General features: G+C 42.1%; 2 protein-coding genes across 6 annotated transcripts; both read left to right on the top strand.

The window, feature by feature from the left end:
* Positions 1–19,980: 19,980 nt before the first annotated feature.
* On the top strand, positions 19,981–40,530 carry ube2d4 (ubiquitin conjugating enzyme E2 D4). Its single transcript, XM_072682459.1, has 7 exons — positions 19,981–20,259; positions 28,155–28,218; positions 28,403–28,434; positions 29,928–30,005; positions 30,111–30,216; positions 31,389–31,482; positions 32,973–40,530. The coding sequence occupies exons 1-7, from the start codon at positions 20,236–20,238 to the stop codon at positions 33,016–33,018; spliced, it is 444 nt and encodes a 147-aa protein (XP_072538560.1). The 5' UTR covers positions 19,981–20,235; the 3' UTR covers positions 33,019–40,530.
* A 2,724-nt stretch (positions 40,531–43,254) lies between these two features.
* On the top strand, positions 43,255–70,760 carry dbnlb (drebrin-like b). Of its 5 annotated transcripts, XM_072682454.1 has the most exons (15): positions 43,256–43,457; positions 50,992–51,047; positions 51,300–51,412; positions 52,174–52,248; positions 53,150–53,296; positions 54,829–54,906; positions 56,024–56,175; positions 56,312–56,354; positions 60,416–60,484; positions 61,070–61,184; positions 64,123–64,215; positions 65,906–65,977; positions 66,172–66,272; positions 67,791–67,866; positions 69,360–70,760. In XM_072682454.1, exons 1-15 carry the CDS (start codon positions 43,375–43,377, stop codon positions 69,494–69,496), a joined length of 1,410 nt encoding a protein of 469 aa, XP_072538555.1. In that variant the 5' UTR covers positions 43,256–43,374; the 3' UTR covers positions 69,497–70,760. The 5 variants fall into 5 exon arrangements, with proteins under 5 accessions (XP_072538556.1, XP_072538557.1, XP_072538559.1 ...); XM_072682455.1 differs by lacking the exon at positions 60,416–60,484 and having other exon boundaries at positions 43,255–43,457; XM_072682456.1 differs by lacking the exon at positions 65,906–65,977 and having other exon boundaries at positions 43,255–43,457.
* Positions 70,761–72,089: the final 1,329 nt, after the last annotated feature.

Here is a 72,089-nt window from a genome sequence, read left to right as displayed (position 1 = left end):
CTCTCTCCCTCTCTCTCTTTCCTTTCTCGCCTCTTTCTCATTCTATATCTCTCCTCTCTTCACCCTCTCTCTCTCTCCTTCTCTCTCTCTCTCTCTCATCCCTGCTCTCTCCCTTTCATTTTCTCTCCTTCTTCTCATCCCATGTTATCTTCCATCTCTCTCTTTCTTTGTCTCACCTTCTCTCTCCTCTCTCTCTCTCTCCTCTCTTTATATATCTCTCTCCCACTCTCTGCTCTCTCTCTCTTTCTATCTCTTCCCCTCTATCTATCTCGCTCTTTCTTTCCCCCTATCTGTCTTCACCTCTCTCTCTCTCTCTCTCTCTCTCTCTCTCTCTCTCTCTCTTGTTCGTCGTCCAGGAGGTTCTAAATTTTAGCACCGCTGCCGCTGGCGCCTCATAAGCAAACACACACAAACACAAACACACACAAGCTCACACCCACACTCACACACACATACACACACACACACACACACACATGCACACAGATTCCATTTACTTTTCAATTACCTCAAACTCTCACATTCTTCACTTTACAAACAGACAGTTTTTGCTTAGGCTGCAGAAGCTCTGGCTGCTAATGGAGCGCTCTGCTGCGGCTGGGTTTTACAGGCTGTTATAAATCTATGGAACTTCAGCAAAGTGAAGAATTACATGAAAACGCATGAAACCACTGCTTTCAGGAGGCTGAATAAGAAACCTCCTGCCCTCTCTGAACAGCTCTGCCTTATTGGTTTGCCTGTTGACAGTATTGGGCTACTTGTCCTCCAGTATATACTGGCAATGTGAAATACAGTTATATGTGAGCTAATCCTCACCAGTTACAGCGGCCCTGTTTCCCACACAGACGCACAGTAAAAAAAAACTAAAACAGTGCACTAAACAGTGTACAACAAGACCCCTGAAGGCGTCCTGTGGTATCTGGCACCCATACCTTAGCAGCAGATCCTTCTTTAAGCTCTGTAAGTTGCGAGGCTGGGCCTCCACAAGCATCAGTGAGCCTTAGGTGCCCGTCACCCTGTCGCTGATTCACCTGTGTTATTTTTCTTGGACCACTTTTGGCTGGTACTGACCACTGCATACCTGGAACAAGACCCACAGGATCAACCTGTCTGGCCCAGTCGTCTAGAACATCACAGCTTGGTTCTTGTCAGAGTGTCTCAGGTTCTTAGATTTGGCCATTTTTCGAGAACTGACTGTTCACTCATATATCCCCCCATTATCCCACCACTACACAATCAATGTTATTTACTTCACCTAGTTTTAATGTTATGGCTGATTATAATTACATGGCTTTACATTATAATATAAAATAATAAGTCACCATGGAGGTGATCAGCACACTGCCCTTCATTCCCTTTTCCACAGCATCATCTTTTCATGTGTTTCAAATGAAAGCCAATCAAAATTGACCTGTTAATGAGCTAATGCATATTACAGCCTCCGCTCAACAGCTGACCGGGGGCTGAAACGAATAAGCTACGCCAAAGGAAACTCCAAAATTAGGGAGTGTTGCTTGAATTGACATCAGTTCAATCCAGACCTGGGTGTCACAATTCAGTACTTTCATGGTATCCATCACAGAGGGCTCTGAGTGGGCCTGTACATGCGTCTATCCTGGGACCCAGTTGGGTATGCCAAAGAGTCCTATCTAGGCCCTGTATGCAGTGTTCAACCCAGATGGTGTCCTGGTGAGCATCCACATAAATCAGTATCCTAGTTTCATGTCAGTATCTTGATGCTGATTTTATTTTTCTTCCATTTTCTACTCAATTTGGAAGGCCAATAACCCATTTCCCGTACCTGTGAACACCCTATATTACTAGCAATGACCCCAATACCAGGAGGGTGAAGACTAGCACATGTCAAGGCCAGTTGTGCCCTCTCTGACTCCGGTCTGCTGATGGCAAGCAGCATGACCCGGAATTTGAACCTGTGATCCCCGGATCATAGCGGCAACGTTGTGCTGAAATATTTGATTCATGATTTGATTCATGATTTGATTCATGATTTGATTCATGATTTGATTCATGATTTAGTTCAAATATTTCACTGAAGTATTCGCTGGCAGTGCGCTGTGGAACGGAGCGGAGCAGAATCTGGTTCTGCATTGTACTGACAATAAAAATCCCCAAATCACTCCACTGACAACTTAATCTCCTAATCCCAGCAGGAAAAAACTCAGCATTTAAAAAGGAGAGCTGAGTCCACTTGAGTAGCAAAAGCCAATACCGAGTCCAAGGACAGATCATTTCTTAGATTTGAGAAGGCAAGTGAGAAAACCACCAGAGAATGAAGAAATTTCAGATTCAGGGCACTTACTGTAACCACCGCATACAAAAACCATCTGTCAGTCGTTGGGTTTCCAGCCTCCGACTATAGCGAGCAAGCCGCCTTTGACTAAAGGTCACTATTGAATTAGAATGAAATATAAGTGGCCTAGTCACATTATAGCGCTTAACAAGGTCAGGCACAGTCCTTTTGCTCCAAATGTGGCCCTTTTTCCCACTTAAAGTGCCTGCCTAACATTTAATTATGCACAATGTACTCGGGAAACTATGATGCATAACCAGCTACGCAATTATCATTACCAGCCACAAAGTCGTACATTAAGCTCAGAGGTCAGATTCCTGGCGAAGGGATTTGTGCTGTAGCGCTAGCCTTCACAGCGCAACAGCCATGGAGGAACTTGCAGAGCCTCGGCCTCATAAAGCGTGTAAATCAGGCAAATGAAGGAAACGAGGAGTTATTACTGCAGGACCCCCGCTACTAAATCAGGCCGAAAACTTAACGAAGACCCAATTAAGACAATTAAGTGCTGCAGAGAGTCGGGTAGGCTGGCTGTTAAAGCTAAACAACGCTGTTTATGCTAGCGCCTCGCCCCAGGCCCTTTGTGCTTTATGGGACTGACTCATCTGCACACGGGGGTCTGATTCACTGCAGGACTGAGGCCCAGAACTGAGGACCGCAACTCCCAGCATTCTGCAGGGCAGCACAGATTCCCAGAAGAGCTCAGACAGCTGGAAGTGAGTAAAGAAGCAACCACCACCTGGGGATGTACAATCAAATTTGCTCTAATGCTAGCTGCAAGCGGCTTCAGGGTGACTGTGTGCTGATGTCTAATCGGTCTTGCCCATTAGATTAGCACCCATGCCAGGATTTTTACTTTGAGACAGGTACAAAGTGTAGTAGCACAGGGCCATGGTGTTAAAACTGGATGGTCCAGCGGATTGCTGGAGATTGCTGCCTGTTGCGTGCTATCAGCAGCCAGAGCCTGGGAGAGCACAATTGGCCTTGACTGCCCTGTGGGTAGATGCAATGCTGGCCGGCATGGGAGTCTGCTAGCCGATGGATCAGGGCTGGGTCCCTGGAAAATTTACTTTACATCCATTGCTGACACAGATGTGACAAATGGACACACACAGCATAATCAGTCCCTGTAGGAAAGTATTGCCAATAGAATAGGACTCTCTGAAGCAGATAAACATGAACTTATTGGCACCATGCTGAATAAAGCCAGGTGTGGGCTAGAGGCAGGGGTGTCTTTTTTTTTTTTGGGGGGGGGGGGGGGGGGGTTAGAACAATTCTACGGACCTGTGGCTGACAGGGGCCTTAAAAACATATTAATTGAGAATTTTGAGTGTATTATCTTTTCATGGGACCCCAAATCTCTGGCAGCGCCCCTGGCTAGAGGGGTACAAAGCCTCCAGAATCGAGCTGTAAAGCAGTTGAACAGTTGGGGAGTTGGGGATGAGGTGGTGTGGTGCTTCCCTGGACAGTAGAGACAGTTACTCCAACAAAAGCAGGATACAATCTTCTTTAACACCCCTGTTTTCAGAAGAACCAACAAGTGAACAGGTGTCCCAATACTTATGTCCAAATAGTGTAGAGAACTGTACCTTTTAAAAAACATCTTGAAACCACTTTGAAAAGATCTTGTATCATCTCAAAAGAGTGTAAAGGGCATGCCCCCCACCCCCTGTTTTGTGCCAGTGTCTTCCACGTTATTGACCTTGGTCTGCTGGAGAACAGTTACAGAGAGAATACAAGGTGGAGGGTGGATTAGCTAGCTGACGCTTTTCAGGCTGGCAGCTTCTTATTGATCTGTCCGGTTCAGTAAATCCCCTGAATAAAGCCGGGAACGTCTAAAGAATTGCTCTGTTTCCACTTCAGCTAAAGAGTCAGCAGTCAGGTCCGGGAATACTCACACACTCTCAAAGTGCTGAGTTTCAGGAGCTGGCTTCGTGTTACATAACCGGAGGCTTAGCGATGGATTTGGGCTAGTTCTCTAGTCGTAGCTTTAGACATGGCTTTGGAAATGAAGGGAAACACGCGGTCTGTGTACGTTCTCCTTTACAAATCCTTCTCAGACCGAGCTTCAGCCGCATCTCTGAGTCAGCCGAAGGTAGCTAGATTGTTATCGGCCGGCTAAATGCGCAAATTGTGAAAGCAGTTAGGTTAACGTTGGCATTCATTAAAGCAGCGCGGGCCTGATTAGCTATTAATGAAATTCAGCTGACCAATTATAACTCTGATTAGGATCACTTATGTATTCTGCTTTTCTAGACTAATGTGCAGACAAAAAAACATGTATCAGATCACTTCTGTCCCCTCATTTCGTGTGTGTGTGTGTGTGTGTGTGTGTGTGCAGGAATGCCATCCGTCTGAGACGAGCCAGCTACATCAGTCCACCCTTTGACAAAAGGTTCATGAACTCTTTCCGCATACATAGACACACAGTGGCACATACACAAACACACACACACACTTTTGTAAACAGAATTAAATCAGCGCTAAAGGAAATGGGTCATGAAGGCATGACTGCTGTTCAGATAATAGCCTCTCTTCATTAGCTCAGCCCACAGACAGGCTGAGATTGTGCTAAGACTTGCTGACCACATCATAAACATGAGAACCGCTGCTTCTTTCCCTCTAGCCCATAATTAAATCATGGAACAGACACGGACACACCACTTCTCTGCTCTGGGGCAGTCTGAGGGGCACTATGTCCCGTCCTGGCCCAGCGATGAACAAACAGGCCTAATTCAGAAAAGCTCAAATGAAACGTTTTTCCAGAGCAGAGACTTACTGACTTACTACTAGCGGTATGATGGATCACAAAACTCACGGTTCCGAACAGATCATGGTCTTTGAGCCATGGTTCGGATTATTTTTCCAATCACCAAAAAAGAAAAAAAGGGATACATATGTGGGACATTAGTTTTAGCTCTCAGTTTAAAAGTATTTTGTGTTACCGCTTTGTTTGTATTAGTGACTTATTTTTTCATAAGTCCTGTTTGTTCATTTGTATTAATACTTTGTATTAATTTATTATTAACAGTCTGTTGGTATTATTGACTCTTATTTTGGTAGGGTCTGTTTGTATTAGTGACTTTAATTTTACAGTCTGTTCATTTGTATTAGTAGCTTTTCTATTGACATGGCCCTACTTGTTCATTTCTATTAGTGAATTATATTTTGACACAGTCTGTTTAAATTGTTGACTCTTATTTTGGTAAGGTCTGTTTGTATTAGTGACTTTTATTTTGACATGTCCTGTTTGTTCATTTGTATTAGTATTAGACAGATTGCATGCTCAGTCTGTGTTTTCACTGATCGAAGGAAATTATTACTGAAAAAGTAATAGCAGCAGGAAAACTGTATCCCACTGTTATGGTTAAACTTTGGCGATTAATCCACGGTTCACATGCATCCTGAACATGTGAATAATGAGTTTGTTAAACCATGGTTACACCACTAGTTACTACTGGCCATACTACTACTACTGCTAATAACTTTCCATACACTTCGACTGCAGCTGAGACGGCTTTATAGCGTGCCTTTAAATTAAAACCAATAAGCCCCTGCAACTCATCCAAAATGCAGCAGCACGGGTCGTCTTCAACGTTTCTAAGTTCAGCTGTGTTTTACTCCTCTGCTGCGTTCTCTTCACTGGCTTCAAACCAGCCCCTCCGTACTTGATGGCAATGGTCAAAAGCAGATCTGCGCTTCCTTCCGCCATCCTTCAAGATTAATGGAAGACAAGCGTCCAGGCTCCTTTCTGTCCTGCACCGAAGTAGTGGACCGAACTTCCCCTGGGTGTCCGAACGGCAGAGTCCAACGCTTGCTGTCTTCAAACGCAAACTGAAGACCCTCCTCTTCTGAGAGTACTTGGGCGAAGAGTCGAGCATTATGGTCTGCCGCCAGCCTCAGCAGTTGACATCTGCACAAATATGGAAGACCTTCATGGAAGTCTTCTTGGGAAGGCTACAGTTGCCGGTCCAGAGGGAGTTTAATCAGTGAAATCCAGAGCGGGAGCTCTAGGAACTATTGGTCCCGCAGAGCAGAGCAGAGCAGAGCAGACCGGAACGGGAGGAGAGGAATACGCGAGAAATGGGAAGTGTGCCGTAAGAGCATGAGATTCTGTGATCCTCACGACCAATGAAGGCCAGCCTTTGCATCCTCCAAGGCCAAGCAACGTGTAGCCTTCTCCTTCAAGTACTGCCAGAAAAAACGGGAATGGGAAGGGATGCAGGACCCTGAAGAAAAAAGATTTTGCTACTCGTAGCGGTTAATTTCGTCTAGCTAAACGTTCTGTTGACGAATTTCTGAAATCCAAGAGGTCAAACTCTTAGAGGTCAAATACCTCATCCCTCATAATGTAGCTTAGCTGCAATAGTTAACTAGCCATCACTAGGATTCATTAGCAGTCCAATGTTGCCACGGCCTGTGATGAGCCTAGCCAATGACTAAGAGACTGCAATGATATTGAGCACTAGATTTGTTAGCACTAGCATTAGCTACCCGGCTTCCTGCATTTTCCAGCTAGCGAAACAAAACAACGTTGACAGACAGGCTTCAATAAACCACTCCAAACTGCTTTCAGAGGTCAAATCAAATCAAGATACATCATCAGAAGGGTTTTGTACTGGTCATTAAACTGGAAAGCAGTAAAAGTCAGCATTTATAAGAGTAGCTACAACTGCTGTTAGCCTAGCTATGGTTAAATCGTTAATTTCCGTCAGAAATTTTATGCTAAACGCTAAATGATGACTAAACACTCCATTACCTGTTAGCCACATTAGCCTTGTAGCTATAGAACGTTTACAGAACAAAGGAAAAGACAAATTTGATGAATTTGTGGCGGGTTTAGCGTTAATTGGACACAGTTTCGACATGGCTAGAAGGGTAAAAACCTCACAGCAGTGAAAGTAACTGGCTTAAACGGGTTTGTGCTGTGTTGCAACTTCAGCGCTAATCGTTTACTCCATGGTTGCGGCTGGTTTGCTGAGTGTAGAGCTGAGGCGCACACTGACTAGAGTTCAGCACAATGTCTGTGCTGTAAAGGCCTTTAATTGGATCATTGGGCTGCAATGCCAGCAGAGGCCATTTGAGATGATTGTGAACATGTGTGTGCTGTTTAAAGAGGTGTAAACGCAGGCTGCTGGAAACACAAGCTGACAGCTATATGGAGCGGACCGAACAGCGTTTCTTCCCACCTCTTTTGTTTCCCCAGACCAAAACAGAATGAGAACTTCTGAGAACACTCCAGCTGAAGAAATGCTAAATCCACATTAGCAGCGCAAGCTCGATCGCCAAGAAAGATCAGTACGAACATGAGGAGTCATTTCTTTCTTCTAAGTTAGCCTAAACAAAATACTGCCAATAGAATAGGACTCTTTGGAGCAGATAAACAGGGGTATAAAGCCCCCCTCCCCAGCATTGAATGATGGAATGATGGTTGGTGCTCCATCCAATACTTTTGGGATGAATTAGAGAGTTGTGGCTGAATGCAATCAAATCCTTACTGCAATGCATCTCCAAAATCTTGTAAAAACCCTTCCCTGGACTGTAGAGACGATTACTCCAACAAAAGCAGGATAGACTCTTCCTTCTTAAATGCCCTTGGTTCAGGAAGAGTGAATGAGGAAGGAGCAGGTGTCCCAAAACTTTTGTCCATATAGTGTATAGTGATGAGAGAAAGTTTGGGCACCCCTGGAACTACCGCTGTTAATATAAATAGTTAAACTAATAAAAAGTGACCTGATTTCACGTTACCGTATATGCACTGTGTGGACAAAAGTATTGGGACACTTGCAAGGTCACTTTTTTATTCCTTATAGTTTTCAAACAACAAAAATCAAAAGTTTGGGCACCCATGCTTGATTAGTAAGGACTGGGGAACGTCCACCAACACTTTTAGTGGCCAGGCAAGAGTGTTTAAATTCTTTTGGGGGATTTCTGCTTATTCTTCCTGCAGAAGGCTTGGGCCGTCTTGCTGCAGTGCACCTTTTAAGGGTCTATAAGTAGATTTTCAATGATGGTTAGGTCGGGGGACTGTTAGGGCCATGGCAAAACCTTCAGCTTATCTTCTTGAGGTAGTCTTGAGGATTTTGAGGTGTTTTTAGGATTATGAATTATCTGGCTGTAGAAACTCCTCCTCCTTTAGCTTGTTTTACAGATGGTTTGATGATTGATGTTTGCTTCCAGATTTTGATGGTAGTCAATTCTTCCCTCTACCAGTAAAAATGTTCTCAGTGCCACTGGCTGCAACACAAGCCACCCCCATGCTTAACAGTTGGAGAGGTGTTCTTTGAATTTCCTTGAAATTCTGCACCCTTTGCTTGTTGCAGCCAAGTAGTTCTTTTTTTAACTTCGTCAGTCCACAGGACTTGTTTCTAACGTGCATCAGCCTTGTTTAGATGTTCCTCTAAAAACCTCTGACGCTGAACTTTGTGGTGAGGACGCAGGAAAGGTTTTCTTCTGCTGACTCTTCCATTAGTGCAGATGTCGCTGCACAGTAGAACAGTGCACCACCACTCCTTCAGAGTCTGTAAAATCTTCATGAAGGTCTTTTGCAGTCACAGAGGGGTTTTGGGTCCTAGCAATGCTTCAAGCAGTTCTCTTGGAAAGATTTCTTGGTTTTTCAGACCTCAACTTGACCTCCAGCGTTCCTATTACCTGCTATTTCTTAATTATGCTAAGAACTGATTAAACAGCTCCCTGAAAACACTTTGCTATCTTCTGATGGTCTTCTCCTGCTTTGTGGGCATCAGTTATGTTAAGGTTCAGAGTGTTGGGCAGCTGCTTAGAGGAGGCCCATGGCTGCTGAATGTTGGGACAATTAGCAGCCATTTCCTAACAATGACTTTAAACAAGACAAAACCCATGACCAGCTAATTAAGTATTATACAAGGGGTATTACTGCATCAGGCTATATTTTAATGAGCTTTGTGGCATGTTCACGGATGCTCTCTAACATACTGAAGATCAACTAGCGGCTAACGGCTAACAACTAACAACTAACGTTAGCAACAGTTACTCTTTAGCATTTTCAGACTGTAGGACAGTGGTGTTTGGGTGAAACCTCAGGTTGCAGTTTGCTACAAAAGACAGGGCCCTTCATAGCCAGATGTCACTCCAGGGCAACACACACACACACATACACACACACACTCACACACACGCTAATACTAACACCCATACATCACAGCAGGGCCTGGGGGCACCCACCATGGTCTGGCTGGTGAAAGTGGACACCCGAAAATGCTGCAACGCACTCGCGTCCCGGGGTAATCCAACACTGAGGGGGAAAGAGAGTGTGAGAGAGTCTCTCTAATTTTACAGCCCTCAACCCCCAATACACAAACACCCATACACACACACACATACACACACACAGAGATCAAGCCTTTTCTCAAGCCTAAGGCGCTCCTGAAGTCGATGAACAGAGCTGCGAAATTCCCCTCATTTAAACCAGGCTAAATCTGTTGCGCAACACAATCTGAGTTTGGGCTTGACAACTTAACCCCCCCGTAACTCAAGAAATATTACTTACATACTGCTACAGTGACAAGAAGAAGGCCGTGCTGTATCGCATCCATGTGGTGCATTGAAGCCCCTGGGAACCAAATCTGGCCCCTCTGGGCCCCCTGTCTCATAGATGTCTTCTTTATTTCACCAGTATTGCTCTCCTCCCGATGTGGAATGGGCAGCCCTAAAAGTGGGTCAGGTTTACATCAGCACCATAGCCAGGCAGATCCCCTGCCCACCACCTAACCGTACCTGAACCGAAGGGCCGACGGGCTTCAGGTGGGGGGACGATGGGGCATGTTTGGATGATGGGGTAGAGTTTGTATCCATATACGGGCTGGAAACTCGGTTCCAGATATCAGAACCTCAGTAAACCCTAAACATCCTCAAGGCTGTGTGCGTTGCCATGGTAACGTTAACACATTTTGCATTCAATCAATCAATCAATCGCTGCATTCATCTCCTGGTCCTGGATAACCTCCAGCTCTGCACACTGTAGTGGTTTCCACAGGAGGTCCTCCCCTGACCAGGGTTGGAAACCTGTCCTCTAGAACTTCTAGAGTTTCCTCAAAATGGACCAAATTGGGATAACTAGACGACGGGGCAGAGCATCTTCTGAACATCAGGCAGGTTTCACGGGGCTTTTCTGGTATGCAGTGGTCAGTACCAACCAACTACCAAGTGCTCCAAGTTAAGACAACTGCTGAACCTCGTCTAGTGGAGATGAACCTTATCCATGCAGGCCCCTCCTTACAACATACAGGACTTGTGGGATCTGCTGCTACCATTTTTGGTGCCGGACACCACAGGACATGGGTCAGAGCTGTTTTGGTGGCGTGAGGGGGACCTTTGTCTACTGTAGATAGAAGCAGCCGTGGACATTCAGAACCTAACAGAGGTCCCAAGGCGTTTTCCCCTCAGCCACAGAACTCACTGCTAATCACATTTCTTTGCTTACATAATTTCCCACATCATCTGCCTGACTATGTGTAGAGCTTCGGTCAGGGTGTTGAATAATATTCTTACGCATTCACTGGCCACTTTATCAGAAACCCCTCGCTGGTACACACTCTTCAAAAGTATAGATGCTACCATGGAGGATACCATTTGGGAACCACTGTTGGTTTAAAAAAGAACCCTTAATGTTATAGAGATGTATGTGTGAAGAACGTGGGCTAGAGGGGTAAAAACACCCCACCCCCCCCCACACACACACACACACACATGTAACTGTGTTCTCTGGAATTAAGGTTGGTTCTGCACACAGTACTTTTGGGATGAGTTGGGGATGATAAGGTGGAGTGGTGATCAACCAACATCCTGACCTCACAAATGCTCTTGTCGCTGGATGCAATCAAATCTTTACAGCAATGCAAGTTCCAAAAAGTTCCAAAATTTAGTAGAAAGCCTTCTTCCTTGGACGGAAGAGCCAGTAAACTCTTTTTAATACCCTTGATTTCAGAAGAAACAATGAATGATCAGGTGTCCCAATACTTTTGTCCATGTAGTGTAGGAGAATGTAGTGTTAGGAGTCTCATTCAAGGACTCTTATTGGTGTAGTGTGGTATGTTCGCATAGCCAGGGGATTGAACCCCACTCTGCTAAAGGGAGGGTGTGTTGCTACCCACTACGCCAAAAACCAATCATACAAGTATGTGGTGTCATACAATCAAACCACAAACTTGCTAATTGGTGATTATAAGCTTTCACGGCTTATAAACGACACCAGACGTACTGACTGATCAGACCCTTTTTGGCTGAGAGGAGGATTGTGTAGAGTGGCTTTTATATTTTGGCATACTTTAAGGGACCAGGCTGCGGTGCGTGCCTGCTATAGTCCCACTTAAGTGGGCACTGTCCCCCAGGCGAGCCCCAGGCTGGTCTAGGCCCTGCGTTCGCCTTCCTCTGCAGGACAGTGGAGTCATTGAAATAGCAGGGATGATCCCCCACCACCTCCCCCCCCACCAACAATAGCATATTATCCGCAGGAATCTCTAGGTCTTCCAAAGGGAAAATGCTCCTTTTCTCAGTGTCACGCTGATGAGAAAGCTCCACCAACCTGACACTGAAGTGAGCCATTTAAGAGCAGCGAACAGTAGCGGCCATTCATGAGCGCCCGCAAGCAGAATGGCCTCTCTCTCTCTCTCTTTCTCTGTCCCTCTGTCTCTCTCTCTTTCTCTCTCTTCCTCCCCTTGTTTAAGACGCAGAAAAAGGGGGGAAGCTCGTGAGGAGCGCGGCGGACAAGGCCCCGCAGAAACCCGAGCAGCCAGCTGACTCGCACATGAATAGAGTGAGGCACAATGGGAAAAACGCTGGCCAGCACAATCCGCCCGCTTTATTGGCCCAGACCACTCCACACCGATAAATAGATAATGAAATGAAGAGAGAGGAGCATCCACTGGCCTTGCAGACTAATGGCTGGCATGCGCACACACAAACACACACACACACACACACACACACACACACACACTCATACTTACTTTTATGCAGTGTCAGGACATGAATAGTAATCTACACAAATATATATGTGTGTGTGTGTCTTTATACATACATGCATATACAAGCCTAATATGTACTAGTACATGTCCCATGTTTATTACATATCACAGTTTTTTCACATAATGTCATTTATTACAAATTAATCCGCCCACAATATTTTCATTAAAAATGTTGATTGTTTGTTTATGTTTTTTATTTTTTTTTAAGTTATTATTTTGGAGAGGTTTATACAGTATCTATCTATTTTATACAGCATGTACTTACATGTTATACTTAAACATTTAATACATTTTCTGTAGGTAAATCATTTAACTTTATATATATATATATATATATATATATATATATATATATATATATATATATATAAACTTTTTATTTACTGGTCATATTTTTGCAGTTCAAAAAAAGAGTGATACCTTTAAGCACGGTGATTCTAACATATTGGAAAGTATAAAACATATATACATATATATACATATATATATATATACACAAGTGTTTGTTTTTTATATATATAAACAAACACTTGTGTATATATATTTTTTTTTCTTTAATTATATATATATACGAGTGTTTGTTTTTTTATATATATATATATATATATATATATATATATATATATATATATATAAACGAACACGCATATATATATAATTAAAGAAAAAATATATATATATATATAATATGTTTTATACTTTCCGATGAAACCTCTCTATAGCAGGCAGGCACATTATCTATCTATCTATCTATATATATATATATACACACACACACACACACACACACATTTTTTCCATGACCACAATGAAGTGGTTTTTACTTCTTCGGTTTCGTTTCTATTGGTTGGACCTGTTTTAATCTATGTCACACGCACACACATACACACACACACACACACACACACACACACACACACATTGAGGTCAGCACCACTTGATTTTAAAAACCTGATTCACAAATGTGCTGATGTGATCCCTGAGACGAGTCTAAAATCAGATTAAAATGAAATGTGGTAATGGCTGAGGACTTAATGTCAGCTGATTCTCAGTTGGAACATTCAATTGCGTGAAGAAAAGAAGGCCTTTAGTTCGGTTCCATTGAATATTGCATTCTTAAAAATGAAAGAGCCATAAAGGGTCCTTTAACCTATTGGGTTTGAGTGATGAACAGGCCGGCCTTTAACAAACCATCTCAGGCTGAGATTTCTTCGCTTGACTTTTTAAAGGTTAGCTCAATCCTAGTCGAGCCGCTAGTAGGACATGCGTTGACTAGTCCACGAAGACAAATCCACCAGTCCATGGCGGAATGGGCAGCAGTCGACTGGACGAGGGCAGGGCCTGAAATACGAGCGCTAAACACAGACTCAGAGTACTGTAGTATGTAAACACTGCACACGATGATACCCATTCCACTGCCAGCTAAATCCAGGGGGAACTTTTCCAACCTGTTTGCAGGTTCGCTGAATGATTCTCGCTTTCAGAGAGTGTGTTTGTGTGTGGAGAGATGACAGCTGCCTGCTACTAGCATTTAGCTTGATAACCAATCATTTGTTTCCAGACGCTGCAAAAAAAGCAAGGATAGCCAAGGCCAGTGTAGATTCTCTCTGTGACCATGTGGTCATTTCAGTGCAGAATTAACCCCAGACTGTCTGTGTGCTTCCGTGGACAGAGCGGCTAAAGCTGAAAGTCCCTGAAATATAGCAGTGCAGACATCCCATCTCTCGAACTGCTAACGAACACTGCTTTCCACCAACGCCCAGAACGCTCAACTCCAGTGAAGTTATACGGACTAGCATAAGACAAATAGCCGTGAATAGCCGTGCAACCTCACCAAAAGCCTCTTACTTTAAATGGGAAAGGGTATTTGACTGAGACACAAAGTAACCAATCAGAAAAGGTTATTTTGAGTCATTTTGAGGAAGTACGTTTTTAGGACAAAACAACAATGGAAAACAAAGCAATGTAAATGTCACAATCCGGCTTAACATAGACATAGGCAAAGTGTCCGAAACTGACACTAACTCAATGTCTACAAATAGAGGCCTTGGCAAGTTTTTAACCCCTTGAACCCCAGGCTTTTAAAGTTTTCATTTAAGGCCTGTTTATTCAGTAACGTCTATAAATGATTCAGTTACTGCGATTCGTTTTTAAATGTATAGTATAAATGAGACGGTAAATGAGACGGTTCAATATCTAGTATACATGATTCTGTATCTATTACAAATTACAAATGACATTATCTACAATAAATACTTTATTATCTAGTATAAAATATTTAGTATGTAGTGATGAAGTGATTCAGTATCTACTATAAATGATGTGGTTTCTACAATAAATGTTTTGGACTTTACAGTAAATGGTTCAGTATCTAGTATAAACAATTCAGTATCTATGATAAATAATTTGGTGTTTTACAATAAATGATTCAGTATCTAGTATAAAGGATTTTGTATCTAGTGTAAATGATTCAGTGTCAACTAGAAATGTGTCTACAATGACTTATGTGGTATGTACTATAAATGATTCAGTGTCCGCAATAAATGATTCAGTATCTAATTTAAATGTTGTAGTATCTACAATAAATTATACAGTGTCTACAATAAATGATTCAGTAAATAGTAGAAATGATTCAGTATTTAGTGTAAATGATTCAGTATCTAGTAGAAATGATTTAGTATTTAGTATAAAGGATTCTGTATCTACTAGAAATGATTCAGTATTTAGTATAAATGATTCAGTATCTAGTAGAAATCATTCTGTATTTAGTGCAAAGCATTCCGTATCTAGTAGAAATGATTCAGTATTTAGTATAAAGGATTCCGTATATCTAGTAGAAATGATTCAGTATTTAGTATAAATGATTCAGTATCTAGTAGAAATGATTCAGTATTTAGTATAAATGATTCAGTATCTAGTAGAAATGATTCAGTATTTAGTATAAAGGATTCCGTATATCTAGTAGAAATGATTCAGTATTTAGTATAAATGATTCAGTATCTAATAGAAATGATTCAGTATTTAGTATAAAGGATTCCGTATATCTAGTAGAAATGATTCAGTATTTAGTATAAATGATTCAGTATCTAGTAGAAATGATTCAGTATTTAGTATAAAGGATTCCATATATCTAGTATAAATGATTCAGTATTTAGTGCAAAGCATTCCGTATCTAGTAGAAATGATTCAGTATTTAGTAGAAATGATTCAGTATCTAGTATAAATGATTCAGTATCTAATAGAAATGATTCAGTATTTAGTATAAAGGATTCCGTATATCTAGTAGAAATGATTCAGTATTTAGTATAAATGATTCAGTATCTAGTAGAAATGATTCAGTATTTAGTATAAAGGATTCCGTATATCTAGTAGAAATGATTCAGTATTTAGTATAAATGATTCAGTATCTAGTAGAAATGATTCAGTATTTAGTATAAAGGATTCCATATATCTAGTATAAATGATTCAGTATTTAGTGCAAAGCATTCCGTATCTAGTAGAAATGATTCAGTATTTAGTAGAAATGATTCAGTATTTAGTATAAATGATTCAGTATCTAATAGAAATGATTCAGTATTTAGTATAAAGGATTCCGTATATCTAGTAGAAATGATTCAGTATTTAGTATAAATGATTCAGTATCTAGTAGAAATGATTCAGTATTTAGTATAAAGGATTCCATATATCTAGTAGAAATGATTCAGTATTTAGTGCAAAGCATTCCGTATCTAGTAGAAATGATTCAGTATTTAGTAGAAATGATTCAGTATCTAGTAGAAATGATTCAGTATTTAGTATAAAGGATTCCGTATATCTAGTAGAAATGATTCAGTATTTAGTATAAATGATTCAGTATCTAGTAGAAATGATTCAGTATTTAGTATAAATGATTCAGTATCTAGTAGAAATGATTCAGTATTTAGTATAAAGGATTCCGTATATCTAGTAGAAATGATTTAGTATTTAGTATAAATGATTCAGTATCTAGTAGAAATGATTCAGTATTTAGTATAAAGGATTCCGTATATCTAGTATAAATGATTCAGTATTTAGTATAAAGGATTCCGTATATCTAGTATTAATGATTCAGTATTTAGTATAAATGATTCAGTATCTAGTAGAAATGATTCAGTATTTAGTAGAAATGATTCAGTATTTAGTATCAATGATTTTAGTATCCACAATAAACAATAAATGATTTAGTAACTAGTATAAATGATTCAACGTCTACAATAAATGAGTCAGTATCTAGTAGAAATGATTCAGTAATTACTGTGAATCTGAGAATCTGTAAGTTGCTTGGTTTGATGGTGAGTATGGTCCCACATACGGGCCTTTAGAGCTCCGCTCTGTGCAGTTCATATATATGGATGCTAAGCCTTTGTGACGCCACAACCACAGTGCGGGAGACATGCACAAACACAGGGTCTCCTTGTTCTAACGGCAGTCTGGAAAGAACTTCTTTAGCTTTTCATATCAAACTAAATCAACAGCACTGAGAAATCCGGGTTCATTAAAAAGCTGAGGAGGAGAAATGTGAACTCTTCAGCTTTAGTTGTCAAGCGTTTAAGAAATTCTGCGTATCGTAAAGGTTGTATATCAGTTCAAGACTTTCCTACAACTGCACATGAGAGCCAAGAAGCGTTGAGGAGCCTTTATTATTAAATGGAGCGCAGAAGTCATGTCATGCTTAGACTTTGAGATGCATGGAGGTGTATTATTGTAGCACCTCAGGGCCCTCGGCTCGTACGTCTTACTCTCCTTAAGCCAGTAAACAATGATCCTCTGCTCTGTTTACCTGAGAGGGACACAGTGCAGTGATAGCAGAAGCACCTGGAGTTCATTCAGATCCATCATGAGTCTGCTTTAGGGCAGAGAGACAGAGAGAGAGAGAGAGAGAGTGAGGGAGAGAGAGAGAGAGAGAGAGAGAGAGAGTCTCACTGGGTACTTAAGGTATTTTTAGGTAAATTCAGGACAAAGAGGAGAGCACTGCAGCGCTGGATTACATTACAAGGAAGGATGGGCCTGGGCCACTCGATATTCATGTATGTGATAAGAGACTGAATTGAATGGTGGTGGTGGTGGTGGTTGGGGGAGGAGGGGGCAGTTTGGGGGTGTGTGGGGTGGGGTGGGGGGGGCGTATCTAAACACTTACACAACAGACAGAAGTGCAGTGAAGGCGCTGCGGAGGACAATACGCTGCATTGTAACTGCTGTGTAATGACTTGTTGAATTGCAGCAGGAGCTGGCAGTGTGTTGCGGGACCGGAGTGAACTGAGCGCGGCTGCAGGCCCTCAGTCAGCGCCGTTATCTGTCCTGCTCCAGCAGCTTTTATCAGCCAGCACACACTGCCAGCTGTAACAGCTCAGAGAGATGCCTTCTTCTGTTTTCCTTCACTTTGCTGAGCTTGAGCTCGCTGCGATCACTGTAGCTTCAATCATCAGAAAGCTGTCCTTCTTAAAAAGCCCCTTTAATGAACTTTTATTATGAGATTCTTTAGATAGTATATACACAAACGCACAATTTCAAATATCTAATTTTATGATGAATGGACCAGTAGAAATGCTCCAAAATGACTTGGAAAAAAATCTGTTTCCATTGACTTCCATTTAAACTTAGGAAGGTTTTTTCCTTCTCTCATAAAATTGACATTTTGGGGGTTTTGGGGGGTTGATGGACAGTGATGGGACAAATGTTTATGTATGTATGTGTTGTTGTTATTAACAATGTACTTTAAAATATGACATAAAAAATCATTATCATACGATAAGATCAAGATATGTGTGTGTGAGTAAGTTGGTGTGTGTGTGGTAGCCTGTGACAGACTGCTGCCTTGTCCAGGGGTGTATTTCCTGAGTAGGCTCTGGACACACTGTTCGACCCACTGTTCTTCCTGATCAGGAAGATGCATTATTATTATTATTATTATTATTATTATTATTATTATTATTATTATTTGTTTATATGTTGTTTACTACATTATTGATGCCTCTATTATTATATACTAAGACTGTGCATAATAAGGTGTGGCCTGTATTCCTAAATTGCAAGTAAACAAATAAAATGAACACATATAAAAATACACAAATAAATACTCATTAATCATGTTTAATATATAATAACTATCATAACAATTAATAATGGAATCATTCAATCATTATTATAATAAATGCAACAAACCATATTACACAACACTACTACTACTACTACTACTACTACTAATAATAATAATAATAATAATAATAATGCTGTGTTTTATGTAAAGGTTCAGAGATCATTTTCCAGGTGTTTAAAAATGAAAGGGTGCTAAAGGCAGAGATTTACTGGATTCCCTCTAAACAGCCAATCAGACAGCGACATCTAGTGGATCAGAAGGTAATTCACACCTGAACTCTCTCAAACTTTCTTGAGGCAAAATGTGTCAAACAACAACAACAATACTGTGACTACTACTACTACTACTACTACTACTAATAATAATAATAATAATAATAATAAAATAATAAAATAATAATAACAATAATAACAAATAATTACAACAATAATTAACTAAGCTGCATTATATGTTGTACTTTACTATTATACTGCAACCCTACAGTGTACAAAGTCTATACAGAAACAACACATGTAAACAAACAAATAAACAGATATAAATAAATTACAAAATTACTGCCACACATTCCAGGAAGCTGCTCAGACACCAAGCCACAAAATATAGAAACAGCAGTATTTTAACAGTTTAATGGCTCAGAAAATGTGTCCTGCTAAAATCATGTGCTTGGAGTTGCTGTGCTTACAAAAATATTAAGTCTTTTTTTACTTAAAAGTTTGTATTATTTTTTTCCTGTGTTAAACCTGAGTGTCAATTCAACGCAGCCAGCAGCCAGCAGGGGGCGCCTGCACCCTCCCTACTAATAAATACATACTGCTTACTACTACTACTACTACTACCACTAATAATAATAATAATAATAATAATAATACACACATAAATACACACACACACACACACATATATATATATATTAGTAATACACACTACATAATGATAAATACTGCATACCTAATAATGCATAATACATACACAACATGGACAAAAGTATCGGGACACCTGCTCATTCATTGTTTTTACAAAATAAGTGTATCCTGCTTTTGTTGGAGTAGCTGTCTCTACAGTCCAGGGAAGGCTCCCCTCTAGCCCACCCTGGCATTAGGCAGCATGGTGCTAATCGGTACCTGCTCATCTGCTCCAGAGAGTCCTATTCTATTGGCAATATCTCTACAGAGACTACAGAGACTAGTCAAGCTGTTTGTTTGCCTTTGCACATCTGTGTCAGCAAGGGGTGCTACTAAAGTGGCTGACTGGATTCCTTAGAAAGGGTGTCCAGAAATATTCGGACACATAGTGAATGTGAATGAGGCTCAATTGTAAAACAGCTAACATTTAATTTTAATGTTTTTTTTTTTACCGCTTAATTGATTGATTAATAGGTGTGATTTGGTTTGTGAAAGCGCAGAGACAGAAAACCCTGTCTAGTGTAACATCTGCAATCAGCGTGACGCGCTAACGTTGCGAAAAACTACATTTCCCAGCAGCCCTTCTCAAATCTCGCCGGCCAGATCTCTCTCTGGCCTTGTTGGTCCTGTGGTATCGCGAGAGTAGCGTGTCGCTCTCCAGTACCCGACCAAAAAGCTGTCAGTGAGGGCAGAGCGGGGCACGAATTACAGAAAACACCCCGCTGTCATTCAAACGAGTGTGTAAATGTTTAAAGACCCGGTTTTGCAGCGGTGTCGATTTGCGGGCTGGAAGTGAAACGGAGGGAAACGGCAGCAGCGTCTCCCATTCAAACCGCCCAGGGCCGAGTAGACTGCCTGACTGACACCGGGCTGCTGCTGCTGCTGCTGCTGCACCACAGCGGGCAAATGGCGTTGAAAAGGATCCAGAAGGTGAGCGAGGAGGCTGTTTATGGGCTGTGTGGAAAACGTCAGGGCCTTGGTTAAGCTTCTTCTCGTCTACGGTCGAGACTGTTAGCTCCTGGGTCTCGTTTCGTGTTGCTACGTGCGGTTGTGTTGTTGTTGTGAAAAGCGATGCTGGCAAATCCGGAAAAATCCAGAGAGTGAAAATCCGCTCCGGGATTTCGATCCGACCGCATGGATTGGCGCGGCTGCGGGTGGGCTGCTGCGGAGCCGTCCAGGCGGTCGGAGGTAAAACGTGGGGCGGAATTGTGCTTTCTGGACCTGGATTTGCGAAATCCAGCTCCGGCGAAAAGCAGCCTCGTCTAAAGACAAAGACGAATGGTGGATGAAGGCTCGCCATCCTTCGACGTGGTTTATTTCTTTTTTAATTATTTTATAAGATTTGTCATGTTTGTTGTATTATTCCACCCAAATCGTGCTGCTGTCGGTGTTATTAAGAGCGGAGTCTGTTATCATTGGGGTTGTGCTGTAATCAGGGCTCACATAACGTTACACAGACGCACACCACAATACAGGGTGGAGGGGTGAGGGTGAGGGTGGGGGCCTGGCCTGCCTTTATTCTGCTTTGCCACAGGTAAGTGTGGTGGTGGTGGTTGTGCAGGGATGGTGCACTTTAACTTAAACAAGTGTGAAAATGCAGTGTGTGTGTGTGTGTGTGTGTGTGTGTGTGTGTGTGTTTGCTTGGAAGGGAATGCAGCCACAGCAGCAGCAGCAGCTGCTCCAAGCTGCCAAACACTGAATGTCAGTGTGGCCATATATGGCTTGGCAAATAGGGCACTGGGACAGTGTAGGGTATTTTTAACAGATTTACCACGCTGCCTCATACACACCACCTTTCATCACAGAATTACATCCAGAGTAAAAGGAGCGGTTCACCAGAAAAATGAAATTCGCACAGATTCATCTCTGCCACAGATGCGGTGGATCAGCGACCTGTCTGAAGTTCACTTCTCTAGTCCTGCACTGGACTTAAGAGGTTAACGTAGTGAGAAACGAGTGGAAGTCTAATAATTATTCATTAATAAGGCCTTAAATACCTTAGAGAAATGTCCAACTCCGGCTATAAGGCTGTAATTAATAATAATAATAATAATAATAATAATCTTAAAAAAAAAGAGCATGATGTATTTGATTTAGGATTAGACAATATAACATATGTATATCATATAACATAATGTTTTTTTTTTATTGTGCCAGCTAAAAAGTAAATCATAAAATCATGCAGTGTCTCAAAATAACCCATAACGGATCTTGTGGACAAGCAATAGAGCTTTAAAAGATTGTAACTTGACCTTCCCAATATGGCGGATGTGTTGACGCTGTGTCTTACAGTAAGATGTTGTTTTCCAACCAAAAATGTATGAAAATATGTTTAGCATTTTAGTGCTGAAAAAGTATGAAAATGATATATTAATCGTATGTCATTAAAGTGGACTTGGATGTTTTAGGTATTCGTAAGCAAATGTACGTCATAAAAATTATGCCTTCAATGTGGAAGTGAGGAATATGATATTTTATCATTATTGTGATGTGGATTTGTGTCGCAATAAACAACTTGCTTTTCAGAATGTATCGTATAAGATTTGTAATGTGGATGTGAGTAATATGATATTTTATAGTTGCAATAATTGCAGTATTTGTGTCATGTTTCCAGGACAGTATTAGACTTAGTGCTCATTAGTTAGACATAGTGCAGCACATATTGAATAACAAACATAATAATAAAGAGTTTTTAACATAAAAAGGAATAAATGTTTACAATAACCGCCAACATGAGTGTGCATGAGCAACACGATTTTACAAGATCTTAACCTTTCCATAATGGTGGCTGTGCAAACGCTATGTCATACAGTAAGACATTATTTTTTGTTTTACCACCAAATAATAATCAAAATAATTATTAACGAGGTTGTATCTTCATCCATTACCTTGGAAATTAGTTGTGTTTTTGAAAAACTACATATTTTTCCAAATCTGATTGTAAAGAAGCAGCAGAGCTTTAAAAGGGGTCCGGTTAGACTGAGAGCATCAGAAATGCCTGTTGACCCATCAACACAAACTGCTTCATTGAATTTACAGTGAGGGCTAAATGTATAATGCAGAAACTATAAACCTGTAAGCCACATAGTCAAGGCCGTAACTTTGGGTTGAACACTAGGGCAGGGGGTTGAACAGGACTTTCAGTGGATGTTTTTTTTTTTGTTTTTTTTTTTTACATATTAACATTATAAATAAACACACTTGTAACACAATATATTTGTTGCCTTTTTTAATACATGTGTGTTTGTTTACAAGTGGATCTTGACCTTTCCAATATGGCGGATGCGTAGGGGCAGTGTTACTGCCAAGTAATTATTTTTTAAATGAGTTATTATTATCAGGGATGTGCTAAATAAATGAATGTATTTTTAATGTTTAGGTTCTTAATTGCAAAAAAGTGCTTAAAATGACAGTATAATATATAATATAATAATAATAATAGTGTAATAAATATGGTATATCAGCAAGTTTAACATTAATATTTAGTAATGTACCGTTTTTAAAATCTACGACATACATTATATGACTATTTTTATTATAAACGTTATATTATAAATAATTAACATATTTATTATTTTAAAAATCATCTGGTGTGTAACATTTGAATGTATTCTGGGTCATAGATTTAGCGTCACTATTGTGTACAACAGTCAAAACCACTGCCAGGTGATCTGATTCCATTGGCCTCTGTCAAGGGGTGGGATATGCATATAATATATTAATACAAATATACATATTATGTTGTTGTGTTGATGTGCTGGAAGCAGGAAAATGATGACTAGACGACGGGGTCACAACATCTCCAAGTCATCAGGCTGGTCTCCTGTTATGCAGTGGTCAGTACCTACCAAAAATGCTCCAATAAAGGTCAACCTGTGAACCAACGACAGGGCCATGGGGTGTGACGGCTAGCCCCTGTAGTCTGGTCCCACAGCAGAGTAAGGACTGTATATAAAGGTCGTATCTTCTTTTTTTGCAGGCTTATATCACCTCACTGTTCTTAGTTGGGTTCTGAATGATACGCGTGAGCTGAGCGAGTCGTGGCCTGTTGCGTCTATGGGTCATTTCAAATGTTAAAGCTGAGAAGGAGGCAAGGACGCCAGAGCTGGAAATAGCAACACGTCCACCATTGCTCTCGCAGAAACCACTAGAAACATGATCTGGCTCTTTTTTGACTCCAAACTAAAGCTCAAACCCGGCAGCCAAAAAAAGAGGGTTCTTCTAAGGTTCTTCAGTAAAGGCAGTAGTTATGTATGTTTATTTTATTCAGTGCACAATGCATTGTGCCACCACAACAGATCTGTCCATTCGAGGCCTGAACTCCACAAGACCTCTGAAGGTGTCCTGCTGTGGTATCTGTGGCACCGAGACCAACGTTAGCAGCAGATCCTTTAAGTCCTGTAAGTTGTGAGGTGGGTGGGACCTCCATGGATTCATCAGTGAGCCTTATGAGCCCACGACCCTGTCACCAGTTGTCCTTTCTTGGAGCACTTTTGGTAGGTCAGGGCTGTCCACTGCATACCGGAAACACCCCATAAGACCTGCCTGATGTTTTTGGACATGTTCTGACCCAGCCAGTCGTCTCGCAGAAAACCGCTTTTAACACCTTGATCTCCTTCAAGAACTGACTGTTCACTCGATGTCTGATATAGCCACCCCTGGACAGTTAGTTATTCACCCAGCCTGTCAGTGGTGCTAATGTTATGGCTAATGGGTGTATTGTCCAGGAGGTGTAGTAGGGCTGTGCATGTTGCCCTGCTCCGGTTAAGTTTTGTATTCGAGTGAAAAACCTACACCAGCGTTGCTGACAGCTGAACTCCAGCAGCTAACTTTAGAGGAGCCTTTTCTGGAGGCGTGAGTCAGGCTGTAACTTGCATACCTCAACTGGCAGCTTCTGCTCCAGTAAACCAGGCCTCTGGCTTCAGTAATAGTTTGGTGAAAAATCTCATTTACACCGTTTCCTTCAATGTACCCCAGTACCAAGGTCTGCGAGCTCTTTAGTTTGCACTGTAGCGACCAAGCTAACGTAGCTAATAAGGAATAGAAGCTTAAGACCATCATTTGCTAGGCCGTGTGTGAGCTGTATGCCTGAACCGTCACATACTGCCCCCAAACCACATTCAGCTTCATCTCTAACACAAGCTACCAGTGTAACCAAGCCCACTCAGCTTCCCACCCTGCCGGATCTCTAAACCTGTACGTCACTGTATCGACCCTCCCATTTTTGAAAGCTGAACTAGGGCTGGAAATAGACTTTGAGACCATTTATATAAAATAGACTGTTTGTAGTAGGGATGTACCGATCATCAACACTGATGATGATATATATATACACACACACACACACACACACACAGATACTTACGTTACGTATATCATTTTTATATATAAATATATATATATATATATTTTAAAAATGTTATATGTAATGTAAATATCTTTGTATGTGTGTGTGTGTATATATATATGTGTATAGATAATATCATAACATCTTTTTCATATATATGTACATGTGTGTGTGTGTGTGTGTGTGTGTGTGAAAAAGAGAGAATTATACACATATATACACAAAATGTCAGATTTTCAGTTTTTCCAGTAGTCATGGATATTTTAGACCCACTTTCTATTTATTTACATTTATTAACATATAACATATGTGGAGAAAAAATACATATTTGAACAAAATGTAAATAATAATGTATTTTTTATGCCTTTACTTTTGCACATACCATGCTTAATGAATATCACTATTACAGTTCAGTAAAAAAAATTATTAAGTTCAGTTAAGCAAAACACACAGTTATAATTTCGAGTGTGTAGAAATGTTTCTGTACAGGATGTGTATTTTTTACACTTTTAATGAAAGTCAATGTTAAATCATTTTGCTCCAGCTCATTTTGGTGCATTTCTATTGGTCCAGAGCAACTACCAGATTCACATTATATCAGAAAGTGACACATAACAAATGCTTTTTGTGTGACAGTTATGGCAGGTAGCGTCACTACACCAAGCTGTATTGCAGAGTATCGTCCTATTCAAGAGCTCTGTAAACCTCCAGACCCCCAGTGAAGGATGGGAAATGTAAAGGGAATAGCAGTGATGGTTCCTGTAGTGTAATTTGTTTGTGTTCACTGTGTCCATATTGATCAGACTATGTGTGATATCACCCTTTTCCAAGCACTGGGTCTTGCTCACACTGCTGTTCTGTGGCCTGTTGTAAAATACTATCAAATGGCTGGAATCGTTGTGTTCATTGGCAGTGGTCCCGGCGCCCACTCCGATATCCCTGCGTTTAGACCCGCTCGGTGTCGAGTCAGGGAATAGAGAGTGGGCGTGTTGGCAGCTTTTTACATCCTTCATCATAACTCGGCGCTGTGCAGATTGGGCCGAATGCCAGATGTAGGAACTGATCTTTTGCAAATAAACACTACCAAGCCAGGTGGGCACAGGCTGTTTCACTACAGCCAGTGTTTAAAGGGAACAGTCTTACATTCATTTTCTTGCATTCTGTTTTATACTGTCATACCATCTGTGTAGGTTAAGCACCCCTCCGATTCCTGTGTCTGACCTGAGAACAGCTGAATAAGCAGGAAGGAACTATATAATATCCAAAATAACGACCAAAAAAAGTCCTTAACTTTGATGGAAGTCAATGTAAATAAGAGTTTATTCAGAGTAATTTAGAGCATTTCTATTGGTCCATTCATCCAGAATCATTTACACAGTGTGCAGAAGCAGCTACGAGGTTCAAACTTCGTAGCAAACTACAAACAGACAAAAATTGAAATACGTTTTCATTGGTTTTCATTGAACAACAGTAAGATATATATGTATACACACTATATGGACAAAGTATTGAGAGACCTGCTCATCCATTGTTTTTTACTGAAACCAGGGGTATTAAGGGTAGTGATCATCCAACATCCTGTCCTCACTAATGCTCTTGTTGCTGAATGCAATCAAATCCACACAGCAATGCACCTTCAAAACTTAGCCGGAAGCTTTCTTCCCTGAACAGTAGGAACGGTTACTCCAACAAATGCAGGAGAAACTCTTTTAATACCCTTGATTTCAGAAGAAAGAATGAATGAATGAACAAGTGTCCCAATACTTTTGTCCACATAGTATATACAAACACCGATCAGCCGCCTCCCTATTTTGACTCCATTATTTTAGTCCAGACTGTAGTCCATGTGTTTCTCTGCGTACTCTGTTAGCCTCCTTTCACCCTGTTCTTCAGTGATCAGGACCCCACAGGACAGACCACCACAGAGCAGGTAGATGGTATTTGGGTGGTGGGTCATTCTCAGCACTGCCGACTGAAGCTGCTAGTCAATTTTTTCCTCTACAAAAAGATCTGTTGATGATGCCGTTTATCTTCAACGGCGTGCATCTCATATATGTTCACTAGAAAGTAGGTCCCACTCTAACTGGGCCACTTCAGGGCGTTTGCTTTCGCCCCCTGGAGACAGTTGTGTTGTTTACCTAGTGTGTCTGGGGTGTTAAACAGGACTGTGTAAGAAGGCAAATACAGGACAGCCCTTTCTGTAAGGGGTTTCTCTCATTCCTGCATTTCGTCTGTGTTTACACTTGTGCAGCCCTGCAGAAGTCCATGAGACCAGAGTCCAAGGGTTCAGCCAAGACACCCCAGTAGAGCTCTCCAAATTCTGGAATGAGAAGGAAATGAGAGCTTTGTCTCTCATGTCTTTTATATTCATCATGTTTAATGTTTGTTTTATTTATTTTATTTGCTTTACTTATTTATATTTTTTGTTGATTTTTCCTTTTTTTATTTTTTTTTATTTTTTCTTTTGAACTGAATTGCAGGATCATTGTTAATATTGTTGGATAATATGTAATGTGAAAATCCTACGAATAAATTTATCCCAAATAAATCGCCTGCCCGGTGATGGCGTATTAGTGGCAGTTAAAAAAGAGGTGGTGGCTGGTTTTAGTCCTACCCTCCTAGTGTCGGGAGCATTGCTCGTGCTAGGGGAAGATACAAACAGGTGGGTTAATTGGAAGTACCAAACTGGGAGGAAAAGGTGAAAATGTTGGCAAAACAAAAATTTACCAAATACATTTTTTTTGTAGTTATTATTATTTATTTATTTAAAATGTTGTTGTTGTTTGCTTTTTTTTTTTTTTTTTTTACAGATTCTCAAAAAAAAAAACAGTGTGGAATTTATAATGAATAGTTCACATGAAAAGATTGTGGTTCATTTCGTGGTGTGTCTAAACCTCCAACCACTAGATAGCAACTTACCTATTCTTTTTCTCAGATCTTACTCAAATTATGGTGTTTTTTATATACTGGGACAGTTTTCCTAAAATGCATTTGAAAAAAAAAACTCAGTATATCACCTTGCTTACATTATCGCATTATATCACTAGATATTGAATCGTAACCCCTGTATCGTGATCTGTATCGCATCGCCAAGTTCTTGCCATCAAACAGCCCTATTGGTTAACCAGCTGCTTCAATGCTCAACATCATTATTAATTATAATGCAGAAACTGTTCTGGGCTATTTAGCAACCGTTTGGTTTAGCATACTTGTGGAGTCCCACAGGGTTCTATTTCGGGGCCTATGAAACTTCTATTAATAATGACAGTAATGTAGTTATGAGGGTGACAAAGCATGGGCCTACATACAGGGTCTAAGAGGCAAATACTTAATACTGGCAGTGGTGTTGTTTTTGCCCGGGTGTGTTAGAGACAGATTAGCTTTATGGCTGAAGTGGCTTCTATACTGTATGTCCTCAAAGTCGAAGCCGGTAGTACTAAAACTGTACGTCTCATATTGGTATTTCTTTTCTCCTCAGGAGTTGACAGACCTCCAGAGGGACCCACCTGCGCAATGTTCAGCAGGGCCAGTGGGAGAAGACTGTAAGTGCTGAAGATAAATGAATGACTATGTTTCCAGTCTTTGCAACCATTACCCATTAGCTTGTACTCAGCAGCAGCTAGTACTATCAGACCAGTGACATTATCTGCTGTAATAGATATTTCTGAAATGCATTAATACTGTTATTCGTGTCCTCAAAATGAATGACACTGTTGTGTTTTCCAGTGTTTCACTGGCAGGCGACAATAATGGGGCCGGTAGGTTCATGTTTTGCTTTTTTCCCCCACTCAGTTTGCTTCTAGTTTTATTCTTTACCTATATATATGTATATATGAACAAAAAGTATTGGGACACCTGCACATTCATTGTTTCTTCTGAAATCAGGAGTATTAAAATAGTTTACCCTTTGGTTGGAGTAACCGTCTCTACTGTCCAGGGAAGAAGGCTTTCTACTAGATTTTGGAGGAGCATTGCTGTCAGGATTTAATTGCATTTAGCAACCAGAGTGTTCATTAGCTCAGGGATGATCACCACCCCACCTCATCATCCCCAACTCTCCATCTCATCCCAAAAGTACTGGAACGAGCCCCAGCCATCATTCTAGAGAACACAGTTCCTCCACTGCTCCTCCACAGCTCAATTCTGGGGGGGCTTTATACCCCCCTCTAGCCCACACCTGGCATTAGGCAGCATGGTGCCAATAGGTTCATGTTTATCTGCCGAATTCTATTAGCTGTACTGCTCTACAGGGACTAGACAAGCTGTGTGTGAATGTGTAATTGCACATGTGTGTCAGCAATGGATGCAACTTAAAGCTTTTTAGCCAAATGCACCGATTACAAGAGGTGTCCACAAACATTTGGCCATATAGTGCTGAAATGTGAATGTAATGTTAAAGATGCCGTAGCTTTTGTAGCCATCAACATTTTTTTTCCATCGAAAGCAAATGATGTTGTACTAGTGGGGTGTGATTGACTGAGAGGCGTTCTATGAATGCCAATATCACCCTGTGTCCCGACCGCAAGCGGCATGAATGAGCGACAGCAGCAAAAACAAAGCACCTCTATTGATATCACCCGAGCTGTCTGACCCAGGATTTGGTTTTGATGCTTACAAACAAAATTGTGTAAAAATTTCTTTACTTGCTATGGAATAGGCAATAACTGTGAATTCTACGAGCTAAAATCTAAGGGCAGTACACTCTCAGAAATGTTGCATATTAACAACACACTTAAAGGCTCTGTATACAATTTCAGTCCAGCACACGTTTTGTAAAATTCAGTGAATCCTCACACTTTCTTAGCTCTCCGGTCAAAGCCAGATGTTTGTACTCAGCCCTGGCTCTGTAAATGGAAAGCAAACAAAGAGGCTCGGACCGGGACGGGGAAGGACAAGGGCGAAGGCATATGTAATCAAAAAGGAGGCGTTTGGATGGTGGAGTGACCTCAGAAAGTTGAAAGGCATAAAAAGGACGTTAGTCTATTCCTGCATTTACTTCTTTTTCACAGAAAAGCTTAGTATTGCTTTGTCCTGTTTGCGAATGCTTGTGATGATCGAGTCAATTGTAGCAATTCAGTGTCTTTTAGGAAGCTCCAACCCCCAACCCCCTGTTTTGCTGGAGTTCAAATACCAACAGTCGTTCTCCAGAATCGTATAGAGCCCCTTTAAATGGGCGCACAGCTGTGTGTAGTTAAGTCTTTAAGACTGTGGATTCACTGCAGTTCAACTCTTCTCTTTGGGATGCTTTCAGAACGACAGTCCGTACCAAGGCGGCGTCTTCTTCCTCACAATCCACTTCCCTACAGACTACCCCTTCAAACCTCCTAAGGTTAGTCAAAACCTCTCAGCCAAGTGTACCAAAGACCAGCAACCTCCAACACTGCTGGCTTTTGTAAGCTCAAACTATTGTGTGTGTGTGTGTGTTTATTTACAGGTAGCATTCACGACAAAGATCTACCACCCCAACATCAACAGTAACGGCAGCATCTGTCTCGATATCCTGAGGTCTCAGTGGTCTCCAGCTCTCACCGTATCGAAAGGTGAGGCTTCGTCCATGGCTTTTATGTCGAAATATGTTGTATTGAGTTACAAACTGGAGTCTAAATAAGTATATATTTGTAAAATCCTGCTATTCTGACTAATTTAGTCCTTTTACCCTCAATGTAGACACTCAGACATGTCTGACGTGTATAGTTTTCTTCTTCAGACTGCGGCCCTGAACCCTCAAACACAACCTCGAACTGTGTCAAATTGCTGCGTAATCTCTAATACACTCACCTATGTGCTTTCTGACTCTGTATGACTCACTGCTATTTAAAAACATGGGCAAACGTGAATAGCAGAGCAGCATGCAAGTTGCACCGTAGCTAAAATTACCAGCCTACTTTTGCTTTCTGTATCTGTTGTCCATTTTTAAAGATAGCAGTGTGTCACACAGTGTCAGAAACCACATTAGCAAGAGTGTTGTACAGTTGTTGAGATTACTTGCTGTGGTTTATGGTGCATGTGTGATCATTTAGACATATGGTTTGCACACAGTGTTAACAGAAGGCCATAAACTACCATTACTGGTTATCTATATTAGCCTCGTAGCTCAAGGGCAAGTCTTGGCTGATCGACTGAGTTTGGGATGAGTGGTGTAAGTTTGTGTGCTTTGTTTTTATTGCTATAAGACCTGGAGCAACCAGGCTTGACACAGAAGCACACATTGGCCTTATTGCTCCCGACGCTGGGAGGTTGAGGACTGACGCATGCCTCCTCTGACACATGCCTGTGCCAGACAGCATCACACTGAAGCCATCTCCCCACCCGGAGAGAGCAAGGCCCGTTGTGCTCTCTCAGGCTCCGGGTGCTGGTGGCAGGCAGCCATACATGTACGAGTGAGAGATTAGTTTACATAGCAAACGATGTGTTTTTAAGAGATGATTAAAGAAAATAGTTTTAATTCTTTTTTTTTTCATTAATTAAGATTAAGAATAATCAACAAATTAGTCATTACATTAATCGTCCAATCAAAAAAAGAACTGATCGGATATAACTGTTAGGTGCAGCCCTGCTCATGTGACTCAGAGGAAGCATGTGCTAGACATCACCCTCCCAGCAATGACGGCCTAGTCTGATAAGGGTAGTCATTGGGCCAGAAACGGGCAAAGATCCCCAAAATACAATATCACAGTATATTAAGGTAACTGTTCTTGTCCTTGTCTTGCAGTTCTCCTCTCCATCTGTTCGCTGTTATGTGACCCGAACCCGGACGACCCTCTAGTGCCTGAGATTGCACACACGTACAAAGCTGACAGAGAAAAGTGAGTGAGCCGCCTGTAACACGTCTCGCACTGTAGCGGAGCGCTGCACGGATTACCTGTTACAAATTACAAAGGATGCATGTCTAGCATATCCGTTAAGCTGTTTATGAGAACCCTTAAGTAAGGGATAAGCCGTGACGGAGTGCACGGTTATGCGGAAATAATCCGCAGCAGGCTGGTGTGATGAGTTGCCTCGCTGGAGTGGATTATTTCTGTATAACCTCACAACCCGGAAGCAGTTCATTCTGCTTTTACCAGTGGCAGCAATGCATTTCTGCCTTATTCTTTGTTGTGATGCATCCTCCAGTTAGTCCATATAGGTGAAGGTTAGTCATGGTCAATATAAACAATATTAGCAACCTACGGAACGAATGGAGCGACGAGGGAGGTTGGTTGATGTTCCAAAAGTTAGGAAAATTTGATGTATTAAGATGAGCCTACTGGGTGTTATCGTGCTTATTTAGTTTACAATGGAAGATGCTAGGCTCATCTTGCTAACAAACGCCGGACATAGACTGTCAGCAATCTCATCTCTGTAGATACATGCTAAAATCTTCAGCTAAGCATCTATTGAAAAGCTACGTAAAGAAGTTGTTACAATTTGAATCTGGGAAAACGTTGCATTACTCCACTGCCAAACTGGACAGCAGTGTGCGGAGTGAGAACACATACTGTGCTGAAGTTGAAGTGGTTTCAGTTGCTATACGGAAGAGGTTTGATGAAAATCTGGCATTGGTGCCAGTCCAAGTCCAGTGTTTGTTAGCAGCGTTAGCCTAGCTTCTCTGGTTGTAAAGAAGCTAAAGACGCACACGTTAGATATCATCATAGATAGCATGTCTTGGCAGATGGACTGCATCTGAGGTCAGTGACCAATCATGTTTATTTGATTTCTCAGAATTCAGAACTGTCCCTTTAACCTACACTAAATGGAAAAGTATTTGGACACCTGCTCATTCATTTTCAGTTTCTTCCGAATTCAAGGGCATTTAAAAAGAGTTTATCCTGCTTCTGTTGGAGTAACTGTCTCTACTGTCCAGAAGAAGGCTTTCTACTAGATTTTGGAGGAGCATTGCTGTAAGGATTTGATTGCATTCAGCGACAAGAACCTGTAAGTTAGTGGGGTCAGGATGTTTGATGATAATGATCACCACCCCACCTTATCTCATCCCAAAGGTATTGGATGGAGCACCAACCATCATTCCAGTGAACACAGTTTCACTGCTCCCCAGCTCAATGCTGGGGGGCTTTATAACACTCTAGACCAGACTCTACAAGGATTACACAAGCTGTGTGTGTGCAGTTGCACATTTGCGTCAGCAATGGGTGCATGTTAAAGTAGCTGAATGCATTCATTAGAAAGGGTGTCTACAAACATTTGGACAAATAGTGTATGTAGTTAGTATGTCCCGTCACTCTGTGAGCAGTCACGCTGAATGAGTTGAGAAGATGAAGATATGCGTCTCTTCTGTTTCCCTTGTGTTTTATATCAGGTACAACAGACTAGCGAGAGAATGGACGCAAAAGTACGCCATGTGAGAGTGCCTACACCTGCAGGAACACCCGCAGCGCGCGAAGCGGACAGAGGAACCTGTTTTAACGTTTTTAACACGGGCAGAAAGAACCAGGTGGAGGACAGATCAACACCAAACCTTTGGCTGGGACGAAGAATCGAGCGTAGGGGAAGAAACCGGAGACCACCCTTGGACGTTTCGGCATCCGCGTGCCGAAAGCCGCTGCCGGACCGGTGCCTGGACACGTGAGCCTGAAAAGAGCCTGGAAAAATCCCGGAAAACTTCTTCTCTGGAATAAAGGGAGAATCCCCCCTCCCCCTCCTCCTCCACACACACACACCCACACCCCCACACACCAGGCTACCACAAACCCAGGAAATTAGACTTCTGTGACTATTAGTACTACTGCTGTTCTTGTGATCGACTCTTTCTCAGTGTTCCTGTTGCCACTGTTTCTTTTTTCTCGTTTTTGGATTTGCTGATGCGCCCGTGCCACTGCCAGGCCGGCACTTCCCAGTTGGAGGTGAAAGGTTTTGGCTTCCCTGATAGATTCACCATCTTCTTTGAGTTCCCGTGGATACCCTTTGGTTTAGTGAGTGTGTGTATGTATGTGCGTATATGTGTGTGTGTTCTGGACATGTAATGCTATACACTCAGGGCACGAAAAAACGTAGACTTCCGTTCTTTATCATTTTTACGTAAATTTTTTCCCCCCTGATTTATCACATTAGAGAGACGTCCATTAATGAATTCTGTCCAGATATAAACACAAAATCAACGCTCTCAGTCAGACAGTTTATCCTCAGTCATGTATTTATTCAGTTATATGATCTGTTGTTGCCCCAGACAGGGGTCAGATACTAGTATTGTGATTATTTTACTGCAGTTAGGGCTGTAACGATATACTGATCCAACTCATTGATTTGGTTAATTAAATTCTCAGACTACTAATAAGACCAGAGCTAGGAAGTGGGAGGAGTGCAGTGCATGAAATGAATGTATTGGAGTGGACTATTGGTTGTTCGTAAACGAACTAATGCTATTTACTAATTATTTAGGTTGTTTTTGAGGTATAAATACTACGTTTGTAACTTTGGTTGGGTCCAAAAATGCTCAGATGCAGTTTTACAAGCCTATTTGCCACCCTGTTATTTTCCTCGAAAAAAAACGCTCCTTATACGTAGAGCTTGTGAAAACCAACCGACAAGCTCTGCTCTGGTTGGCTGGTTTACGGTGACAAAACCACTGCAGTTAATCCAAAGTCTTACTGGAGTCTGCTGTCCTTTTGTTGAGTCCTCTCAGCGCAATGTGCTTTTAGCTAGCTGAAGAGATTGCAGCCGGTTAGCCGATTTAGCCTGCCCCCCCCCCCCCCCCCCCATTCTCTTCCACAGGTTTGCCCTTCTTACCAGTACAAAAATAAGCGGTACGTTCCCGTCTGATGTGGGTATGGCACCTGTTTGATTCAGCTGAGGTAGTCCAGCTTGTTTTCTTGAGGGAGCAGATGATGGAGAGAAGCTAGCATTAGCTTTTAGCATAGCGTGAATACCCACTCACCCCGGCTTTTGCTTCGTTGTGTGCAGAATTGGAGCTCCTCTTCTGCGGACGCTAGCCAGCGGTCACGAGGTCTGGTTCCCGTAGCGACCCGGATTTTCTAGTGTGTAGTCTAGTGGTGATGAGCTGCTCTCCAGCTTTAGCAACACCATGTTCACCATGTTCCCCTGAAGTCACTGTTTTACTGCTTCTTTATGTTTTTTTGGTCGATTTTGGGGGTGTAACTATAAATAGTCAAGACTGTGATGTAAGAGTTTTGGGGTTTTGAAGTTGGCCCGTTTTCCAGCTCTTTTGAAGGAGGAACAGCCGTGTTTGAGGTTCACGCTTTGTCACTTCCTGTACTGAACTCCTCGTTCTTCAACTACGCCAAGATTTCCACGTTTTCCATTCAAGGGAAGCTTTAATAGAACACGGATTCTCAGAGATCACAATTCTCTGATGTAGCGTCGCAGCCCTACTCGCAGTGTGTTCAAACGGTTTGTTTTAAGGGCCTTTTTTACACATTTCAAGCCTCTGTAAGATCATTGTTATAAGGCCAGTATATAGAAAACAGCATGGGGTTGTGCAACCCTACTACTTATTATATGATCTTATTTTATTACATGTCTTGAGGGTGTGTTTGTGTGTGTGTGTGAGTGAGTGTGTGATGGCCCTGCCTTTTGCCTCTTCATGACTGCAGTCCCAGGAGGAGAAAACAGCTTTACAAAGAGGTCTCATTCAGTCATTCAGGGGACATTGCCTGGTTATCCTTTTCATGAACTGTATTGCTTGTAGGCCATGAACTCGGAGCAGATCGCTGATCTATGAGGGGATTTATTCCAAATATTGGCTCTTATGAAGCAAAGCCCTGCTTTTGCTCCTCCCTCTAGCATCACACTACATTTTCTCATGCCATGAATGTTCACGGATGACTGTAGGTGGCGTCCTTACTGGAACAGTTCAGTGAGAAATCGAACGAGCCTGATTTATCACTTACCCCTAGAGCATTTGATCGGCCAGGGTGATCTGATTTGTGCTTGATTGGGTTACAGTGAAAGATGCTAGGCTGTTGTTGCTAAGATACACTGGAGTTGGACTGTCACCAATCTTAGTTTGGTGAACACATGCTGTGTTTTTATTTATTTGCTTTAGAATCAGTAAAAATGGCTTTTATGGCTTTATTTAAACATTTAATGTCAAGGTTCACACTACTTGATCTGAGCCCCAATTTTCGAATCTCCGTTTCTGGAGATATCGGTGATTAAAACACCTCAGGTTGGAGGTGAATTGGTGAATTGGTGAAAAATATGTGAACTGCTGAAAGACACAACGCGAGAGCTCTGCGAGTGATCGCCGATGCCTTGAGAGCCCTCTACAAATATCTAGCAGGTTTAATCTCTGGACCTGTTGACCACTCTTAATCCGGTAGACGTTATGTCTCGCTTTGCATATATAACTTTTTCTAGACTAATATAAGTTATATAGTGCTCTAAACCACAGTCTTTCTTCAGGCTCCAGCAAATGAAGATCTGGCTGGGTTTTGAGCCGGCTAACAGATGTTTTTGGAATTGGTGACAGTCCATGTTCATTGTTTGTTAGCAATGTTAGCCTTCCCTATGTCCTGTTGCAGACTAAAGAATCTCTCATCAGAAATCAAACATCTCTCAACTGATCAAGTGAGACTGCGGTCAGTGATCAATCATGTTCATTTGATTTGTCACCGAACTAATCCTTTAACCGAGAACCCCCACCCTCCCTCCCTCCCTCCCACTGTACCAGTCGTCCTCATCCTCACGTTTTACAGCCAAAAAAGGGGATAGAAAATCCCACTGTTTTTTTTTTTTTTTTTTTTTTTTGTTTTTTTAATTATTGATTTACTCCTTCCCATATATCTGTTTTGGACTGGAGTTTCCATGGCAGATTTAAAACAGGCCTAAAAACCACATCGTCTGCATGTGCATGTTTATTGGAGACGTGTATAAGTATTCGTTTAGGTGAGTATTGTAATTTCGCTTTAGGAATAAAAGTGTCTTTTAAAATTCAGCCGATTCGCTTGCCGAGAAATGGTAGAAGCAATATTGTATCTGGAGCTGTTGAGAAGTGGGACTGTGTTGAGGGAGGGGGTAACAAAGCTAAATCTGTATGGAAACTCCACCAAAAAAAAAAAAAACTGTCTCTGGTCCACCATGGCGACGGGCCGCACGAACGCAATACGCTTTTTCTGACCTTTTACTTTTCTTCTACTACTAAATCTGTGAGCCAGACTGTACTACTTTAGTAACCCTTAGATGCTCTTGCTTCTAGAGCCACTAATATTATTATATCCTAGCTTTGTGACTGACCGTAGATGGTATATATGATGTATGACCAACACAAGTTCGGGACTGAGGTCATTTGCTGTACATTGATTTCTAGAAGACGCATCAAGCCCAGAGAACCTCCTGAAGCTGATGATGGTAGATGGCTGGACAGCCAGAAGAGGGAGGTGGGTGGGGGGGTGGTGGGGGCAGTAGATTCCTTGGCTAATTGCGGAAAAGGTTGAGAACCTTGTGTTTTCTGCTTCCCAAAGCCGGGGATTTGGTTCGAGGCTGTTCGAGCAGTGCTTACTAAAACCTTCTCCTTATGCTTTCCTCCAGGTGCTGCTCTTCAGAAGCCCTTGCCATTTAATACCCAGCCCTCCTTCATTCTCCCTGTAAAGGGTTGATTGTTCTCATCTCTCTGATTAAAGGAATAGTTTGGCTCAGCTGAGACGTGCTTGGTGTCGGAAGATTTGTGTAAAATTGGTTGATTTATTTATTTTGTTGAAATACCCTGTGTGTTGTAGTCATCTTACGTAGCACCTGGCCCATGATACAGTATCAGAATCCACAAGCTGGTCTGTTTACATTTACAGCCTTTAGCTGATGCTCTTATCCAGAGCGACTTACAAGGTTACTCATATTACAGAGGTGAGCCAAAGTAGTGTTAGGAGTCTTGCCCAGGGACTCAGGACTGGTGTAGCGAAGGATAGTCACCCAGACCGGGAATCAAACCCCAGTCTTTCACATGCTATGGTAGCTCAATGGCAGGTACTGGTGTAATCCATTGCGACACACCAACCACATTTGAGACTGGGATTAGATTTGAGAGGCTAATCCCAGTCCTTTTTCCAAAATTTCTACATAATCAAGTTTCTAAGAAGTTTAGAAACATACCAGATCAGATTTCCTTACAGTGGTGGTCACCAGGGCTCACCATATCTACAGCACAACCCAAATATATACCCAAAGCCAACAGTGAACCTGCATGTAGGCTTGTGACGATTGCGATAAATTATATTAAAATTGTCATTTTAACCATTTTATGCTGCTGATATAATGATAATATAATAGAAGAATAATGCAATTATGCCTTTTAAAGAGCAGCTCACTCTCAAAAATGTGTAATATTTATATATTGGAAATTTGAATATTAGAAAAGTTCAAATAAAACCTAAATGAAATAAAACCACTGTTTTTAAACTCACTATCGAGGTCATATCCATACATTGTAAGGTCGATAATGTAATTACCGTGACTGGCCTACCAGCACGTGTCTGCTGAGTTCATCTGTAAGGTTAAGTATGTTAAAATAGTGCTAAATCTTTTAAAGGGGAAGTTATATAATAAACTAAAATCAACTCCTCTCATTCCTGCATGAATTTAAAACATGAATCTTAGGCCAAAACCTTGTCAGAACTATTGCAAAGCATTGTCTCCAGCATCAGGTAGCACGTTTGTAAACATTTCACAGAATAACTTCCTGTGTGGGATCATTAAACTTTCCAGACGTTTGGTTCCATTTAAAACCACTGTGAAGAAAACCACTGTTTCTCTAGAATTACGTTTTGTTAGAATCTGTGCAGATTAGCAGGGTTGCACAGTTCGAGGTAAACCTAAGAAGCAGTCTTGCAGACACCAAACATGTCTCGGAGGACATTGTGCCAGTCTATTCCTTTACAGTGTAGCACCCCTATCCCCCCGCCCCCCCCATTGCACCATTACCCATGTGCTGTTACGACAGGTGGGATTTGCTCATCAGATCAAGTCTTCGACGCTTGACCATGCCTTTTGGAGTTTTGGCGGTTGGCCGTACCGGGGGAAGTTTCTGTAATCTGATTGGTGGATGTTCAGTGCACTTTTGAATGTACGATGTGAATGAAGCTCCTGCCTCAGCAGGCGGAGCAACTCCGACTTTGCTGCTTTTAGGCTGTGTTCTGTCGTCACTGTGGTCGTGTTAAAGGAGTAGTTCCGGGGGAAATGGAGTTTGCACAGTTTCACCTCCTCCTTCAGTGATTGTAGTCGAGCATCCGAGACATTGGTCTTGAGCCGGAGCTGTGGAGCCTCTGTAGACTCTGATAGACTCGCATATATGGTTTCAGACACTGCATGACTCCCTGTAGCCGTAACCTTCAAACATTCGAGTAGGTCCCCCTCCCTCGTGCTGCCAAAACAGCAGTGACCCGTCAGGGTATGGCCTCCACGAGACCTCTGAAGGTGTCCTTGGTGGTATCTGGCACCAAGACTGACGCCTTTAAGTCCTGTAAGTTGTAAGGTGGGGCCTCTATGAGCATCATCTATGAGCCTTGGGTGACTATGACCCTGCTGCCTGGAACTTGGGAATACCCCACAAAAATGACCCGCATGATGTTTTGGAGATGTTCGGCTGATCGGTGTGCATTAGGGATGCACCGATGTAATACTGTGTTCATATGTGTGTCATAACACCTCCACTATGTGCTACAGCTTTGTCCTTGTTTATAGATAACAGTGATCACAGTGTTGTGTGAAACCACATAAGCAAGTCTGTCAGAGCTTATTTAACAGCTCCACATGCTTTGGACTGGGCTAACTGAACTGGTGGCTATGGGCTCACTTCCAGAGGCCTTCTACCTGACCCGACCCCGAACAGTCAGGGCCACTGGCGGGTATTTTAGGCCAGTGATAGAAATTACACTGGGTCCCACAACTCTTAACAATTGGGCCAAAATACTCAATTAATAAATTTTCTAGGGCCCCTGTCAGTCAGAATCTTAGAATCATCCCAATTTACCATATATGGTGCCCCCCACACCAACAGTGACCGTACCAGTAGGCCCTGATTGGGTCAGGTCTCAATCTTGTGGGTACAGAGCACAATTTAATGCCTGTGTTGACCTCTAATTAGCCTCGCACCTCAGATCGACTCAATGTGGAGGGATAAATTGTGCAAATTTTGTCTTTTCCTGAACTTGTCCTTTAAGCTCACGTCCCATGTAGCTTGTGTTTTTGGTTATTTTTGGTATTTTTTTTGTTTTCCTTCTATTTATTTGTCGTCTTCCAACCATTCAGCTGGAACCCAGTCGGTGGCAGATGCGAGTTCCTCTCCGACGGGGAGTCTGAAGTGACTCCGGGAGAGAAAAACTCAGTGCTCAGTGCTGGCAAAGGTCACGCAACGGCGGTACATGGCATTGCTTTGCACTCTCCACACAACCTTTTCCACAGCCGTTTTGCAAGATATCAGGGATTTCTCTCTCTTTTTCCGTTCTCTCGCATCTCCCAGCATCCTCAGTAAACAAAAAAAAGGAAATCTCAGCCTTAACCGTCAATGTATAACCAACCAGAAACTGTACTGTAAAGAAATCTCATTTAGATCCTTCTTTTATTTGTTTCTCTGTTTTCATTTTCGCCCTCAAAAAGGGCTGAAGGTTTTCTTTCTGCAAGGAGAGCGGCGCACTGGACTGGTACTGTACTGTATGTGTACACCCACGCACACAAACACACACATGCGCACACACACATATATATATATATATATATATCTATATATATATATATATATATATATACAGTAAACACACATACTCAGCCATGGTGACCTCTCCTTGCTAATTATCGTCTACTGTTCTGTAGTTTGTGCTGAAAAGACTCGGCGTTCTCCTCATGCTCTCAGAACTGCTGAACTAACCTTGGAGGTGTTGGCATTAGTGAATAAAGCTCTTTGTTTTATACCCGCTCCTGGATTTACTTGATGTTGGTGTGATGCTGTGGGTTATGTACCTTAAAGATGCAGGGTTTAGATGTGCTCGAGTCCGGCCTTGGTCCTGGTCTTGCCTCTGGCCTTGTGCCGAGGTAACGAGGGCTCAAGACCAATGGGAGTGTTTTCAATCGCAGGATTTCTTAGTTTAGCCAAATAACTACGCCCAAAGTCAAGCCCGTCCAACAGGAAAAGAGCTGAGACCCATCTCTGTTGGACAGAACTGAGAATCTGGCTGTGACGACAAGTGACGACGAGGGCAAAGTCGTCCTTATTTACGTTCTGATTTACAGCCTGTGAGAGTAGAACTGCTGTAAAATGAGGATACTGTTATGTACAAGTGATCGGAATAGAAAAGACGGGGAGAGGTGAACTCAAGGTGAAGTAAATGGTGGGTAGCCAGTGCACACAGGACAAATGAGAAGAAATGATGTAGCCAGTGGAACAGGAGCAGGACGATGGCTAGCAGTAGGGCGTGTACAGGTTGTTACAATAGGTTGAAGCAATACTCAACAAAGGGTGTGACGTCGCTGTCGGACTAAACCTCGTATCTCCAAAAAAGCAAATTTGCAGGAGAAGGAAAAAAAACTTAACTATCAATAGAATGTAAAATATTTCATTCCACATAATTGTAGGAGCTTTTCCATTGGTCGGTTTGTCATGAAAGTTGGACACTATGGAAATAACTTATTGTGGGCAATATGCTGATACTTCTTTGTGTCGTGATCAATTTTATTATCATGATATACAATAATATCCTTTTTTTTTAAAGCATATCAAGGATCTCGTCAGTGCTTAAAGAACACTGATCTGCATCTTTTATTACGGACAGTGTAATTAGTAGTTAGCACATTGTAAAAAAAAAAAAATCACTGTACGAAGTACAGGACAGTATTTGAATAGTAGTGTTTAAGAATCTGGATGCATTTATGTCTATAACAAAATAATGTATATCATCAAAATGGCTTAAATTATTGTGATATGATATTTTTACCATATCACCCATCCTTAGATACAAGGTTTTCTTCTCACAGTCATGATAGTTATAGTAAAAATAGTATTAATTATTATTATAAAGGTTTTATTCTTTAAAAAAAGAATTACAAATTACAAATTTAGCAGCTTTTGAGTAACCTGTAGTTGTAACTGTAGTGTAAATTGTGTGAAAAAGCGTACCTTTATTAAGTATTAATAATAGACAAAATACAAGCTATCAAACGTTTTATTATTATTACTATTATAATTAATATATTAATTATACCTTTTGTCATTATTTAGTCATTTTGCATAATTTGAACTTGAATTATAATTAAATATGATGAATATAAAATTAATTTTTAGGGCTAGTTTTAGCATCTGAAAAGAAGCGCCTCTCCTTGAGCTGGTTGTTTTTGCTGCTCTCTATTATATACTCTATATCAAGTCAAGTCCAATTTAATTTGTAAAGCTTTTTACAACTGTTGTCGTCACAAAGCAGCTTTACATAATTAATAATTAGTAAAAGACAAAGACAAAAAAAAAAAGAAATAACATAAGACATGAAGGATCAAAGACCCTTTGATTTATTACTCTATATGTCTGGGATAAATCAATTATTTTAACATGAACATTAACGAACCAGGTTAAAAAAATATATATTTTCATGTAAAGTAATGGTTTTATGGCACATTTACGCAGTTTCTTTCTTTGCTACAATACAACTGAACCTCACACTTGTCTCGAACCGCGCTGTTGTGGTTTCTGACCGGCTCAGCCTTCAGCAGGACTGCTAATTCTGTTTTTAGTCTATGTTCATAGATAACAGCATGTCATACAGTGTCAGACACCACAGGTCTATTAGAGATTACTGAACGTGTCTACACTGTTTCAGTGAAGTGGTGAAGTGAAGAGCTACAGGCTGAGAATTTAACCTATAGTATACATTCTTCAGAGAGCCTATGTAGGTTAGTCTGCACGCAAGTAAGTTTGCTAGCTACCTGCTGGACCGTCCTGCCTGTGGCACCAGGGCCTACAGGGCAGCTGCAGGGTCACCAGGCCTCAACTGGCCCAAATCCATGCAGATATCTCAGCCATCCACAAGATGGTAGCCTTTATCCTTTTAATGCAGAGGTTCATGAACGGCGCCACAGTGAATGATGTGGGTAGGCAGAGGGGGACTAGATTGACTAGAACACTCAAAGAGGCAAGGATGTGCAAAAGTATTGGGACACCTGCTCATCTGTAAGGGTACTAAGTTTAACTGCCTCTACTGTCCTGGTAAGGCTTCCCCTCCTCCTCCTCCTCATCATCATCATCCATCACCCCTTGCCTATCATTTCCTCCACTGCTCCATAGCTCAGTACTGGGGGGCTTTATATACCCCTCCAACAGGTAGCTAGCTACATCCGCTGTAGAGAGGCCTAGTCCATTAGCAATGCTTCTCTAAAGGGACTAGAAAAGCTGTGTGTGTGTGTGTGTGTGTAGAGCTTAAACTAGCTCAATACATTCATTACAAAGCGTGTCCACAAACATTTGGACACCTAAAACATTGTAAAAAAAAAAAAATATGTAAAAAAAAAATTGCATTGTTGCTATTACGATTATATCATATTCTGGCTGCGTCCGACATCGCGCACTTCCGTACTAAGTAGTGTGCAGGTGTGGCTCCAGCGTTTGATTTGAGACGCGGCCCCGTGGAGGCGTGGCCGTTGGACGTAACGTGGCAGGCGTGGCCGCGCTTCCCTCGCTTCCCTCACCACCTCCGCGGCCGCCCGAGTGAGGTTCCCCCCCTGGATCCGGACGGTCGTGTGCGCGGTCCTGTCCTGTCCTTCACCCAGAAATGTCTGTGAACCTGAGCAAGAACGGCCCTGCCCTCACGGCGGCCTATAAAGAGGTGGTGGACGAGAAATCCGACACTAACTGGTAGGTGGAAGTGAACGTCAGCGAGGTGTTGTTTAGCTAGCTAGCTTAGCTTAGCTTGGTTAGCTTGCTGCTGTGAATACCGTAGCTAAATATATATAATGTTTATCAGTAAAAGCATAGATACGTCTTGTGAAATGGAGAATTTTAGTGTCCACTGTCTGTGGGCTTGTGTTTTCGTCGCCATGTACTAGCTAGCTAGCTAGCTAGTTAGCCAGCCAGCTAACTAACTAACTAGCTAACTAACCAATGCTGCTTCAGAGAGTCTGAGAGTCAGCTCAGTTAAACCCACCCTGCTGTAGTTGGTGGTCTGGCCCTACTTTCTAAAGTTTAGTGCCTAAACATATGGCTGACCTCAATACTAGCTACCTACCTAGATACCCACCTCAGCTGCATCCTGTTTGAATGGGTGAGACTCTGCTGCTCGCTGACAGAGCAAGGGTTGACTAGATGTCCAGGTTAGATGTCCAGGTTAGATGTCCAGTGCAGAAGAACCCTCCCTACCTCCCTTTTTACTCCAGCCCTAATCACTGTGGCTGCTTAGTCATCAGTACACTGTCCGAAAATATCCAGACCCCCCCTCCTCCCCTCCTCTTCCTTCCTCAGCATCTCTAAAGGGTCCCCATGTGCCCACTGGCAGGCATGGAGCTGTGCTCTCCGGACTGATGCAGCGGAGTGGTGTTTGTGCTGAATGCAATCAAATCCTCACCAGCTTCTCCCCCAGCTTCTTTACAGCCAGTGCCTGAGGAGGGTGAAGCCTGTAGACCAGTGGAGTAGCTGTGTTCTCTGGAGAGGTGGAGCTCCATCCAGTCTGGGATGATTCGGACTGAAGTGTGCATCTAAAGTGTGGCTGAGTGCAATCAAATCCTCACAGTTCCAGCTTGAACCGTAATAAGGGAGTAAGTGAAAGTGTCGCTCAGGATGTCAAAGCAGAAGAACCCTCCCTGTCTCGCTGTATGCTACGCTTAGTCATCAGTGCACTGTCCAAAAGTATCCAGACACCCCCAGCTCCTTCACAGTCTCTCCATGGACAGGCACTGCCAATAGAACGGGGCGTGCCCAATGCATGCCTGTCGTTAGCTAGAGGGGTATGAAGCCCTCCAGTGTTGGGCTGTAGACCAATGGGGCTGTGTTCTCTGGAGAGGTGGAGCTCCATCTGGTCTGGGATGAGTTGGAGTGATGCATCTGAGGTGTGGCTGAGTGCCATCAAATCCTCACAGTTCCAACTTGAATTGTATTTAGGGAATACATGAAACTGCTGCAGTCTTAGTTCCTGTTGTCCAAAGCAGAAGAACCCTCCCTATCTCGCTGTTGGCCAGTTGTACTTCACTGTGGCTGCTTACTCATCAGTGCACTGTCCAGAAGTATCCAGATCTATGAAGCCCCCCAGCATTGGGCTATAGACCAATGGAGTGTTGGTGTTCCCAGTCGTGCATGACCTCACTAATGTATCTGAAGTGTGGCTGGATGCAGTCAAATCTTAACAGCAATGTTCCAGTTTTAGTTGTGTTGTGATGGGTGACTGGTCCCAAAGTGTACCCATAATCCGTCCCCCCACACAAATTGCACCACCTCCACCAGTTTGGACTGGTGACCCTTCCATCTCCGAGCCTCAACAGAAATCCAGGCCAGGTTTCTCCAGGGTCTGTGAGCCTGTGCTCAGCCACTGCAACCTCAGCTCTTTCTGTTCTTGGCTGACAGAAGAGGTGGACCCTGACGTGGTCTTCTGCTGTTGTAGCCCCTCTTCCTCACGGTTGGACATGATGTTCATTCTGAGACTCTTTTTTTTTTTTTTTTTGCTCACCACAGTTGTACAGAGTAGTTCTCGGAGCTACCGGATGTGTTTTCGGTATCTCCAGAGCCTGTTGTGCTGAAAATCCCAGGAGATCAGCAGATCTAGCCACACTCAAAATCACAGAGATCACATTTTCCCTCCATTGTTATGGTTGAAGTGGATATATCTGAAGTGGCTGGTCCGCATCTGCATCTGGAGGTGCGGTGCTGTACACGTGCCCCACAGTATGATTTGACACATCCAGGAAGTGACTGACTGTTGCTCCTTACTGAAAGTGGGCCACACAGAAGAGGCAGAAGATGGTTAGCGTAGCTTCGTGCTCAGGAGACGTGGCAGTGAGCCCAGATGTCTGAATGGACTAGAAATGAAGAGTAATTAAAACGAACCCGTATTTAATTACATTTACTTTCCTACCCAGAGCTCTGAAAGCACTGTACAGCAGATTACAAAAATATAAAGATCTCTTTAATGGTTTGAGGGTGTGTTTATACTTCTGGTTAGTTCAAGAAAATGATACATTGGTGCATTTCAGTCCTGGTTTACTCCACGTTCATACCGACACGTTTGCAATAAGAAAATTAGGATTAAAAAAGGAGACCTATGAGTAGAACTGGACAACATGACGATATTTTATAGTATCGTGATAACAATATGCTTTTCTAAGCATATGGAGGAGACTGCTAGTGCTTAATAATCACTGCAGCTGCAGGCTTCATTACAGACAGTGTGATTAGACTGGGTTAATTAGACAAAGAGCAGCAGATGTTGAGTAACGGGAGAGTACCTGAATAGTAGCTTATAAGAATCTGTCGCTATTGATGTTTTTAGTCTGTGATTTACATGTATTGTGAAACTATTGTCATATAGTGTTTCTACCATATCGCCCAGTCCTATGTATGAGGCACGTATGACCGTAAAGCTGTAAGTAGAGGTCTGCATAAGACTGGTGAATCCATGTTTCCTGTGTGATCCATTCAGTAAGTAGTAGGATAAACCTTTTGGGCCCCTTGAAAAGACTTGACTGGTCCCCACAACTCAACAGTTCTGCTTAAATTCTTAATTCATGCATTACTTTGGCCCCCCCGCCAGTCACAGACCCGATTATGGTATTGCCATGTTATAATTATACTACCTATATGGTAAGTGGAGCTGATGAAATGGACAATGAGGGTAGAAGAAGAAGCTAGTGTAAGATAATCACCATTACTGTTGGAAACAGTAATGGCCTCCGCCTTTAACCTACATACATACACACTAATCATCAAACGCACACACAGTGAAAATGAACATACGTGCCCGGGGTGGTGGGCAGCCATGGCTGTGGCGCCCAGGGAACAAAAAGGGCCGAGCCTGGCTATCGATCCCACAAGCCAGTCATCAATAGCCCAGTGCTCTAACCGCTGAGCCTCCACTGCCCTGCTTCTAGTTTGAAAGGCAGCGGCCCACAGCGTACACAGTAGAAACCCGATGCTGTCCGCCAGCCTCTGAAGTGCGGTCTCAGCTTTCAGTGTGGGCTGGAGATCAGCAGCAAGATCAGAACAGCTATGAAGGAGCTCGTTGTAATTGCTGAGGCACCATCATACACAGCAGGGCTGCTGGTTCTGGCTCTTTCATACAGATCTACTGGTGTTGTCCTGCTGGCCGATATAGCACCCCCTTAACTATTAGATCATGGGCATCAGTACAGCCCAGCCCAGCCCACTTCTCTGTAGCCTCCAGAGCAGGTTTCCTAGCTTAGTGATGTGACAACTGTGTAACAGAAGGGACACGCACTCACTCAGGCTGCTCAGCTAGGAGGCCTCTGTTATGAGGCATGGGTCTACTTCTCCTGAAGTGGAAAGGACTGGAGCACCTTCTCCATAATAGCTGCAATTATCAGTGGCCGTGTCGTATTACTTCTGCTGAGCCTGCTTTGCTGTTCACACTCGGTTCCTTTTAGAAGACTCAGTCAGGAGTCAGGATTGTGTGGAGCTGACTGGTACTATTCACCAAGAGAACACGGCCATTAAGGCCACGCACCGTGTACATCTACTGTGCTCTTTGTTATTAACACTGAGCCGGGCCCGGGCGGCTGCGGCTCTGTTTTGGCAAGTCCTGACTAGAGGGTTTAGAGTCTGAGGGCGGTTGTTTTCATTGAGCTGCTCCTGCTCATCTTCAGGAATCTGCCACTCTCAGTTCCCCAAAGTAAAGCTATTCTTTGCATGGTAGGGAGAGGATAATGGGACGTTTCAGGCCTGGCCAGATATCTCATGATGAGTTCGCAAGTAGCCAGAGAGTGAAATTTCTCAGCAGAGCTGGGGAGAAGCTTCTCTGACTAACTGAGAGAATCTTAAATTCTTAAAGGAGAAATCTACTTAATCTACATGAACTGGTGATTGCAGAGCAGACTGCTTTACAGTGGTGGTGAACGTTATCAGGGGGTCACCTTGTCTGCAATGCAAAAGTAATTACTTTATTTACTAATCCCACATGTTCTTCACAAATATGGCCTGGGTTGCACAGCGTTACACCGTTCTCCTGCCCGCTTCGCCAGAGTCACAAAGTGCAGTTTTGGGCGTGCCTAGGTCGGGTGAGCAACGATGGCTGCACAACTCTCCCTATTGGAGCCTATTAGACCATCAAAAGGATTTTGGAGCCGTTATTTTATAGTAAAAATTCTACGTAATGCTGCTTTAAAAGTTTAGGCTACGTTCCCTGAATGCCCTGCATATATCTCTACGTGTGTGTGTGTGTGTGTGTGTATATATATATATGGGTGGGCAATATGGCAATATCTAATGGTATTGTGATACATTTTGTAATCGTGGCAAATATATGCAAATATGCTTTTATGAGTATAGTGTGGATATCATCAGTGCTTAAAGAACACTGGTTAACTGAGCACTTCATTACAGAAAGTGTAATTAGTCCTATTGAACTATTTTAACTAAGTGAACTATTTTAACTTAACCGTTGATTCATTTAACTGTTGAGTGAAAATCACGGTGCTCAGTATGTATGTATATGTATGTGTTTATATATACACACATACATATATATGTGTGTGTGTGTGTGTGTGTGTGTGTGTGTGTGTGTGTGTGAATATGATTATTTTCATGCATGAATAATTCTTACTTTCTCACAAGTTTCAATTATTTTTGGGATTTGTACAAGTCATTGAATTTTGTTAGATTTTAAAGCAGTAGGTTTGGTATCTAAAGTGAGCTTTAGCCAGAGATGCTAGGCTAATGTTGCTAACTAGCACTGGAATTAGACTGTCCCCAATCTCCTCTTGGTTGGCAAACTTCAATACACCTTCAATAAAAGGCTACAAAAAAAGAATTAGTTAATAGTAAAAATATTAAAAAACATTAATTAAGAATTGAAGCCAAATGCGAAACGTCATTAGCATCTGCACACTGCTTTGGACCTGGACTCCAATGCGTGGAATAATACCACCTGCTGTGCCGAGAATTCAGTCAAATGGTTTGGGATGCTCAAAATGCCCGTCCCAACCATTTTGCTCTTTGGTGAAGTTTATATCTGGGAGTTTTTGGACTAAAGGAAGTCATACAATGTTCTAAACTGCATGGATTTGTTTGTGGGATAAACAGCTGAAGATCTGGAAGCGTTTTGAACAGATTGAGGGAAGGTGAGATTGGTGACAGTCTGAGCTCAGTGTTTTGTTAGCAGGGTTAGCCTAGCTAACAAACTCTCTGTTGTAAACTGAAGGAGTATGAAACATAACACCAGGCATGTCTTGGCTGATGGATTACGTCTGGGGTCAGTGATCAGTCACGTTAATTTGATCTTTTTGCTGAACCTCTCCTCTAAGCGTTTAATTATAGCCTCCAGTTCGACTGTAGTAACAGAAAGCCTAAGAGGTCTAAGGCTTCTCAGTTTATGATTGTGTAAGGTCCCACTCTCATTCTTCTCCACCGCACTTCCTCTATGTCGAGCTGACAGTGAGCGTGGGCTTGGCGGCCCCAGGTTTCAGAGAGGAAGTTGACACAGCTTCCTCCGTACACAAGTGGCTTTGTTCGAAGTGAGTGAACCAAAGCTGAGGGCTGCATTGCAGAGCTAGTGGACTGCACAGCTCACCGGATCTGTTACAAATCTAAGCTGCTTTCTGAAGGGGTTCTGTCATCTCCGTGCCCGTCCAGTCAAAACACTCACCTGACTGACCATGTTATGTATTGTTCCTTTATGCTTTCACTTGTTTTGCATGAGATGCTGTGCTTTATTGGTCAGTTTAGCTGTAGACCAGCAGTTGAAGTGGGAGATTCAGAGCTCAGAGTGGCACAACTGTCTGCTTAGTTCTTTTTCTGTGGCCTCACTCTCTCTGGGTGGGTAGGATGGCCCTCCCTCTCCCCCATTACCCCAACACGATGCACCAAAATGACACAAATGGCCATTAGTGATTAGTGGCATTTTTGTATCCCGTTTGTATTGTCAATTACCCAACCCACACATCCTCTCTCCTTATCACCGAAGACCGGCACACGACCTTTCCGACACATGAGCAGCCAGCCAGCACCTCCCTTTCCCCAGACTGCCACCGACACAGCATCAGCAGGCAACCAACACGCTTTGAGGAAAGCACAGTGTACCCGGCTCTGATGCAGAGATGTGGGGAGAGTGTAGGGGGAGTGTGGGGAGAGTGTTTCTTCCTCTCGACCCGAGTCTTCTTCCTTGCCACTAGCTTGCTCAAAAGAGGCTCGGACCCAGATCCCTGTAAAGCTGATTGGTGACAACATTTGTTGTAAAAAGCGCTACAAAAATACAATTGAATTGAACTGAACTGAATTGAATTGAATCCACTCCCCCTGGATTGAGCATGGCCGATCAGGCGCTCTCAGGGCACCTGGCTGCCGGTGGCTAGCAGCAGGACCGGGATATGACCTCTGGTCATAGTGACAGCGCCTTTTTCAGTTGCATAAAATACATATGAGTTTGTAGGCCTACGAAGAGGCTGTTATTCAGTTAGTCATCATTTCAAACATGTATCAGAAGAGACAACCTAGAAATTGTACAATACTTTCATTAATCAATTCTGATCACTGAGAGCGTTCAGTCTACTGTGAATCAGAAATTCCATCTTCTACAATGGGCGTCATACGTGCGCCTGTCCCACTGAGACTCTAAGGCACGCTGTTCACATGTGTTAGGCCTGATATTAATAAAAGTGGGTTTTATGTTAGTATTTTGCATTAGAGCAGCTAATATTTCCTTTTTTTCTAAAAGAAGTGTTGTCTATTTTTGTTTATTACTATTATTAATAGCTAGTTCTATTAATATCATTGCGTAATTTCAGTCACGTCTCATATTTTATGTGAGTTTGGCGAGTTTCCTGCTGTGAAAGGCAGACCGAACACACCTAGACACGTTGTACTTCAGACTGCAGTGGCTCTCACTAGCATAGTTCAGACTACTGCGGTACGAACAAGGTACCACAACTACCACAGGCGTTCTACAGGACGTCTTGCCATCTTGGGTCAATGCTAGGCTCAGTCGATGTACAGGAAACGCACCCCAGAGTGTGTACCACTACACACACTCACACACATGTAGATGTATGGATTGGTAGCGGCTCATACTCAGCATTACAAGACTCAGCATTACAAGGCCAAAAAATATGGAGACGTCCTAATCGCAGTAATCCCTATTATTGGATATGTACATTGTAATGCATTTGTGTTGTTTATGCGAGTGCCCTGTTTAAATGGGCAGAATACAGTTAACTGGCTTCTGTTGTGTCTGTAGGGCCTTGTTTACTTATGAGGGAAACAGCAACGATATCCGCCTGGCTGACAAAGGAGGTGAGTGTTTCTGAGACGTCCAGACATTTGTCTGTAAAAATATCTAATAAACAATGCAGATTAAGGCTCTAAAATAATTTTAATGTCAATATCAATGGTAATGACACTGTTACGTTAAATAGTACAGAAATATAGATTATAAATATAGCGCATCGTCAGCTCCGTATATATAGAGACCAACCACATGTTTCAGAGACCTGTAGTATGTGAAGGTGTGCACAGACTGATCTCAGTACGTATGTGTGTATTCAGATGGGGGATTGGAGGAGCTGGTGGAGGAACTGAACAGCGGGAAGGTGATGTACGCTTTCTGCCGAGTCCAAGACCCCAACTCGGGCCTCCCCAAATACGTCCTGATCAACTGGGTAAGAGCTTTCAGCACGTTTCTCCATCGGTTTTCCTCTAGTTATTCTCTCACAGCCTCAGTTAGTACGAGACCGCCCAACTCATATAAACAACTTTTCAAGTGAATCCTGTTACTCAAAATGCCAGCGCCCCCATTCAGCTCGGCTGGGAGGTTTATTTAGGGTTTTGTAGACTGAAGTAAGTTGTGTCATGTTCTAAACTTCATCAATTTTCTATGTGAAACAAATAATGATCTGAATGTCTTTTGAGTGCTCTGTATTCACAGAGGCAAAATTGATGGCTGATGAGTTAGCCTAGCATCTCCTGTTCTGAACTATATAGAAGCACATGTCCGATATCAAGCATGTCTTGGTAGATCGACTGCATCTGAGGTCATTAGTCAGTCATGTTAATTTGATTTTTCACTTGGGATTGCTAGTGCTAGAGAGGGTTAATAATAGGGGAGCTACTTGGCAGTGCCAAATTGGGAGACAAAGGGGGGAAATTAAATAAATAAATTATGCATTTAATTAAAATTTTTAGTGCACTAATTTTAGTGATTAATCTAAAAATACAATTTTATGTCAGACAAAACTAAAACAACATAAACAAAAGAGCTTTGGTGCCTTTTCACAGTACTGCTTATACATGGTGATTCTGCTAAATGTGAAATTCAGTATCAGCTGCTTGTGTCCTGACATTTTCCACAGTAACACAAGGCATTGTCTTAGTCAAATATGTTTGTGCTTTGTGTGTCTGTGTGTGTGTGTGGGTTTTTCAGACTGGCGAGGGGGTGAAAGATGCTAGGAAAGGACTTTGTGCCAACCACGTTAGCTCCATGGCTAACTTCCTGAAGGTGAGTCCCAGTTTTGGCTTCTCCTGAGCCAAACACATTGAGCTGCACTGTGGCTGGTTGGCTGGCTGTGTGTAGTCCTGTGTTTGTGCTGATGGGTTTCTTGTAGTCCTCTGCCTCCATCTGGTCTCAATCTGATCTCTCCAGCAGATCAGTCAGGCTGGTGTAAACAGGGAAATGAGTGGAGACTCCACCCACACTTCAGAAACATCAGTTTATTTACATTACGTTTTATTGGCATAGTGCTTTTACAGTGGATTTTGTCCAAGGCAGCTTTACAGCATCTCTGTGTGATTTAAAATGCTAAATTGCTGACATTAGAGGTCTGTGTGTGGGACCTGACTGACATCAGATATGTGTTTTTTTTTTACCTGTGTTTGTTGGACTAACCGTGATGGTGTTTAGTGTTCAGAGTCAGCAGTTCAGCCTGCATTGCTGGCACACAGCTAAACAAAGCAGACTCAGATGTTTGCACTATTGTTGGGATAGTTGGTTCAATTCCCAGCATTTCTGCTGCCACAAAAGTAGTTATTGGTAATTTGTAGGTAATTATTGATTAGTAATTGCTGGTGTGTTCATCAGTATTTTTCCAGGTGTCAGTATAACCTTCTCAGTATTGCCTCAAGGTATTGTCTATGCAATATATATTAGTCTGATTATTGGCTGTTGATCAATAATATCTACCCGGTATGTACAGACTATGTACATGAGTGTGTGTGTGTGTGTTTTGCTTGGCTGATAAAATATTACTGACTTGCTGTATATTGTAATAAACACACTGCTGAAATGTGAGGGGAAACTGCAAAGTTAGCAAATGCTAATTGCTCAACTTTAATTATAGCAATACACTTCTGCGTGTGTTGGTGTGTTGGTGTGTCTGTTGGTGTGATACCTATTTGTGTAGGGAGCACATGTGACCATAAACGCTCGTGCGGAGGAGGATGTGGAGCCCGAGAGCATCATGCAGAAAGTGGGCAAAGCTTCAGGAGCCAACTACAGCTTCCACAAAGAGTCCAGCCGCTTCAGAGATTCAGGGCCTCAGGGGCCTGTAGTGAGTATCATGTACACACACACACACACACACACACACACACACACACACACACACACACTAGACAGTAGAAGAGTATGCAGTATAAGTTCTAGGCTAGTTCTGATCCCCAAAGCAGCCTTGTGTAACTTCAACTCAAACTACAGTATTAAAGTCTTGCGTTTGAAATGCGTTGAATACATTTCTCCATCACATACACTGTATGTCCAAATGTTTGTGGACACCCCTTCTAATGAATGCTTTCAGCTACTTTAAGTTGCCCCCATTCCTGACACAGATGTGCGGCTGTACACAGACATCTTGACTAGCCTGTTGGAATAGGACTCTCTGAAGCAGATAAACATGAGCCTATTGGCTCCATGCTGCCTAATAATGCCAGGCGTGGGCTAGAGGGGTATAAAGCCTCCCAGCATTGAGCTGTGGAGCAGTGGAGGAACTGTGTCCTCTGGAATGATGGTTGGTGCTACATCCAATACTTTTTTTTATTTATTTTTTTGGGATGAGTGGGGATGACGAAGTTGGGTGGGGATCATCATCCAACATCCTGACCTCACTAACGCTCTTGCCACTGAATACAATCAAATTCTCACAGCAATGCTCCTCCAAAATCTAGTGAAAAACATCATCCCTGGACAGTAGAGATGGTTACTCCAACAAAAGTATAATTAACTGTCTTTAATACACTTGATTTAAAAGGAAAAAAAAATTAACAGGTGTCCCAATACTTTTGTCCGTATAGTGTATAGTGCTGCATAGAATTTAAGGGTCCCCAGTACAGAACACCTCAAGTCAAATATGTAAATATAGAGCTGTCTACTCATGTGAATAAACTGACACAGTGTCTAGGTCTGAAAATTGCCTTATTATTGTTTAGCTCAGCAGTTTTTACCTGTAAAAACATTGATATGATATTAGGATAAAATCATATAAGCGCAAATACAGTACAGTTACTGATGAGCTACATCTAGAGGACGTTTTTCACAGCACTGACCTGTTTTATTTCCTGCATGTTCTGCTAGTAAATGTTTGTGAGTGTTTATCTTGTTGATGTGCTGATAGTGACTGAACACATTGGGCAGAAGTGGACACAGCAGTAGTGCCCAGAAAGGTCCTACGATGGCTTGCTGATGCTAGGCCCTGTGCCAGCCTGCAGCTTGTTTATCTGAAACGCACTGACGCTGCACTGTGTCGGGATTTGGACGGGGAATGTTCTGGAATAGATGAGGAATGTGGAAACGGCAGCGTCTGTTTGAAGCACTTTTGCCTCCTGTTCCAAGTGCATTCCTGTGAACAGCATAGCGGTTTAAACCACAGTTCTGCTGAAAATGATGATAATAAATGTTGCTTATTTACTGAATTTTAGCATATAGGCAAATGTTTGGTCTATATACAGTACTGTGCAAAAGGGAAAAACACAAATCCTCCAGCATGCCTTTAGAGGGGATATCTATGACCAAACATTAGGAGCGAAATAAGGAATATAATATGATAAGAAAGATAATCAGGATCTGCATTTGTGTGTTTCTCCGCAGGGCTCTGTGTATCAGAAGACCAACGCCATGTCCGAAATCAAAAGGACCAATAAAGACACGTTCTGGGCTCAGGCTGAGGTAACCCTGGAGTATAATAACCAGCGGTCATTACACTACATTATTCAGTCAGTGCACAGGATGTATGCCCCCCCCCCCCTCCCCCAGTTCCCACCCAGTAGCCACCATAATGCTACCAGTGCCGAAAGGGTGAAGACTAGCATGTGCTTCCTCTAAGCTCCACCACATCTTTGGCAAAACCACAGCAACCACCTGAAATGCCAAAGCAGCCACCTAGAAACACCATAGGATGCCACAACACTATAGCAACTACTAAACAATACCATAGTAACCTTCTGAAATGCCATAGCACCCAGCCACCAACCATTTAACACAAACCACAGCAACCACCCAGCCACCACTAAGTAACACCATAGCAATTACATGAATCATCGCAACCACCTAGAAATTCTATAGCACCCATCCAGCAATCACCTGGGATCCCATAGCACCCATCCAGCAGCCATTTGGGATACCTTAGCAACCATCTAGCCACACTGTATCACCCCCTAGCAACCATTTAGCTAAATTATAGCAATCATGTGGCAACACATTAGCAGACACTTGGGACGCCACAGCAGCTGCCTAGCAACACCTTAGCCACCACAAACCAGCACCATAGCAACCACCTAGCAACGCTTTAGCACCCATCCAGCAACCACTTAGCACTTAACGCTATAGCAACCTCCTGGGATACCATTGCAGCCACCAAGCACAAACAGTTTTACTCTAGTGACCACTTTGCAACAGCCCAGCGTGGAAGTGGGAACCGTTCTGCATGTCCTTCATGACGTACACTGTTCTAGATATGTGATATACTGATATACTATATACTGATGTACGTACACTGATATACGATACTGATATTATGTTTGTTTCCAAATCACTGAACCCTGTTCTGCACGTCGTCTGCACGACTGATCAGCCAGGCAGTAAATCCTCAGTGTGGCAGCAATAATAACAGCATTGTTGATGCATAACAAACGTAATTGCCCTCAGCCTGTTCCAATTTGCTCATACATTTTAAATATATAAAAAGGAAACACTGCATGTCCTTGATGAAAATATAGTCTTGCTGCAGTGTATAAGGTTTAAGAACTCTCTCTCTCTCTCTCTCTCTCTCTCTCTCTCTTTTTAGAAAGACGAGGAGAAGCGGCGTCAGGAGGAGAGGAAGAAGGTGGACGAGGAGAGGCAGCAGCTGGAGAGAGAGAGGAAGGAGCGGGAGGCTAAGGAAGCGGCTGTGAGAGAGAAGGTGGCCAAAGAGAGAGCCTCGCAGATTGACGAGCAGAAGTGAGCTCCTTTAGGCTACCATACACACACATGATTGACAGGACGACTGTCGCAGACATTTGGTTTGGTCTGTGTGTGTGTGTGTTTGTGTGTGTGTGCATGTATGTAGGCTGATATAGTTGTGTTTGCATTGCAGGAGGTACCAACAGCAGGTGGAGAGTCAAAGTCGGCAGAAACAGGTTAGTAAGAGGGCGAAGAGTCTCTCTCTCTCACACACACATACACACACACACACACACACACACACACACACACACACCAGGGTTCGTACGGGTCCTGGAAAACCTGGAAAGTCATGCTGAAATCCAGTACTGAATAGTCTAATAATACTTGAACAATAACAAAATAACAAAAGAGTATTTAAAAGTCATGGGAAATATGGTAATGAGCTCCTGTCATCATTTTATATAATAATAATATAAAACACAAACTTTTACAGTGGCTTAATTTTTCACATGAACAATCGCTGCCCGTATTTCATATGACCATGCACAGTTTTGGCCATGGTATCATGAATGTGCTGTCAACTAGCTAGCCTGGACGGTCTTTCAGCTACTAGCGTGGACTAAACATTCCCTTAAACCAATTACAGGAACATTTTTGGTCCTGGAATTTTTCGGTACTTGAAATGTTTCGGGTTTTGGAATTTTTGGTACTTGAAAAGCCATGGAAAGTCTTTTTTAATTTGAAATTGGTTAAAGTGAAGTTAAAGTTTGAACCCTGACACACACACAACTGCATTAACTTTTCCCCTGTTCGTGGTGATAAGGATCAAAACATGATTCCAGGACTGTAAGTGTTGTCCTAAAGGCCACTTGAGATTGTGTGCTATTGTGAAATTGGTAAAATACGGTACTGTCCTTCAGCTCGTGTCTGCTTCATCACAGCCACGCTGTTATTGCTATGTAAACAAGACGTCCTACAAGTCCTCTAAATACGATAATGCTTGTCTACATTTATATTACCGCCCAAGGCCACAGTAGGGCATTCCATTCCCATTAGCGTTTGTGTTGACTGTGGTCGAGCTCCATCTCTACCAACCTCCCAAAGTGGTTCGAATGATCCAGTCCAATTCCTGTTGGTTCTAGTTGTGTTCTCACCTGACTTTACCCAGAAACAGTTGGTAAATGCAGGTGTAAACGACTTACGAGTCGCTGGTGGGGTTTTATACCTGGGAGTTTATTTGTAAGTGCAGCCTCCTTCAAGTAACCTGCAGTGTTCAGTCTCCAGATATCTGTATCTCTGGCCTTTCTACTTCCCCGTTTTCTGTACCTGGTGTCGGAGCACTGACTAATCTTGTTTTGCTCCACACCCAGATTATTTCTTTTTCTTTTTTTAACAATAGAAGCTTCCTCCTTCCTGATTTCACGCACTGCCTGTTGTGAAATCTCTTTTTGACAGCTGACTCACACAGACAACACTGTACAAATGTTAACTGTGTCAGGAGACACCTACTGGGGCTTCCTGGAGACCTTTTTTGCTTTGATAAGGCTGACATTTCGTGGGCCGTCCTGTCTGTAATGTCTTTATTTCCCGTTCGTTGAGTTGAACTGCCTTTAAAATAGGTGTGTAAGCCCTTCTTTCTCCTGAGGAACTCTGTATTGATTCTCTTGATAGCTCTCAATTTTGGCTTCATGATTCATGATTCTCTGGTTCTGCTGAGCGAGTTTGTTTGCAGCACCCTTCAAGCTACGCTGTGGTGATCAGTTAACCGTTTGCACCATTTGCATCATTTCACGCTAGCGGAGATAAACTGTCACTCATTCAGGAGGTGGAAAAGCTAGAGGTCTTTTAGGGACAGCCTCGGTTTCAGTCAGACAGATTTACACAGAGAAGCGGATTTGAAAAGAGGTTTTGAAATGGTAAGAGCAGTTTATAGAGCTGTGGCCGGGTACACCGATCATCTCACACGTTCCAGTTATGTCTGCATGGTCAAGTATGTCTCTAACATTTGCAGTTGGGTGCTTAAACTCAAATGCGGGACATCCAAATATAGCTTAAGGTGAATGCAAGGTTAGAGGCATTAGAAGAAGTCTTGATTCTTGAAACTGAGTCACTTTTGGAAGATGTTTAGGAGAAACGAACAGCTAAGAGGAAAATATGTTCGGTGCTGCTGCGGATGATGATGATCATTTACATTCATGGCATTTAGCAGACGCTCTTATCCAGAGCGACTTACAAGGTTACTCTTATTACAGAGACAGGCCAGTGTAGTGACTCTTGCCCAAGGACTCTTATTGGTGTAGCGCAGCATAGTCACCTAGACCGGGAATCTGTTGTGCCACACCAACCACTGGTGGTGGTGATGATGATGCTAACTTACTAATGAATTGCTGCTAGGAACGTACAACAAAGTGGTGTAAGCACGATGGAGAAGACTGCATGTACATTAGCATACATTTCTGTTGAGTGGGCCAACATCAGTGGACAGTGGTCTGGTCTTATGCCTGGTCAAACCATTTACTGGCTGATCACTGCAGATACAGGCCTGCATTGTTTTTTCTAGCTGGTATTAGGTAGATGTCAACTACTCTTAAAACTAAAAACAAAATTTAATGTTAAAATAATCTATAAAAAAAAAATTCCCACATTTGCTAGACAATGACCACTTTAGCTAACGTTAGCTAGATGTTGCTAGGTGTTACTTTGCTACTACCTGCTTATTTGGCTCAAAAATCTCCCAGTGTCCCTTTGCTATTTTTTAATATTCTGAACACACGTCCTGCTGAGAGCTGCTGGATTATCCTACGGAACGTTTTTGTTCATCCCCCCTCCCCCTAATTACTGATTCATTAACATGTGGCTTGTTGAACTTTGGCAAATGCCAGTGGCTTTATAATAAATAGATCCAGTGGTTCACTGCCTTAACACTCCCTTTACAATGTCAGCTCAGCTTGCCAGCTTGTGGTGAATTGCTTCTCCAGTTCTCACTGTAGAATAGAATGATTTTCCAACCACATGTTCAACCACTGCTTGCAATTTTACTTTGCTTCTTGTGAGTGCCTGAAATCACTGACCAGTCTGGTTTCGTTTGGTATTTTGCCTCACATTTCCAACTGTGAGCTCAGGCATTTGAAATGCCTCCGTCGTGTTTTAGCCTCTGTTTCCCAGGCTGTGTACTGTACACCTGGCTTTGTTTGCTCTTTCAGCTTCGTGTATGCATGTGTAAGAGTATGTGTGTTTGTGTGTGTTGTGAGAGTTATACTATCTTAATCTCATTTCCTCTCTCTCATAGGTTCTTCTTTCTATCACATGCATCAGATAATCTCTACAACAGATAAACAGAGTAAATCCGCAATAGAAGCCCCTGAGTAAACTGCTAAACAATAGTTACAGGACCTAGCATTCAAATGCAACAAGCTGATGTGAATGAAATGATGTCCAATGAAAAGCATGCATCTCCAAAAAAATTACTTTACAAGAGAAGGCATAATAAAAAAATAGTCTTAATTCAGAATTCTGAAGTCTGTGTAAAATAAGAGTTTGTTTTGAGTAATTTAGAGCGTTTCTATTGGTCCATTTATCCAGAATTACAGAGTACAAAGCAGCTACAGGGTTTAAACCATGGGAAAACAAAAAATGGACAGAAATGGTGATGCATGTTTTTTTATTTGACAGCAGTGAAATATTAACATAAATATTAAAGATCATATTTGTGATCATTAGCGGGGATGGTGATTATTTTATGGCAGCGTAGGCTGCGTTCACTTAACATATTTAATCAGTTTTTTGGCTGCTCTGGCTGACGCCGGCTGCTCTGGCTGATGCCGGCTAGACGCCGGCTGCTCTGGCTGATGTCGGCTGCTCTGGCTGATGCCGGCTAGGCGCCGGCTGCTCTGGCTGATGCCGGCTAGACGCCGGCTGCTCTGGCTGATGCCGGCTAGACGCCGGCTGCTCTGGCTGATGTCGGCTGCTCTGGCTGATGCCGGCTAGACGCCGGCTGCTCTGGCTGATGCCGGCTAGACGCCGGCTGCTCTGGCTGATGTCAGCTGCTCTGGCTGATGTTTATAAATGCAGTTGTTGGACATTAACGGGTTCAATACATAGCCAGTCCACAGAGCAGGCCACACTGCCTCTTCATGAACTCCTGATGCTCCAGTGGAAACAGAACTCGCTAATAAACACTGGCCTTCGTCTCATCCGCTGTTTATTGCAGCACTAATGTGTGAGTGTGTGTATGTAAGTGTGTGTGTGTATGTGAGTAAAAATCTGGTTTAAAGTGTGTGTTCATGTCTGGTAGGAGGAGGAGGAGCCGCCTGCAGCACAGCCCAAAACCTTTAAGCGTGGAGAGTCTGTGGAAAAAGCCAATGTGAGTTAGTGAGTGTGTGAGCCTGGCCACTGGACACCAGAGCTCTCCTGTCCACTAATGACCTCTCTTACATTTCCATACAGCTCCAGTGCCTTCCTTGGCCTTCCGTCCTTTTCTCTTTCCTTCATCTCTGAGCGTTTCTTCAACGTGCCTTCAGTCAGACTGTCTCTCTCTCTCTTTATACATATTTAATAATGCACTTGTTCTCTATATATATATATTTTTTTCTAGCTGTTTGGCCTTGCCTTCATCTGTTTATAGTCTACTGTTGAAAAGTCTGAAATCTCTTACTGATGATTTAAATGTAGTATCTCATTTATTTTTTAAATCACAGCCATTTCTGTGTGTTTTGACCTCCCGTCCACACCAACACAGTTTTGAAAGGTTTGTAGAGTGGACATTTTTGAGGAAAGCACCAGTAATGTCCACCACTACTGGACATTAGCATCATTTTATACCCTCCCTCATTGAAAAGTCATTCCAAATTTTCAACGGTAGCAAATACACATCTTTCTCTGCCACTCCTTATATTACACTGTAGTGCTTGTTAATCAGTGAAGATGCACGTGTGCTCATGTTCAACAGGAGGCCGCATCTCTCATCTCTCAGCGCTCTGTTAACCCCAGAGAAATGTTCCAGCAAAGAGAGCGAGGCATCGCCGCCAGCAGCACAGACAACACTCCATCCAGCCCACAGCCAGGTTAGACACACACACACACACTGTCTCACTGCTAATCTGGTACAGTTAAACTTGTATGGGCTTGCACTGTTCCGTAATACTCTCAATGATATGTGTATGTCATTAAATGTATAATTATATAATTACAGTTGAATCGTGCGTCAGAACAGACATAACTCTATAATAACATAATAAGGAGGAAAACAAGGTTTTTAAACAACTTAAAAAGTAAATACATGGAGAGAGTCCTGATCTCTCTGAAGATACCACTGGCTTTAATTCTGAGCAAGGTTAGCAGACCTAGCACACACACACACACACACACTTTTTGTTTTTTAATCAAGCCTTCATATATTTGACCTGAAGCCTCTGAAGCGTGCTAGTGAGATAGAATAGTAGAGTCCGCTATATTAAAAGATGTGTTTATTTCAGTAGTGCTGCATTTGCATGCTGTGTGAGGCAGCGGCAGAGAGAGAGAGAGGGAGGGAGGGCGGGAGGTTGGAGTGTTGAAGTGTGTAAAATTGGCTCCAGTTCGCAGCACAAGCCTAGACAAGCGGAGGGAGGTTTCTTGCCTGCTATTTAAAACATCTAAACCAAGGTCAGCGATTTGAGGCACACTTCTTCTAAAACAGATCCAGACTTACAGTAAGTCTGAGTTGGGAAGATGAGGCTCTGCTGGTGTGGGGTTTGCTGATTTAGAATATGAATGTAATTACGTCGTTATAACATTTATCTTCTATGTTTTAGGACGTATTTTATGAAAAATAATAGTCACTTTTTTCTAGTACTGATACTGAAGTCCTGTGTATCAGCTGACATCGATTGAGCACTTGTTGTTAAGTACAGTACAGTAGAGATGGCATTCGATCACGTTTTCTGTTCCATCACTAATACTAAATCCTTAAAATATCGTCTGGTGCAGATCCTGTTTTTTTTTTTTTGTTTGTTTGTTTGTATTTTGCTTTCAAAACCGCTGAGCTATAAACTAGATATTGTATTATACCACAGGTTGTTTTCTAGGACTGATACCAAATACTGATACTGAACTCTAGAGTATCGGCTAATGGAGAGCCAGTGCTTTTTTGATTTTGCCTTTTAAAACTGATGAGCTATGAACTACTAATGGCACAATACAGCTTTTACTCTTTCAGTACTGATATTAAATACTGATGCTAAATCATTGGCTACCGGCTGATACAGATCCAGTCATTTGTTTGTTTATTTTTGCTTTAAAAAAAACTGTAACTGAGAAATGGCACAATACCACTTTTACTGTTTCAGTATTGATACTGAATACTGATAAGGATACTGAGACTGATTCCTTAAGTACAGGCTGATCTCAGCTAATACAGATCCAGTACTTTTTGGGTTTTTTTCCATTATTTTTTTTGCTTTAGAAACTACTGGGATATAAACTAGAGATTACACCTTTTTCATTTTTTCTGTTCCAGTACTGAGACCAAGTACTGATACTAAATCCTTGAGTATCAACTGATCTCGATCAGTATTCAGGGTTTTTTTTTTTTGCTTTAAAAACTAGATATTAACTAAAGATGCAAAATACCACTTTTCCTGTTCCAGTAATGGCACTGAACCCTTGAGTGCTGGCTGGTGCTGGTACTGTCCACATAATCTGCTTTTTTTATTGCTGTCATGTAAAGTCTCCAAAATCTCCCAAACAGCAACTTTACAGGAGAAGGAAATAACCTCATTTGCAGCATTTTCTGTTGGTCTATTCATCATAAACAACTGATTCATAGTATCTTAAAAAGTGAAAAAAATCCAAAAATAGGGATGCAAAGGTTTTGTTGTATGATTTTATGGTAATATGGTTCTTGCAGCTAAGCTACTGCTAATAACAGCAGACTGTCAGTACAATAACAGTGAAACATCAGATTGAACATATTTGTCATAGGCGGGGCCTGGCGTTGACTACCACTTTGGGCAGTCGGTGGTTCAGCAGTTAGAGTGCTGGGTTATTCACAGGGTTGCGGGTTCAGTTCCCATTTCACCCTCTCTGCTCCAGAGGTGCTTTAGCATGACTGCCCCTGGGCTTTGACCCTGACTTTCTATACTGGATTTCACAGGACTGTGTAAGAATAAATGATGATAAAGACACAAACCAGATTGTAAAGTCTACTGTAATGCAGCATTATGAGTAGAACTGCACATTTTAGCAAGATTATATTTTTGTAATGGATAAACTGGATTTTATAATATAATGTGAATTATGGAAGGTAAAGAATGGGTCATTTCTGTGCCACAAATGGAGGCAGAACACTTTTAAACTAATTGGAGCTCATCAGAGGGGCACGTTTATGTAGCTGTAATGCAAATTCATACTAACCTGGTGCGGAAGTTAGCAAATGCGATAGGTGTAAAAACAGTAAAAGTAGAACATCCTTCTCAAACTGACACTTGACTTCCCACAGGAAGAAACACCCAGCTAACATCAGTGTTGGTGTGTGTCCTTTATGCTTTTCCTCTGCTCAACCGCTATTTGCCACCAATCTTTACTTTTTAATGTAAAATATTTATTACAAATAGCCTAAAAAATGACCTAATATGATATTTACCTCAATTTCTTATTAAAGCAGATTTTGGGTAAGATTAGATCTGGTTTGTATGGCACAAACCCCACCCTGTGCCTCACCGTAGCTCTCAAGAAAAATGCAAAAGCAGTCAGTGTTACTGTAGTTACTGCAGCCGTATTATCAGTGTCTGCTGTTGTATATGCATATTTGTGCTCTCTCTCTATCTCTCTCTCTGGCTCACTCTCAATGCCGATCTTTCTCTCTCATCATGCTGTTACTAAACCCTCCTCTCCGTTTAGCGCTCATTCTCCTCATTTTGTTCTAATGCGGTGTATAACCCATGTCAAGTGTCATCTTGGGCCTAGATCTTTTCATTATCTGTATCTCTGTGTCTGTGTGTTTGTATGTCTGTGTGTGTGTCTCAGGGCGGTTGAAAAGCCCTTTTCTGTCTAAGCAGCCTTGCGAGCCCGAGCCGCCTCGCTCTCCTGTACGCCGAGTCTCACCTGTACCAGCCGCAGGTACACACTTACACTTCCGAAGCCCAGTGGATTTACTCTTTTACAGTCCCCGTTTATCTTTTCCCAGTGTTCCAAGGCCATGCATGATTCAGGCCAAAATAATTCATAGATTTCTCAATTACTGCCCCACTATGTTCAAATGTTTGTGGACACCCCTTCTAATGAATGCATTCAGCTACTGAATTTGAAGTTGCACCAATTGCTGATACTGATACGTTGCACTGATACCAGGTGTGGGCTAGAGGGTTATAAGAGCTGTGGAGCAGTGGAACTGCAGTGTTCTCTGGAATGATGATTGGTGCTCCATCCAGTACTTTTGGGATGAGTTCGGGGTGATGGTGGGATGACAATCATCCAACATCCTGACCTCACTAACACTTTTGTCACTGAATGCAATCAAATCTAGTAGAAAGCCTCCTTCCCTGGACAGTGGTAGGATAAACTCTTTTTAGTACCCTGAATTTGGGAAGAAACAGTAAATGAGCAGGTGTCCCAATACTTTTGTCCATATAGTGCATAATTCATAGTGGTGACCCTAAAGCTCTGATCCAAATTCTGCTAATAAGGTATTATTAGTGTTAGCGTGACCCATCCTCCTGTATTTCGGTGTGCGGTGTGGAGTGTCTCCTGTGTGAAGTGTCTTTTCTATTGATACTCTTTCCTTCTTCTGCTTGATGTTCAAACACACGCACACACACACACACACACACACACACACTCTCTCTTCTGCTGAATTCTGCTCCTCCATGACCCCATAAGTCGTAACCGCACCGCCACCCATATAAAAGTGCAGTAGATTCCAAACCGTACATGAAATCTAACGCACTGTTTTATATGGGCACCACACTCTTAAAAACTAAGGGTGCTCCAAAGGGTTCTTTAAGTAAGGCCACTTTTGGTCCCATAAAGAACCAAGTTTGTAAAAGAGATAAGCAGATGTGAAGAACCTTTAAGAACTTCTTCAGAACTTTTCACTTGATGTAAAGATTCTGTACTAATTTAAACAGGTTCTTCACACTCCCACACTTCATCTCTTCTATAAACAAGATTCTTTATGATACCAAAAATGGGATCCATTTAAGACCCATGTTTGCGATAGAGATGTGTGATTGAGAAGAAGCCTTAAAATTAGTGAAGAACCTTTACACTCGTACATCTCTTTAAATCTCTTATGCATCATTTGGTTCCACATTTGGTGTGTGTGAGTATGAAGAACCTCATAAGAGCTTGAAGCACTGATCACTAATTTGAAGCTTCTCTCTAGTTTACAAGCATGGTTCTTCATGAAACCAGAAGTGGTTCTACAGTGGAATCGCTCAAGGATCCCTTTGGTGAACCTTTATTTTTAAGAGTGTAGCTTTTCATATGCAGCATCACAAACCAATCCTCAGACATCACAGCCGCCACCAGGACGGGCTCAGGTGTTCACTCGGTGGATGTGTGTGGAGCTTGTAGGGGTGTGTGTGTGTGTGTGTGTGTGTGTGTGTGTGTGTGTGTGTGTGTGTGTGTGTGTGTGTGTGTGTGTGTGTGTGTGAAACAGAAAAAAAGTGGATTTGTTTGCTCTGCACAATCTCCTGAAGGGTGGAGTTCAAACCCAAGCAGAGTTCTGACCGACAGCTCCAGAAGCACTGTTTAAAAAAAAAAAAAAAAAAAAAAAAACCCTGTGTGTGTATGTGTGTGTTATGAGTAGAGCCCAAAGTTGAGGAGTGTGCCACATCTGATTATGAGGAACCAGAGGGAGCAGCTGATGCAGAATATGAAGGTGGGACAGACACACACACACACAGAGCCAACATCCATTCATCTTCATTGTGTCCCGTCACATGTTCTTAAACCATCTCCTGAAGCGCCACCTTGTGGACAGAGGACAACAGTGCTTACAAATATCTGAAATTCTCTCTCTCTCTCTCTCTCTCTCTCTCTCTCTCTCTCTCTCTCTCTCTCTCTCTCTCTCAGATGTTCAGCCGGTCAGTGATCAGTATAACTCTCACGTGGAGCAGCAGCTGGAGTACGAGGCAGTAACAGAGCCAGACAGCGTTTACGAGGAGCCGCCGCAGGTACAGCTCTGAAGTTCTGACCACTGAATTTCTTATCAAAGAGATTCACTTTCATTGATGGTTTCAGTAGATTTAGGCCGTTTCCCCACCTGTCCCGAACACACAAGTCCAAGCCCAGGATCCATTCTGGGGTTGTCCGGTGGAGGGTGCTTATTATCACTGGTTTGGATTTCACACAGAGCCCTTCATTCTGCTCGTCCCTCAGCCTATTTACTATCGCCTAATTTACATTGACAATTTGCATCTCTGTTGCGAAAAAAACCCGTGTCTCCAAAACATGAGCTTTACAGCAGAAGAAAAAACATTAACTTTCATTGAAAGTCAGTGTAGAAAGATTTTATTACAAGCCATTTTTAAGCATTTCTATTGGTTCATTTATCATGAAGTTTCTGATGTAATATAAGGAACAACTGCCAGATTCACATTACTCCAAAATAGTGAAAAACATAAAGAATTGAGATTTGAATTGAAGTGTGACGGCAACAAAAAGTCAATGCCTGTTACCCTAGAAGCTAGAAGAAATTATATGTTTTTAGCACTTAATCAAATTAATCAAATGCAGTGTTTCAGTCACATGACACTGCTAGCTTTTTGATGGTACTGTATAAAGCATTTATTAAGTGTTTTAAGTTATTTGATGTATATAAAGTAAGAATATGAGTTTGGATGGGGTTATGCAAGCCTATTTACCACCCTGTTATTTTTACTTAAGAATAAAACACTTTTTTTTAATGCAGGGCTTTAAGCTCTGCCTTAAATTGCTGGTTCTCTGGGATGGCTTAGAGGAGCTGCTTTTTTATTTATTTATTTTTTATTCCTGTGTCTGACCGGATTAGTAGTGTTATCCGCTCTGGACGCATTTTGAGTCCTCCCAAAGCAATGTGCGATTAGCTAGATGTTAAGAGTTGTAACTGGGCGGCTTTGTTAGCTTTTAACCTAGCACCTGCTCGCTCCCTTGGCTTTCCTGTACAGATACCCACAGCGGGGCTTCCTCTGGTTCACCCGTCAGCCTCATATGAGGCTTAACTGTACGCTTTAAATCCTCAATACGCATCAATGTACTCCCAAAATCCTCAGTTAAAGTACATATACAAGCTATTGACAAAGTGTTCATTTGCATCTCTGAACTCATGCAGCTCATGCAGTGTCCTGGATCAGGTGCTATTCTGCATAATATGTTGGTAAATTCTTGTTGTTATATTTATTGAAATTGCAGCAAATTTCTCAACCTAATCTCTATCTGCGGCATCTGTAGCATACAGTTGATTACCACAGATAATGCTTTCGAGGTGTTTCCCTGAACATAGAAAACAGCAGAGAGCCATCTGACTCAAAACACACTTGCAGTGGGAGCCAGTGGTCAGTTGCTTCAGCATTTGGCTCATAAACAAGTGAGGCTGATGACACCGACATAATAGTAGACGCTCTACTAAAGATGAGTGGAATGAATGGTTAGATGGGGGTTAAGTGGTGTGTGTGGCGGCCAGTTGTTGAATGTAGTGTTTGTTTTCCCGTCAGGCGGAGCAGCAGAACACGTATGAGGAAACGGGAGACCGCGGCGTCTGTGCTCGAGCGCTTTACGACTACCAGGCTGGTGAGTACCACCACTTTTATAATTGTTTGGTTAAAACAAAACTGATACCCCAGGTCGTCTCATTATGAACGTAATATTAATAATGCTAATTACAATACTAGCAAGAAATTATGAAGTTAGGAAGGCCGGCACTCCTGCTCCTTACCTAATCAGCCATTGATTTGGCAGCAGTGCAGAAAATCATACAGGTATGGGGCAGCAGCTTCAGCTACTTACATCAACCTCGGAAGAAATGAAGCTAAAAGGACCAAAAGGAGGCTTCACCTAGTATTAGTATAGTGTTTCTAATAATAAAAAAGTGCTTGGTTAGATTCTGATGTGTTCTGGTGCTCTTCATGCAGCAAGGTTTAGCTGATGTTGTAACAAGAAGCTTAGCTTAGCTTAGATCTCGTTTATTTACTCCAACAACTCTTCACCACCAAACCACAACCGAGATAAATGTTAATTTTGAGGTTTCTCTAGTTGAACTCAGACCTAACATCTCACAGTCACAAACAAAACTGCTTAGAAGATTATTTACCTGGGATAGAACTAGAGATGCACCGATTCTGATTTCCCAGGTTTTTAACACATGACTGTCTGACTTCTTTCCTTCATAAAAATTATAAATCACAGCATGCAAAATCATTTTCGTTCAACTTTTCAAACATTAAATGTGTGATGGTGTGTTTGAAGTTTAAGCTGTTGTAGATTCAGTACAAACATTTGTAAAGGTCTTGTATTTTATCTAAAGCATATATAAGCCCTTATAGGCACGTCTGTTCGCTCAGAGGCCATATATGCAACTCTGCCAGCCAGTTATTTCTCATACAAGCCCAGGCTTCTATAGAAACCAAAATACTGAATACAGAAGATCAGATTACTGTTTCAAACCAGATCATTAATAAAAATCAGATAAAATCCTCATGAATAGTTTGCAGAGATCTGTACACCGAGGGGGGTTGAAGCCAACCCCCCAGTCTCGTCTTGTTATAGATGGGGACCTTATCCGTAAACAGACGGCATGTTGAACATTAGGAGAACTCCCATTCATGTTTCAGGTCAGAACAGTGGGGTCTGACGGAGTACAACAGTGCCATCTAACGTTCAGGGTTTAAACACTACTACATAAACCTGGCTGTCACCAAGCTTTTCATTAAACTGTTGATTAAAAAGCAATGCTGAGTTTTTGAGAATCGAGACAGTATTGCTAAAATATTACTTCGATGTGTTAGTGTGTTTTTATAAATAACAGAGAAGCCTGTTATTTACTTGAAAAGGGAGTATTGTAATCTTTTCCTAAGCTTTCATGCAACATGAAAAAGTTTGGTGTGTGTGTTTGAGCTTCATTGGAAATATATATGAATAAGCTCTTGGTGTGTGTGTGTGTGGAACTGTTTGATTTCAGTTAAGATAAGAACAGTTGTGAACAAAGGAACTTATTGAAAGCCTACACTGTATGTGTAGAAGTATGAATGTGTAATTAATGTGTGTGTCTGTGTGTGTCCTCATAGCTGACGACACAGAGATCTCATTCGACCCGGACAACATCATCACCGGCATCGAGATGATCGACGAAGGCTGGTGGCGAGGCTACGGTCCGGATGGTCATTTCGGAATGTTTCCAGCCAATTACGTTGAGCTCATCTAACACCAGCTGATCCCCCTCAAACACATCTGGGCAACACCGACTTGCTCCGCCCAGATCAGCGATTCTGTTGGGGGAGGGGAAACATGTCCATTATAGTTGATTGGAAAGACTGAAACAAAAATCATGGACCAATGAATGATTGAGAGCAGAGGGGAGCAGAGTGGGGGGAGGCTTTTAAACTCTCAGTTTAAGATATTCCACAAATTAACGTTGTTTACTTTGTTTGTTTTTGTTTTTTGTTCAAAGTTCATCAAAGGTTCATCATCAAAGTGTTCCACACAAAAAGCTGAAGATACTGTTTGACTAATTCCTAAAAAAAAAAAAACCCAGTGCGTGCGTATAATGCAGTAAATTGTTCACGTCTTTTATCAAGTTGACCTTAAATATTCCATGGAGCAGATTAGCACTTGTGTCTTTTCCTCGAGACTTTTTGCGTTTGCCAATCTTTCTGGAAGCATTCCTGTTTGAGCAGTTGAGACGTTCAGGTTTTATTGACGTAGAGTTCCTTAAAGCGGATTGACTGACTGACTGATTCGGATTTGAGAGGTTTGTTTGGTGCTGCCACGGCCAACAGAGCCGTTCCGCTCCTGTCTGTTTTGTTTTGCCTTGTTTTGTTCGTTTTTTGGCCTTTCTGCCTCTCAGATCTGAACACGCTCGCTTTGCTGTGCTGTGTCTGGATTCGAGTCTGGACTCCAATTGGGTGCGCCGTTATAGGGCAGGAATTGTAGAAACCAAGGGAACAATGAGTAATCTGTGATCTTATCGTTTTTAGCATCTCTGAGGACTTCTGGAGGACCTCAGTGCTGTAGCCTTTCTGCCAGTTTTAACAACAACGAAAAAACTGTGATTTTCTGTTGTGTTTTTTTAATATTTACGTTTCAGGGAACCATAATTCTGTTCATCTTTTTGCCTTTGGGTCCAAATTAGAGGCTGCCCTCGGCATTGCTTGGTTTTGTTTTGTGGCTTATTTGAATACTGGATTCATTTAGACCCACGTAGGTTTGCCGTATTTTTGCACAGCTGGGAATATATACATACACACACAGACACACACGATATCAAGCTGCCAGGGCTGTGCCAATAGAGGGTAACCGCAGAGTGAAAAGAATATATTTTGAGAAAAGAAAATCGTAACTTTACCGGATGTGGAACTGCCAGCAGGAGCACGGTTCTTGAAACAGATCATTGTGTATAGCTGATGATAACAGTGTGGGAAAATTGTAACTTTAATTAGAAAGAGGAAATAAAGGAACTTAAATGAGAACCGTGTTAAGTTTTGGTCTGACTGTGGAGAACTTGATGAGGGTTGAGAGCATCTTCAGTGGAAAACCTTCATTTGTGAAGATAATTGGTGTCTACATCCCTCTAGCTAACCCTTGTTGCATGTCCTGCCTCTCCGAGTGTCCTGTGCTGAAATGCACCATTTTAAATGTTTCTATATGCAAGTACGCTACATGGCCAAATGTTTGTGGACACTCCATTGAATAAGCTGCACCCATTGCTGACACAGATTTGCAAATTGAGCTGTGGAGCAGTGGAAGAGCTGTGTTCTCTGGAATGATGGTTGGTGCTCCATCCAGTACTTTTGGGATGAGTTGGGAGTTGGGAATGAGGTGGGGTGGTGATCATCATCCAACATCCTGATCTCACTAAGCCTCTTGCAGTGCTCCTTGAAAATCCTTGAAAAAGCCTTCTTCCCTCACTTCATTCCCACAGTAGAGAAGAAACCATGAATGAGCAGGTGTCCCAATACTTTTGTCCTTTTATATATATATATATATATATATATATATATATATATTGTATTCGGTTCTAAGCCATCTGTTGTCAAATAAGACTTCAAAATGACCTCCTATAGGAGTTTTCATGTGGTGGAAAATTCTATTAATTTGTTCTTTATTTGAGTCATAAAAACATATTTACTTTTTTTTAAACCCAACAACCCTGTAGAGAGCCGGGGCTGCAGGAAGTGTGAATCACTGTGGCTGAATCTGAAGCACTTCAGTGGTTTTGAATATTAATGGAAGTCAATGGGAACTTCCCACAGTTCACTGCTTTGCATACAAAAAGGTGAAGCCTGTTCAGTTGACCTAGAGATGTTTACTCATCAGACATGTGAGGGCAGTATTCCACCGTCACACACACATACACACACACACGGCAGTGCTTGTGGTTAGCACATGGGTCAAAATGTGACACCACAACCATTTCTGATGCTCGCGCTTCCTGTGCTCAATATTCATTAGCATCAAAACACACACAAAAAAAAGACTCGAACGTCAGTCCCACGATGCTTATCTGGAGTTTCGCTTCAGGTTGGGTTACTTCAAGGATTCGAGGATGTGGTTGAACTTATCTGAATCCAACCATGGGAGGATTTAAATGACGAACAATTCTGAGATTTTGAGATATTTGGATTCGTTCATTCATAAGTTGAGCTGATTTGAGGCAGTGCTGTGATCTCAGACCAGCACAAATATCAGATTTCCTAAACGCACTGCCCACGAGCTAATACGCTCTCCAGGAGTGGGCTCCCTGCTCTCAGCTTTGAGGTTTCATGGTCTGCCCTCAATCGAAACCGAACCGAATAAAA

Source organism: Salminus brasiliensis, chromosome 6, assembly GCF_030463535.1.
Source record: "Salminus brasiliensis chromosome 6, fSalBra1.hap2, whole genome shotgun sequence".
Classification (NCBI taxonomy): domain Eukaryota; kingdom Metazoa; phylum Chordata; class Actinopteri; order Characiformes; family Bryconidae; genus Salminus; species Salminus brasiliensis.
This window is presented reverse-complemented; position numbering and strand designations above follow the sequence as displayed.

Coding starts and splice junctions, on each gene's coding strand:
- ube2d4 (XM_072682459.1), top strand. CDS start 20,236: ATGGCGTTGAAAAGGATCCAGAAG. Junction 20,260..28,154: donor CGTTGAAAAGGATCCAGAAG/GTGAGCGAGGAG, acceptor TTTTCTCCTCAG/GAGTTGACAGACCTCCAGAG. Junction 31,483..32,972: donor TACAAAGCTGACAGAGAAAA/GTGAGTGAGCCG, acceptor GTTTTATATCAG/GTACAACAGACTAGCGAGAG.
- dbnlb (XM_072682454.1), top strand. CDS start 43,375: ATGTCTGTGAACCTGAGCAAGAACGGCCCTGCCCTCACGGCGGCCTAT. Junction 53,297..54,828: donor CAGGGCCTCAGGGGCCTGTA/GTGAGTATCATG, acceptor GTTTCTCCGCAG/GGCTCTGTGTATCAGAAGAC. Junction 56,176..56,311: donor TCGCAGATTGACGAGCAGAA/GTGAGCTCCTTT, acceptor TTTGCATTGCAG/GAGGTACCAACAGCAGGTGG.